General features: G+C 45.9%; 2 protein-coding genes across 2 annotated transcripts; both read right to left on the reverse strand.

Moving 5' to 3' along the window:
- Window positions 1-21,059: 21,059 nt before the first annotated feature.
- LOC127030909 (olfactory receptor 14A16-like) lies at window positions 21,060-40,297 on the reverse strand. The gene is made up of 2 exons (XM_050917603.1): window positions 39,716-40,297; window positions 21,060-21,425 (listed from the first exon to the last, which is right to left on the reverse strand). The coding sequence occupies exons 1-2, from the start codon at window positions 40,295-40,297 to the stop codon at window positions 21,060-21,062; spliced, it is 948 nt and encodes a 315-aa protein (XP_050773560.1).
- Window positions 40,298-57,265: 16,968 nt separating this feature from the next.
- LOC127031199 (olfactory receptor 5F1-like) lies at window positions 57,266-58,210 on the reverse strand. The gene has a single exon (XM_050917966.1). It carries the CDS (start codon window positions 58,208-58,210, stop codon window positions 57,266-57,268), a length of 945 nt encoding a protein of 314 aa, XP_050773923.1.
- Window positions 58,211-72,089: the final 13,879 nt, after the last annotated feature.

The raw sequence follows: 72,089 nt of genomic DNA on the forward strand, positions 1-72,089 counted from the left end.
GCACTTGGCACAATGGAGCCCAGGTCTCGGTCGGGGTCTGTGCAGCACCCGGCACAAAGGGGCCCAGGTCTCAGTCGGGATCTGTGCAGCACCAGGCACAACGGGGCCCAGGTCTCGGTCGGGATCTGTGCAGCACCCAGCACAATGGGGCCCTGGTCTCCGTCGGGGTGTGTGCAGCACCCGGCACAATGAGGCCCAGGTCTCGGTCGGGGTCTGTGCAGCACCCGGCACAATGGAGCCCTGGTCTCGGTCAAAGTCTGTGCAGCACCTGTCACAACGGGGCCCTGGTCTCGGTCGGGGTCTGTGCAGCACCCGGCACAACGGGGCCCTGGTCTCGGTCGGGATCTGTGCAGCACCCAGCACAACGGGGCCCAGGTCTCGGTCGGGTTCTATGCAGCACCCAGCACAACAGGGCCCTGGTCTCGGTCGGAGTCTGTGCAGCACCCAGCACAATGAGGCCCTGGTCTCGGCTGGGATCTGTGCAGCACCCAGCACAACGGGGCCCTGGTCTCGGTCGGGATCTGTGCAGCACCCAGCACAATGGGGCCCTGGTCTCGGTCGGGGTCTGTGCAGCACCCAGCACAACAGGGCCCTGGTCTCGGTCGGGGTCTGTGCAGCACCCGGCACAATGGGGCCCAGGTCTCGGTCGGGGTCTGTGCAGCACCTGACACAATGGGGTCCTGATCTCGGTTGAGGTCTGTGCAGCACCCGGCACAATGGAGCCCTGGTCTCGGTCAAAGTCTGTGCAGCACCTGTCACAACGGGGCCCTGGTCTTGGTCGGGGTCTGTGCAGCACCCGGCACTACGGGGCCCAGGTCTCGTTCGGGATCTGTGCAGCACCCGGCACAACGGGGCCCAGGTCTCGGTCGGGGTCTATGCAGCACCCAGAACAACAGGGCCCTGGTCTCGGTCGGAGTCTGTGCAGCACCCGGCACAATGGGGCCCTGGTCTCGGTCGGGATCTGTGCAGCACCCAGCACAATGGGGCCCTGGTCTCCGTCGGGGTCTGTGCAGCACCCAGCACAACAGGGCCCTGGTCTCGGTCGGGGTCTGTACAGCATCCGGGCACAATGGGGCCCAGGTCTCGGTTGGGATGTGTGCAGCACCTGGCACAATGGGGTCCTGATCTCGGTTGAAGTCTGTGCAGCACCCGGCACAATGGAACCCTGGTCTCGGTCAAAGTCTGTGCAGCACCTGTCACAACGGGGCCCTGGTCTCGGTCGGGGTCTGTGCAGCACCTGGCACAATGGGGCCCAGGTCTCGGTCGGGGTCTGTGCAGCACCTGGCACAATGAGGTCCTGATCTCGGTTGAGGTCTGTGCAGCATCCGGCACAATGGAGCCCTGGTCTCGGTCAAAGTCTGTGCAGCACCTGGCACAATGGGGCCCTGGTCTCAGTTGAGGTCTGTGCAGCTCCCAGGACAATGGGGCCCTGATCTCAGTCACAGCCCCTAAATGCTAGCATGGAATGTACAAGAATGTGTATCACATGTATATCTGCCCCTGCAGTACATATCATGTGGTAATGCACTTAAAGTTCACAAAATATCCTGCAGGCACAAAGGGGAGAGTTAAGGCTGTTTGCCCAACCGTGTCTTCGATTTGCTCAATCATACAACTTTAATGGACACATCATTGTGCAATTTTCCAGGCTTTTTGTTATTTATTTTTTAAAGAAAGAAGGTGAAAACCCCCCATAAAACTAGGGCTGTCAGTTAACTGCTGTTAACGTCTGGGATTAATGCACAGCACAATTCGCACTTTAATTTATTTAATGCATATTAATCGTCAGGGGCGGCTCTAGGGATTTTGCTGCCTCAAGCACTGCAGGCAGGCTGCCTCTGGCGGTTTGCCTGTGGGAGATCCTCCGAAGCCGCAGGACCAGCGGACCCTCCACAGGCACCTTCCGTGGCTTGCCGCCCCAACCACACGCTTGGCATGCTGGGGCCTGGAGCCGCCCCTGTTAATCGCAGACCCTCTGGATGGGAGGGCAGCCTGAGCTGCTCAGAAACACCTGTTTAGTCAGACACAGTAACACAACCTGCCACTAGAAGGCGGGAGGAGAGGAGGCTACAGAAGTAAGAGATTTAGGCATAAACTTTTGTGAGTAAAAACCCCACTTCAGATGCCTGGACTTCTTCTGCATGCATCTGACGAAGTGGGTTTTTTACCCATGAAAGCTGATGCCCAAATAAATCTGTTAGCCTTTAAGGTGCCACCAGACTCCTCATTTTTGTGGCTACAGACTAACATAGTTGCCCCTCGGGTACAGAAATAAGATAGTTCTCATCCCTGTGTTTTTAAAGTAAATACAGGGTGGCCAAGGGCTTGACAGAGTGACCCCCCCCTTGTAGGGCTCGCCAGAGCCATCCTCCCCATGCCTCCCGGGGCTGGGGCTGAAGCCCCCCACCTGTACCACCTGCATCTGGGGCTGACCCCCCCAGCTCGTCATTGCCCATGGCGGGGTCTCCCTCTTCCAGCCCTGTGCGCCTACATCTGTGGCTGACCCTTATCCTGTGCTCAGTGGCTGATCCCTCACCCTCAAGCCCTGTGCCACCCACAGCTTGGGCTGACCACCCTGCCAGAGCCCTGTGCGATCTGCAGCTGGGGCTGGGGCTGAGGCTTCCCGCTCCCTCCCTGAGTCCCGTGTCACCAAGGGCTGGGCCTGATCCCATCTGCCCCAAAGCCCCATGCTGCCCAAGGCTGGGATTGGCCCCCATCCAGAACTCAGGGGCTGATCTCCCCGAGTTCTGTGCCTCCCCCAGCTGAGGCCAATTCTCCGCCCCCAGCCACAGTGCACCCTGCCCAGGGCTCAGTTCTGAAGCCAGCACTGCCTTCCAGCAGCAAATTTCTCCAATTGTCTGCTGGCGGGCAGGGGCAGGGCTGCCTTCAGGTGACTCCAGACAGCAGCAGCTTCTCTTTGCTCTGTCTTGCAGTTGGGACAAATGCCCAGGTTTGGCAAAGAAGTAGGGGAGGCCAGGACAGAGCTGAAAAAGGGGTCTGTCCTGGCCAAAATGGTACATATAGGCACCCTCACCAGCCTGGGCCCTATTGTTCCCAGCCGGCCGCTCACTCCAGGGACCAACCCCCCTGCGTCGTGCCCCATTGCCCCTAGCTGGCCGCTTCTTCTGGGGGCACCCCGTAGAGAACACAGTCTGGCAAGCTCAGCTTCCCTGCACCAACCTTTCCTCCCCTGCAGTATGAGGAGTCCCTGAGGTAAAATCCACCCTCCCTTACACACAAGGGCTCACTCAGCTGAAGGGAACCCTCCTAGTTCAGTAAAAGGAGATGAATCTGGTGAGCCCAGTACCAGAAACAACCCTTCCACAAGCAGCAGCAAGACACCTCCTCACCCTCCTCCTGCACAAGTCATTGCTTGCTCCTCCCCATTGTCACCCCATGTCCTCCCAGACCCTTCTCCTGCTCAAATCATTGCTTACTTCCCCCCTCCCCTATGCTCCCCCAACACTGGATGCTTGTACGTCTGAGAGACTGGCTGGACAAGAAGTAGGACTGAGTGGACTTGTAGGCCCTACAGTTTTAATTGTTTTATTGTTAAGTAGTTATTCTTTTTTTACATAATTCTACATTTGTAATTTCAATGTTCATGATAAAGAGATTGCACTACAGGACTTCAATGCAGTGATGTTTCTTTTTTACAGTGCAAATGTTTGTAACAAAAATAAATAGAATAAATAGAAAGTGAGCATGTACACTTTGTATTCTGTGTTGCAACTGAAATCAATATATTTGAAAATGTAGAAAACATCCAAACTATTCACATAAATGGTATTCTATACTTGTTTAACAGCATGATTAATAGTGATTAATTTTTTTAATCGCTTGACAGCCCTACATAAAACCAATGACTGTCAGGGTCCAGACTGCGGCTTCCCAGCTCCGCGAACATGCTGGAGACAGAGCGAGAAGAGGGTGGGTTGCCTGTATAATCTTGATTCTAGAAGAAGTGTGGTCCTGTGGCTGGGTCTCAGACCCCCTGGGTTCAAGTCCCAGCATGGCTCCTGACCTGGAGCTTTTCAGCGGTGTTAGCAAACTCTTTTAGGCATCATTATACATTCCAGCCTTAATCTCTGTGGCCTCAGTTTCCCAAGGGCAAGTGTTCCTCCTTTCAGCCACTATCTGTCTATCTTACTTATGCAGATTGTAAGACCTTTGGGTCAGGGGTATATAATAGTGTCCTTTTACCACGAGTTTGCACAGTGCCTGGAACAATGGGATCTGAACTCAGGGCCCTCTGCTCACAGACATGGTGTAGCGCAGATGATCCACGTACCAGCCGTAAGCCATGGCCATGGCTGCCCCCAGGCTGTGGAGAAGGAAGAGCTGGGCCATGCAGGCCTGGTAGGCAGGGCTGGCTCCAGGCATCAGAGCAGAAAACAGGTGCTTGGGGCGGCCAAGGGGAAGGGATGGCACATCCGGCTCTTCGGTGGCAATTCGATAGCGGGTCCCTCAGTCCCTCTTGGAGGGAAGGACCTTCTACTGAAGTGCTGGCGAAGAAGAAAGTGGCGTGGTAGAGCTATCGCGATCACAGCTTTTTTTTTCCCTGCCTCTTGGGGCGGCAAAAACCCTGGAGCTGGCCCTATCAGTAGGCTGACCAGACAGCAAGTGTGAAAAATCAGGACAGGAGGTGGGGGGTAATAGGAGCCTATATAAGACAAAGCCCTGAATATCAGGACTGTCCCTATAAAATCAGGACATCTAGTCACCTTAAGGCCTGGTAGGAGATGGTCTTGCAGTGGGAGAAGAAGCTGCCCAGCCTCTTTGGGCAGGTGATAGAGCAGTAGCAGAAGACCAGGTTGTCTGGGAAATAATATATGAGGAAGCCTGGGTGAGGCGCCCAACATGGTGAAGAAGTTGGATGGGAGGATGATGATGTGGAAGAGCAGGAAGAGAAATAAGAAGGTTAGCTGGACTTTGAGGGTCTGGGATAGCCCCACCAGCACAAACTCTGTTGCCCTCAGGAGGCTCCCATGCTCCTTCCTGGCAGTGTGGGTCCCTGTCGTACAGCGCCTACCGTTAAAGGGCACCTCAGTGTGTAACAACACTTTGAGCCAAGGGATGGACTCCGCTTGCAGGGGCCTGGCTGCAGTCTCCGCTGGCTTCTCCAACTCTGGATCTGCCCCACACACTGACCTCAATGGAGCTCTGCCCATTCCCTCCAGCTGGGGATCTGGCCCCATTGACTCCAAAAGCGGTGAGTCTGATAAGCTCCATTTTATAGACTCATGGACTTTAAGGTCAGAAAGGACCATTATGATCATCTAGTCTGACCTCCTGCACAGTGCAGGCCACAGAATCTCACCCACCCACTCCTGTAACAAACCCCTAACCTATGTCTGAGTTACTGAAGTCCTCAGATTGTGGTTTGAACACCTCAAGCTGCAGAGAATCCTCCAGCAAGTGACCCATGCCCCATGCAGCAGAGGAAGGCAAAAAACCTCCATGGCCTCTGCCAATATCTCCTGGAGGAAAATTCCTTCCAGACCTCAAATATGGTGATCAGCTAAACCCTGAGCATGTGGGCAAGACTCAACAGCCAGACACTCAGGAAAGAATTCTCTGTAGTAACTCAGATCCCATCCCATCTAACATCCCATCACAGATCACTGGGCATACTTACCAGTTGATAATCAAAGATCAATTGCAAATTAATTGCCAAAATTAGGCTATCCCATCATACCATCCCCTCCATAAACTTATCAAGCTTAATCTTGAAGCCAGGTATGTCTTTTGCCTCCACTACTCCCCTTGGAAGGCTGTTCCAGAACTTCACTCCTCTGATGGTTAGAAATCTTCATCTAATTTCAATTCTAAACTTCCTAGTGTCCAGTTTATATCCATTTGTTCTTGTGTCCACATTGGTACTAAGCTTAAATAATTCTTCTCTCTCTCTAATATTTATCCATCTGATAAATATAGAAAGCAATCATATCTCCCCTCAGCCTTTTTTTGGTTAGGCTAAACAAGCCAAGCTCTTAGAGTATCCTTTCATAAGACAGGTTTTCCACTCCTCGGATCATCCTAGTAGCCTTTCTCTGTACCTGTTCCAGTTTGAATTCATCCTTCTTAAATATGGGAGACCAGAACTGCACACAGTATTCCAGATGAGGTCTCATCAGTGCCTTGTATAACGGTACTAACACCTCCTTATCTCTAGTGGAAATACCTCGCCAAATGCATCCTAAAACCACATTAGCTTTTCACGGCCATATCACATTGGCGGCTCATAGTCATTCTGTGATCAACCAATTCTCCGAGGTCTTTCTCCTCCTCTGTTACTTCCAACTGACATGTTCCCAATTTATAACTAAAATTCTTGTAATTAATCCCTAAATGCATGACCTAGATGGGTACACTGAGGCATGGTAAGCAGCAGAAGTGACTCAAAGGCAGTAATGACTAGAACCCCAGAGTCCTAATCACTAACCTCACAGAGTTAGAAATAGAACCCAGGAGTCCTAGCTTCCAGCCCCTGATGTGCTAACCACTAGACTCCACTCCACTCCCAAGTCTGGGGATAGAACCCAGGAGTCCTGGATCCCAGCTTCCCCTGCTCCAACCCCTAGATCTCATTCCCATTCCTCATCCTGATCCCACTCTGGAGCTGATATAGAACCCAGGAGTCCTGGACTCCAGTCCCATTTGCGCTAACTACTAGACCCCTCTGCCCTCCGTGAGCTGGGAAAGAAGCCAGGAATCCTCACTCAGGTTCCCTCTGTTTTCTAAGCACTAGTCCCCGCTCGGTCTTCTGACCTGGTTCCCTTTCTTGGCAGCGCCCACCTCACTTTCTCACCAGGCTCAGACCCTTCTCTTTCAGGGTAGGTTCTAACCAACTCATGAGGAAATTTGACTTTTGAACTCAGGGCCCCCTGATTATCTCTGGACACCTCAGGGCCTCAGATGGAGGCATATCCCTGCTGCCTTTAGTCCCAGATTCCTGGGCATCCCCTTTTTCACAGACATCAAGTGAGGGAGATACACTTTGAGCACCAGGCACGGCACTGGACAGACTCCTAGGCTGCGGACGGTTGTCACGGTGACCGAAGGGATCTGGCACACAAAAGCTCAGAGACCCCAGGAAAGACTCTGACTGAAAAATTCTGTGCTGCCTAAACCGACCACGTGTCCTGATTTTACCAGGCCCCTGATAGATAGGATGCTTTAAAGTGGGCCCGAAGGCCCACAAGATAGGCTGAGCAGGTGATCACACGCTTGATGCATGAACAAGGGGGGCTCAGAAGTTGGGTGAATGAAGTCAGCGAGCAGGAGCTGGGTGGATAAACCCCCCCTTGCACTCAAGCTTGGAAGTGCTGATAAAAAAATTCTCAGTACTGATAAGGAAGATGCTTGTGCACCAGGAACTGCTCAAGGCCATGGATTTTGTAATCAAATGCTTCACCAGGTGCCGTTAATTAACCGCAGGCAATTAAATGCTTTAACTGTGATGTAAACTTGCTCACATAAATTTGTGCTGTATTGAAGAAAGGGTCGGGGGGGCTGGTTCTGGTTCTCTGTGGAGAACGGGCTTGTTCTTTGTTGCTTGTGTGCACGCATCAATAAAGAACTTGGTTTCGGACTTTGCTGGGTTGCCTGTCTCTCTTGTGGTCAGACAACGAACCTGAAAAGTCTGGGATAAAGATATTTCTGACACTCCTGACTCACCCTGGCTGGTGCGGAGTCACCCCTGGTTTTTGCATAATGTTCCAGTATCGAGTGGCTTCCTTTGAAGGGCACATTTCTGAGAGTTCCTCTATCAACACATGCGGACGGCCATTTTCAAAGGTACATCTACACTGCAAAGAGAAACCCACTGCTGCCAGTCTCAGAGTCGGGGTGAACTGACCAGGGCTCGGGCTGTGGAGTCATAGGAAAGCTGGCGAGGGAGGAGGTCTCAGAAATGTCTACACGGCTATTGTTAGCCCCCCGCCCCAGCTGGAGCTCGGTGATCGTGGATCAGTGGACCCAGGTGCTGGGAATCAGGTTTCTTTGCAGTGTAGATGTGCCAGAAGAGACCTGGGCTACAATGAATGAGAACTGTGTGTTTGAACCCCCGTCAGCAGGGCCGGCTTTACGACCTCCGGGGCCTGGTTAGAATACTCAGTGACAGGGTTTCTGCTCCGGGTTTTCCACAGCACCGAAGGATCCCCCACTGCCAAAATGCTGCCGAAGACCCCCGGAGTGGGGTCCCCTTAGGCACAGGTGCGGGACCCTCTTCGGCGCGGGACCTGATTCCTGAGAATCGGGTGAATCGGCTTAAAGCTGGCCCTGCCTGTCAGTGGGTTTGACAATTTCACGTGGTTTTGTTTTCTTCATAGCTAAAAATACACATTCAGGTTGGAGTGAGTCGAATTTCCCCTGGGTTTGCTGGGAAGAAAGTCCAGGGGAACGAGCGCTCAGTGAGAGGAATTTATATATGGAGTTTGACTCACAATCTTTCCTCTAGACCCTGCTGCCTCACTGTAATTGTGATTCTTTTATGTTCTGGAAGCTCTGCAGGAAAGTAGAGGGCAAGAGAAATGAACTGTTGCAGCTGGGCCGCTGCTTTGGGCTGTGCAGGGCTCCAGGGAGTTTGTCACACCAGATGTGAGTAAATCACCGACACACAGCTCATCTGCAGAGAGCACAGATTTCAGCGTATTTCCAGCAGTCCAATCTCCCTGGGAGGGGGAACGGCCTCTTCTAATATAGTGCTAGGGGCCAGGGCTGCCCTGGGGGGGGCAAATGGGGCAATTTGCCCCAGGCTCTGTGCCCCGCTGGGGCCCCCACGAGAGTTTTTTGGGGCCCCTGGAGTGGGGTCCTTCACTCACTCCAGGGGCCCTGGAGCTTCTTCCACTCTGAGTCTTCGGTGGCAATTCGGCGGCGGGGGGTCCTTCTGCCCCGCAGCCCAGTGCCGAAGTGCCAGGTCTTCGGCAGCAATTCGGCAGCAGGGGCCCCCCGCTGCCCAAGACCCCAGGTCCCCTGAATCCTCTGGGCAGCCTTGTTAGGGGCATTAGACAGCTAGATGGAGGGCTGTGTTTGGGGCTGGAGGGGGAGGGGTAACCAATCACAGTCTGTAGCTGGAGGAGAAAAGACATCTCACTCTGGGAGGATTCCACACAGCCCAGCACCATAACTTTGCTCCTGCAGTGAAATATATTTGGGAAGTCACAGAGTGGGACTTTAAGGACAAAATTGTAAATGACGATATGTATTTTTTCAAAGTTTCACTCTTAGCTCACTTTGGGCAGGGGAAACACAGACAGTCCAAAGCAGTTAGCTTAGGAAAGAGAGGGCAGAATATCTGTGCCTCAGTTCCCGCCTATGGGCAGTGGAGGAATTTACCAGACAGATGTTTACATGTTTTAGAATGGATTCATCAGTGTAAATGAATTGTCCAAAAATTGTCCAAAAATTGTGACAAACGCTTTCAGCTGATTGTTACTTTTCTCTATGTATGCAGTCTTTTGTTGTTATTGCTGCTTGTCTTATCTGTTTGTTTGTACTTTTCTCTCTCTATTAGTTTTTTTTTCTATCTACCTGTTAGGTTAGTTCTGTGTTTCTCTCTTACTTTCTGTATCTATGTTTTGCTTTCTTGTTTCTCTCTATTAGTTTCTTGTTACATCTATCTATTTATCTAAGATAGGATTGAAATTCAAAATGATCTGGACAAGCTGGAGAAATGGTTTGAAGTGACTAGTATGACATTCAATAAGGAGAAATGCACAGTACTCCATTCACAATGGGAAATGACTGCCTAGGAAGGAATCCTGGAAAAGGGATCTAGTGGGTCACAAGCTAAATATAAGTCAATAGTGTAACACTGTTGCAAAAAACACAAACACCATTCTGGGGTGGCTTAGGAGGAGACCGGTAAGCAAGACACCAGAAGTAATTCCTCTGCTCTACTCCGCACTGTATAATCAGTCTTCCTCTTACTCAGTTCTCCTACTGGAGCTGTTCCACTTTGTAGGATTAATTAAATATTATTTAGGCCAGAGAGAGAGTTTTGTTGAAACAAGTATGTTTCCATGAAAAGTTTTGGTTTTGATGAATCAGCATTTTCCACTGAAAAAATTCATGACCAGCTCTACTTCTGTAAATAAAAATGAAACTGTGACAAGTTTAGTTTCATTATCTGAGATACGAGAAATTGAGCCAGTGAATATCAAGATTTTTTCTCTTCTAATAAATTTAATAATTTATTATAAACATCAAATAAGGATATTTGTTCTTAAGAAATATTTGATTTTTAACTTGACAATATCCTTTGAAGACTACAGTGCAAAACCTCAATATTGCTCACAGGTTAGTAAGTTATTAAAAATAACCTGCCTTTTAAATGAAGTAGTTTCATAGGCTAACTTTCTCCAGAGAAGGCAGAGGAATGCAATCTGATAAATTAAAACCTTCAATTTCTTGTCTATACTTTAATGTAAAATAAGCTTCAGATCAAAAGCTAGCAATTAACAACATAGCAAAATGTACATGTACCTTCATGCTAACCAAATATTTCAATCCCCATCTCAGCACCAATTTTCAAAGTTGCATACTTTATTTTTGGTGTAGGGTTTTTCATGCAAACAACATGATCAGTCTTTTTATTTAAAGTCTTGTTTATGTGTCAGAAAATATGATGAATTTAAATAATTGTGTGTGTGGGGGGGGGTTAGATCTCCTCTTCACCCCAATGTAAACCAAGAGTAACTCCACTGGAGTCAGTGGGGTTTTCCCCCCAGTCCCATGTTACGCCAATCTTCACAAGCTCAGAGTCTGACTCAGGGAAGTTAAGGTGGTTTTCACAAGAGGAGAGTTATTTTACTGATCTAATCCTCTTGCTCTTGTCCTCCGATCTGCAGCCATCACAAGATGTCCTGAGAAAAAAAATGTCCAACTGAACCACAGTGACCGAGTTCCTTCAGGGATTCTCTGATGTTTAGGATCTGCAAATTTTGCACTTTGTGGTGTTTCTAGTGTTTTACCTGGCAGTCCTGATGGAGAACATTCTTATCTTCATGGCCATAGCCTGTGACCACCACCTTCGCTCCCCCATGTACTAATGAATCTGGCCATCCTAGACCTTGGCTCCATCTATGTCCCTGTCCCCAGATCCATGGCCAATTCCCTCAGGAACACCACGTCGACTTCCTAAGCTGGATGCGTTTCCCAAGTCTTTTTCCTCCTCTTCTTGGAGCCAGAGGATTTTTGCCTCTCACCATCACGGCATACAACCAATATGTTGCCATCTGCCAATCGCTCCTCTGTGAGAGAGTGATGAACAAGGGAGCTTGTCTCCGAACGACAGCCAGTGCCTGGATCAGTGGGCTTCTCTACTCCATGCTACACACTGAGAACACATTTGCATTAACATTCTGTGGCGGCAACATGGTGGCTCAGTTCTTCTGTGAAATCCCCCAGCTGCTCAAGCTGGCCTGCGCTGATTCCTATCAGAGCGAATTTGGGGTTCTTACCTTTAGTGTGTGTTTAACCTTAGGCTGTTTTGTTTTTATCATTGTGATGTAAATTCAGATCTTCACCATGGTGCTGAGAATCCCCTCTGTGCAGGGCTGGTATAAAGACTTCTACACCTGCCTGCCTCACCTCACTGTGGTCTCCTTGGTTGTCTTTGGTGTCTTTGCCTACTTGAAACTCACCTCCAGCTCTCCATCAGGTCTGGGTTTTGTGGTGGCTGTTCTCTGTTCCTTATTGCAACCCATCATGAATCCAATTATCTACAGCCTGATCAACAAGGAGATCAGAGCTGCCCTGAGGCGACTGACTGGGTGGAGGTAACTAATCAAGAGTTAATTTTCTGTATTCCTCTAATAAAAGTTTGTTCACTTAGTATCTGCTTATTGATGTCAGGTATTTCCAGGACCAAACAGTTTTCACAAAAATGGGTCTGATTCAGGTCCACTAGTTCAATTCATATAATCATATAATCATAGAAGATTAGGGTTGGAAGAGACCTTAGGAGGTCATCTAGTCCAACCCCCTGCTTAAAGCAGGACCAACACCAACTAAATCATCCCAGCCAGGGCTTTGTCAGGCCAGATCTTAAAACCCTCTAAGGATGGAGATTCCAACACCTCCCTAGGTAACCCATTCCAGTTCTTCACCGCTTCCTAGTGAAATAGTTTTTCCTAATATCCAACCTGGACCTTTCCCACTGCAACTTGAGACCATTGCTCCTTTTTCTGTCATCTGCCACCTCTGAGAACAGCCGAGCTCCATTTTCTTTGGAACCCCACTTGGGTATTGAAGGCTGCTATCAAATCCCCCCCTCACTCTTCTCTTCTGCAGATTTAATAAGCTCAGTTCCCTCAGCCTCTCGTCATACACCATGTGCTCCAGCCCCCTAATCATTTTTGTTGCCCTCCACTGGATTCTCTCCAATTTTTCCACATCCTTTCTGTAGCAGGGGGCCCAAAACGGGACACAATACTCCAGATGTGGCCTCAACAGTGCAGAATAAAGAGGAATAATCACTTCCCTCGATCTGCTGACAATGCTCCTACTAATGCAGCCCAATATGCCGTTAGCCTTCTTGGAAACAAGGGCACACTGTTGACTCATATCCAGCTTCTCGTCCACTGTAATCCCCAGGTCCTTTTCTGCAGAACTGCCATTTAGCCTGTCAGTCCCCAGGTTGTAGTACTGCATGGGATTCTTCTATCCTAAGTGCAGGACTCTTCACTTGTCCTCATTCAACCTCATCAGATTTCATTTGGCCCAATCCTCCAATTTGTCTAAGTCACTCTGGACCCTATCCTTACCCTCCAGTGTAACTACCTCTCCCCATAGCTTAGTGTCATCTGTGAACTTGCTGAAGGTGCAATCAATCCCATCATCAAGATCATTAATGAAGATGTTGAACAAAACCAGCCCCAGGACCAACCCCTGGGGCACTCTGTTTGATACTGGCTGCCAACTAGACATGGAGCTATTGATTGAGCCCAACAATCTAGCCAGCTTTAACCCACTGAGCCTAACAATCTAGCCAGCTTTCTAACCCCCTTATAGTCCATTCATCCAATCTGTACTTCATTAACTTGCTGGCAAGACTACTGTGGGAGACTGTATCAAAAGTTTGCTAAAGTCAAGTCCATCGCTTTCCCCATATCCACAGAGCCAGTTATCTCATCATAGAAGGCAATCAGGTTGGTCAGGCATGACTTGCCCTTGGTGAATCCACATTGACTGTTCCTGATCACTTTCCTCTCCTCCAAGTGCTTCAAATGGATTCCTTGAGGACCTGCTCCATGATTTTTCCAGAGATTGAGGTAAGGCTGACTGGTCTGTAGTTTCCCATATTCTCCTTCTTCTCTCTTTTAAAGATGGGCACTACATTAGCCTTTTTCCAATCATCTGGGACCTCCCCCGATCACCACGAGTTTTCAAAGATAATGGCCAGTGGCTCTGCAATCACGTCAGCCAACTCCCTCAGCACCCTCAGATGCATTAGGTCATGCCCTATGGACTTGTGTATGTCCAGATGTCATAAACATGCAGCAAAAGGTAGCATAAAATCCCTCCTTACCTGTAAAGGGTTAAGAAGCTCAGATAAACTGGCTGGATCCTGAGGTAAGGGGAAAAGCTTTGTTTTGTGCTGTGTGGATGTTTTTCCAGAGACAAAGGGAGAGACCCAAGCAAGTAATCCAGCTCCCACTGAAATGATACACCTAATATTGCAGAAATAGTAAATAATAGAAAGGAAATGCATTAGTGTGTTGGAGTATCTATTGTTTTAGCTTGTGAATTTTCCCTGTGCGAAAGAGGAAGGTTTATTCCTGTTCTTTTTTTTTTTTTTGGTAACTTTAAAGTTTTGCCTAGGGGGGAAATCCTGTCTGTTTTGAATCTTTTGTTACCCTGTAAAGTTATCTTCCATCCTGATTTTACAGAGGTGTTCCTTTTATCTTTAAATAAATTCTTCTTTTAAGAACCTGATTGATTTTTCATTGTTCTTAAGATCCAAGGGTTTGGGTCTGCATACACCTGTACCAATTGGTGAGGATATTATTCTCAAGCCTTCCTCGGGAAAAGGGGTGTAGGGGGGGAATAATTTTGGAGAATAGGACTCCAAATGGTCCTTTCTCTGATTCTTTGTCTATATCACTTGGCGGTGGCAGCATATTGTTCAAGGACAAGGCTGAAAAGGTTTAACTTAAGCTGGTAAAAGCAAGCTTAGGGGGTCTTTCACGTGGGTCCCCACATCTTTATCCCAAAGTTCAAAGTGGGGAAGGAACCCTGACACCAGCTTTTCTAAATATTCCTTACCCAGTTCTTTCCCCACTGAGGGCTGCTCACCTCCTCCCCATACTGTGCTGCCCAGTGCAGCAGTTTGGGAGTTGGCTTTGTCTGTGAAGACCGAGGCAAAAAAAGTATTGAGTACTTCAGATTTTTTCTACATCACCTATCAGTAGGTTGCCTCACCCATTCAGTAAGGGGTGAGGCACACTTTCCCTGACCTTCTTGTTGTTAACATAATTGTAGAAATCCTTCTTGTTGCCCTACACATCCTTGCTAGCTGCAACTCCAATTGTGCTTTGGCCTTCCTGATTACACCCCTGCATGTCTGAGCAATATTTTTATACTTCCACCTAGTCATCTGTCCAAGTTTCCACTTCTTGTAAACTTCCTTTTTGTGTTTAATCTTACCGAAGATTTCTCTTCCATATTTGCTATTCTTTCTGCACGTTGGGATGTTTTTTTCCTGCACCCTCAAAAATACTTCTTTATAATACATCCAGCTAATCTGGACTCCTTTACCCATCATATTAGCCTCCTAGGGGATCCTGCCTATCAGTTTCCTGAGGGACTCAAAGTCTGCTTTTCTGAAGCCCAGGGTCCATATTCTGCTGCTCTCCTTCCTTTCTTTTGTCAGATTAACTCTGCTGATGTCAATGCACCTGGGCTGATTTATATCAACAGAAGATCTGATGCATTTGTGGAGTTAAATTGGTGTTAATTGTGTGTGTGAGAGAGTAATCAGACCTTGATTTTGTGCCAAGACAATACTCGTTAGACTGTTTGGTCACTTGTACCTGTTCCATGGTCACTGAAAACAAGGATGGGGAGTTCTCTTGCTTGTGTATAAATCAGGAGTGGTTCATTGGAACCAAAGGAGTCAGACTGGTGTAAGACTAGGGTATGTGGGAGAAGGTGTTTGGGGTAGATTCTCAACGCATCCATATAGATCCATTGACTTTGGTGGAGCCAAAGCAATTTGCAGCATCTCTGAACCTGGCCTATTACCTCCAATGAAGCAATGTCCATTAACACCAGCTAGGGGCTGGGCCCATTGTCTTATAAACCACCAGACATGGTCTAGCCCTTAGAGGGGGCAAGGATCCACACTGTTATCCTGGGTCATGTGGACATTTAGGAGTGTGGGAGCTGAAGAGATATAATTTACAGTGCGGTCTCTCGCCATCAGAGGGATGTGGTTCTGGGGCAGACTCCCAAGAGGAGTGTGTGTGGGGGCGGAAACCACTGAAGTAGTTTTCAGAGAGAGCTGGACAAATGTCTGAGTGGGATTGTATGAAGGGGTGGCTTGTCATGGTGGTGGGCAGGGTTCAGCACCCTGGGGGCCCACTTGCAGCTTATGGTGGTGGCTATATTGTCCAACAGGGAACTTGTGACTTGCTTGTGGAGCAGGCCCTAGTAGATTTAATGGAGTCTTTGGGAACTTGTGCATAACTCTCTCAGCCTCTTTGAAAATCTCAGCCCTGGTCCCAGACTAACCTCCTGTCTTCCCCGTAGATGTGACGCCTCCAGGGTTAGCTGTCAGACACACTGTCTTCGACAAGTACACTTGCTGGATAGGTGAAAAACAGGATTTCATTCTCTGGGGCTCTCAGTTAAGGATCGAACTAACAAGAAAGTGAAAATAGGCCTTAGGCTGGAATTTAAACTGTATTTTAAAGATTTTTTTTTGTTATTGTGCTACATATTGAGGTTGCTGGTCCTCTTTTGCAGATCAAACCCCATTCCTCTGCCCACCCAATTTTTTAACTGTTTCTCATAGATCAGTTTTCCTAAACCTTTCATCATTTTTGTTGCTCTTCACTGAACTGTCTCCAATTTGTCCACATCTTTCCTACAGTGCTAAGTAGAATGGGGCAGTTATCTCTGGTGTCTTACATATCACACACCTGTTAATACATCCCATATGATATTAGCCTTTTTCACAACTGCATCACATTGCTGACTCATATTCAATTTGTGATCCACTCTAACCTCAAGATCTTTTTCAGCGGTGCCATCACCTAGCCAGTTCTTCCCCATTTTGTAGTTATACCTTTGATTTTTCCTTCGTAAGTGAAATACTCTAAGAATGGCCAGACCGGGTCAAACCAAGGTCCATCTAGCCTAGTATCTTGTCTTCTGACAGTGGCCAATGACAGGTAGTTCAGAGGGAATGAAAAGAACTGGCAATCTTCTCTTTATTATCTTGTCTTTACTTTACATTTGTCTTTACTGCATTTCCTCTTGTTGGTACCAGATCAATTCTCCAATTTGTCAAGGTCATTTTACATTCTGATCCTATCCTCCAATCCCTCTGAGCTTGGTGTAATCTGCAAATTTTATAAGCATATTCTTCCCTCCCGTTATCCAAGAAATTGATGAAAATATTGAATAATGGCCTTAAAATGCCACCAGAAAAGAATCACAGGTTTTGATCTTACAGCTATGGATGGAGATTTTCATCTAGGGTACTGGGATGCCTCATCCCCATTAAAAGTAACTGGAATTTGGTGGCCAAACATCCACAGACAACCTTAAAAATCCCATCACTGGTCATGCTGGCCCCATCATGAGCACAAACTGGGATGGACTGTCCAGGGACTAGTTTTTTCTTTGATTGTTGCAGAGTCCTGGACAGGAATCTGTCCCCAGGAGATAGTATGACATGTAAGAAGCCATAGCCTACTTCGCCGCAAGAGAGATCAAGCCATGTTACTCTGTGCTATTGCCTACTTCAGCTAAAATCTCCCTGAATTAATTTTACTAGAGCTGGTAAAAAAATTAGGGAGGGGATTAGAATCATCTCTCTCTCTTAAAACAATTCCAACCTTCTTTAAATAACTCATAGAAATTTAGCATTTAAAAAAAATCTACCATTTTTGTGAGGTTTTTGGAAAAACTTTGCTCCCATTTCTGGGGGAGTTCAAATTAGATTTAAAGATTTCAAGTCTAGAAGGGACCATTGTGATCATCTAGTCTGACCTCCTGTATAGCACTGGCCAGAGACCTGCTCCACAATAATCCCTAGCACAGATTATTTAGAGAAACATCCACTCTTGATCTGAAACTTGTCAGTGATGGAGAATCTACGAATCTATGAAATACGTAATTAATAATAAACTAGGAGTGATTTTCGAAGGGCACAGATAGAATCATAGACTTTAAAGTCTGAAGGGGCCATTATGATTGTTTAGTCTGATCTCCTGCACAATGCAGGCCATACAGAATCTCACCCACTCCTAACGACCCCCTAACCTATGTCTGAGCTATTGAAGTCCTCAAATTGTGGTTTAGAGACTTCAAGGTGCAGAGAATCCACCAGCAAATGACCCATGCCCCAGGTTGCAGAGGAAGGCTGTCAAGGTCCTTCGCCTCCTCTGTTACTTTTAACTGATACATTCCCATCTTATAACGAAAATTCTTGTTATTAATCCCTAAATTCATGACCTTGCACTTTTCACTATTAAATTTAATCCTATTACTATTACTCCAGTTTACAAAGTCATCCAGATCTTCCTGTATGATATCCCAGTCCTCTCTGTTGGCAAACTTTATCAGCACATTCCCACATTTTGTGCCAAGGGCAGTAATAAAAAGATTAAATAAGATTGGTCCCAAAACTGATCCCTGAGGATCTCCACTAGTAACCTCCCTCCAGCCTGACAGTTCACCTTTCAGTACGACCCGTTGGAGTCTCCCCTTTAACCGGTTCCTTATCCATCTTTCAATTTCCATATTGATCCCCATCTTTTGCAATTTAGCTAATAATTCCCCATGTGGAACTGTATAAAATGCCTTACTGAAATCGAGGCAAATTAGATCCACCGCATTTCCTTTGTCTAAAAAATCTGTTACCTTCTCAAAGAAGGAGACCAGGTTGGTTTGGCATGATCTACCTTTTGTAAAACCATGTTGTATTTTGTCCCAATTACCATTGACCTCAATGTCCTTAACTACTTTCTCCTTCGATTTTTTTTCCAAGACCTTGCATACTACAGATGTCAAACTAACAGGCCTATAGTTACTTGGATCACTTTTTTTCCCTTTCTTAAAAATAGGAACTATGTTAGCCATTCTCCAGTCATACGGTATAACCCCTGAGCTTAGTGATTCATTAAAAATTCTTGCTAATGGGCTTGCAATTTCATGTGCCAGTTCCTTTAATATTCTTAGATGAAGATTATCTGGGCCCCCCAATTTAGCCCCATTGAGCTGTTCGAGTTTGGCTTCTACCTCAGATGTGGTAATATCTACCTCTATATCCTCATTCTCATTTGTCATCCTACCATTATCCCTAAGCTTCTCATTAGCCTCATTAAAGACAGATGCAAAATATTTGTTTAGATATTGGGCCACGCTTAGATTATCCTTAACCTCCACTCCATCCACAGTGTTTAGCAGTCCCACATCTTTTTTCTTTGTTTTCTTCTTCTTTATATGGCTTCCCTAGTTTCCTTAATTTTTTAAAGTTAACCTTTTTTAAATAAAAACCCTAGTCACAGATTTATTTTTTTTTATCCTTCCATTTAGTTTAAACTGCATTAGCTCATGATTACTCAAACCAAGGTTGTCTTCTAGAACGATTTCTTCTATGAGGTCCTCACTACTCACCAAAACCAAATCTAAAATGGCATCTCCTCTTGTTGGTTCAGCAACTACTTGTTGAAGGAATCCATCAGCTATGGCTTCAAGGAAAATCTGAGCCCTATTATTATTACTAGCACTTGTCCTCCAGTCTATATCTGGGAAGTTGAAGTCTCCCATGATCACACAATTCCCATTAGTATTTACTTCATTAAAAACATTAAAGAGGTCTCTATCCATATCCAATCCAGTTCCCAGTGGTCTATAGGACATCCCAAGCACTGTTCCAGGGGAGGCTCTAGTAGCTTTCTTTCCCAATGTGATTTTTGCTCATACAGACTCTGTCTCATCCATTCCATCACTTATTTCTTTACAATCAATCTCATCATTGCTATACAATGCTACTCCACCAGCTTTGCCTTTATTTCTGTCTTTCCTAAACAGCATATACCCTTTAATACCTGTACTCCAGTCATGACTCCTATTCCACCATGTTTCTGTTATCTCTATAATATCTGGTTTTACTTCCTGCACCAGTAGCTCTAGTTCCTCCATTTTGTTACCTAGACTCCTCGCATTAGTGTACAGACATCTTAATTTTTGCTGTTTGGCTTCACTCACATTCTTTACCCAATTAGGCCCAGATATTCTACTGCCAGTGTCACCTATTAGACTAGTATCTACACTACCCTTCCTCCGTATGTCCGTTCTCCTACCCACGGCTGTATTCTTTCTCACTTCATTTTCTTCCCTCTCAGTGTTAAAATCCTGGATATCTCCCAACCATCTCCCCCTAATTCCTAGTTTAAAGCTCTCTTAATCAGTTGTGCCAGCCTCTATTATAGAAGTCTATTTCCCTCCCTATTCAGCTGAAGTCCATCCCGGTAGAACAGTCCTCTATCCATGAATGCATCCCAGTGGCCATACACCCCAAAGCGCTACTTATAGCACCACTGCCTGAGCCATCCTTTGATCATCATAATCTTGTCACACCTTTGTTCCCCTTCTCTCGGAAAAGGCAGAATCTCACTGAAGATCACCTGAGCCTTGATTTCCTTAAGCATCTTCACCAGCCTGGCATAGTCTCCCTTGATATGTTCCAGTGAGAATCTAGCTGTATTATTTGTTCCCACATGAAGGACAATCAGTGGATTTTTTCCTGCTCCGGTTAGGATCCTCTTCAGCCTCAGGTCCACATCCCATATCTTAGCACCTGGAAGACAGCACATCCTTCTGTTCTCTGGATCAGCTCTGGTTACAGACCTGTCTATTCTTCTCAGTAAGGACTCCCCAGTTACATAGACATGCCTTTTCCTGGCGATGGTGCGATTTTCCGGTCTATTCTCTGTTCCCTCTGGCTGCAAGATATATAGATAGATGATAGATTGGGGTGTAGATAGATAGATAGATATTTAAGGGGACAGGAAGGTAGATTTTTATCTTATTTATACAAGTGTAAATTTATAGTAACTCCATTGACCTAAGTCGAGTTTTTCTAGATATTTACCAGTGTAAATACCTCAATGTGCATAAACAGATTGTACATTATGTTCTCAAGGAAACGATAATGTCATCAGTTGATTACATTCATAAAGAAACATGGAATGAGACAATGGTCATGGGAGAAAAATGGCCAATTTATTTTTAGGAGTATAGCCTTGACCCAATCATTTTCTGCAGGGCAGCTTTGATCTCTCTGTTCCTCATGCTATAGATGATGGGATTCATTATGGAAGGCACCACAGAATAGAGAACAACCACCAGGAGATCCAGACCTGAGACTGAGCTAGAGGTGGGTTTAATGTAGGCAAAACTAGCAGTGGAAACAAACAAAGAGACCATAATGAGGTGAGGGATGCAGGTGGAGAAGGCTTTATGCTGGCCCTGCTCTGAGGGGATTTTCAGCATGGTTTTGAATATCAAAACATATGATACAACTATTAAAACAAAACAGCTTAAGGCTAAGCACACGCTAACCACAATAGCTCCAGTTTCACCAATATAGGAGTCATAGCAGGTGAGCTTGAGTAGCTGGGGGATTTCACAGAAGAACTGATCCATCTCATTGTCTCCACAGAAGATTATTGCAAATGTGTTCCCAGTGTGCAGGGCAGAATTGAGAACTCCGCTGATCCAGATGCCAGCTGCCATTCGCACACATACTCTCCTGTTCATCACTGTCTCATAGTGCAGTGGTTGGCAGATGGCGATGTACCGGTCATAGGCCATGATGGTCAGTAAAGGAGCTCAGTTGTAGCAAAGAAAAGGAAGAGAAAGACTTGGGCAACGCATCCATAATACGAAATGGACCTGGTGCTCATGAAGGAGTTGGTCATGGACTTGAGGACGATGGTGGAGATGGACCCAAGGTCCAGGAGGGACATATTCATCAGGAAAAAGTACATGGGGGTGTGAAGGTCGTGGATGAGGGCTACAGCTGTAATGATGAGGATATTCCCTGTCAGTGCTACCAAGTACATCACTAGAAACCCCACAAAGTGCAAAACCTGCAACGTCCGAATGTCAGAGAATCCCAGGAGAAGAAACTCGATCACCGTAGTGCGGTTGGACATTTTCTTCCTTAGTTCATTGTATGCTGCCTGTGGATGGAAGGACAAAGTCAGTAGTCAGGGTCCATTGCAATCAGTGCAGGCCTTGCTTGAGCCCCAGGCACCACTAACAGTATGAATGAAAGGCTACTAACCAAAGCAGGCCTTGCCTTGGCAGAATAGTAACACACCGGGTATTGGCTAACGAAGTAATCACATTCCTGACCAGAGAGGCTGATACAGGAACACCCAGAGTTCTCGAGTAATTACATGAATTGCCAAGAGATTGTACAATGAACACACTGACCCCTTGTAGAGATAAGGAAGGGATGATGGGATAATGGATGAGGAAATTTTGTTCAGACCAGGTGTAGGGTTGGTAATTAGCAACATCTGGAGGGTGATACTCAATGTATAAAAGGAAAAGTCATAGGAGGAGCACCTTTGTAGCGGCTGAGGGGACAGCATCCTGCTATGTTGACTAAGTCTTGTCACAGGACTCTATATGTTAGTGTCCCTGTGATCTGTTTGACAGGACACTAGGACAGTGCTTTGCTGACAATAAACCTGGCCTAGCGCCTTCGCTGCCCATAGTCTCTCTTTATGAACAACATGGAGGTCTGCTGAATCTGGCATCAGTGTAATGCACACTGGATATGGTACTAGAACAAGAGGTCTGGGTTCTGGCCCTCTTAATCGTCACTAAGTCCATCTCTCCTCCATGCCAGGGTCTACAGGCTTTGGATGCTTGTTTCCACTCACATCCTGAATTTAAAGTCACTAGTCCATACAAAACAAATTCTGTTATTGGTCAGTATTAGCTTTCCCGAGTCTTTCTTAAGGCCAAGTTTCCAATTGAGGGTGCTCAGAATTTGCTTGCTTAAATTGTTTTCAAAGGAAATTCAATTAAACACATTTTCATAGAAAATCTCAGCTATCTTCAAATATATTTCAATCTATCTATCTATCTAAACTGAAAACCCATGTTTTTGGGGTGAATTTAGGCTGGAAAATTTCAGTTTCCAGCAATTTTTAGCTGAAAATATTTGTTTCCCAGATTCCAAAATATGGATAATTGGGGATTTTGGGGACTTCTATGAAAAGCCATTTGTTTTAGAGCATAAGGACGGCCGTACTGGGTCAGACCAAAGGTCCATCTAAACCAGCATCCTGTCTTCTGACAGTGGCCAATGCCAGGTGCCTCAAAGGGAATGAACAGAACAGGTAATCATCAAGTCTTCATCAACGATTTAGATGTTGACATAGAAAGTACGCTTATTAAGTTTGCGGACGATACCAAACTGGGAGGGATTGCAACTGCTTTGGAGGACAGGGTCAAAATTCAAAATGATCTGGACAAGTTGGAGAAATGGTCTGAGGTAAACAGGATGAAGTTCAATAAAGATCTAGGGGTCATAGTGGACCACAAGCTTAATATGAGTCAACAGTGTGATACTGTTGCAAAAAAAGCAAACGTGATTCTGGGATGCATTAACAGGTGTGTTGTAAACAAGACACGAGAAGTCATTCTTCCGCTTTACTCTGCGCTGGTTAGGCCTCAACTGGAGTATTGTGTCCAGTTCTGGGCACCGCATTTCAAGAAAGATGTAGAGAAATTGGAGAGGGTCCAGAGAAGAGCAACAAGAATGATTAAAGGTCTTGAGAACATGACCTATGAAGGAAGGCTGAAGGAATTGGGTTTGTTTAGTTTGGAAAAGAGAAGACTGAGAGGGGACATGATAGCAGTTTTCAGGTATCTAAAAGGGTGTCATCAGGAGGAGGGAGAAAACTTGTTCACCTTAGCCTCCAATGATAGAACAAGAAACAATGGGCTTAAACTGCAGCAAGGGAGATTTAGGTTGGACATTAGGAAAAAGTTCCTAACTGTCAGGGTAGTTAAACACTGGAATAGATTGCCTAGGGAAGTTGTGGAATCTCCATCTCTGGAGATATTTAAGAGTAGGTTAGATAATTGTCTATCAGGGATGGTCTAGACAGTATTTGGTCCTGCCATGAGGGCAGGGGACTGGACTCGATGACCTCTCGAGGTCCCTTCCAGTCCTAGAGTCTATGAGTCTATGAGTCTATAAGTGATCCATTCCCTGTCACCCATTCCCAGCTTCTGGCAAACGGAGGCTAGTGACACCATCACTGCTCATCCTGGCTAATAGCCATTGATGGATCTATCCTCCAAGAACTTATCTAGTTTCTTTTTGAACCCTGCTATAGTCTTGGCCTTCATATTGTCTGGCAAGGAGTTACTCAGGTTGACTGTATATGATTGTCATAAACAGATAGCTAAGGGTTAATGTTATTTTACCTGTAAAGGAGTAACACCAGTAACCTGAAACCTGACCAAAGGACCAATCAGGAAACAAGACTTTTTGAAATCTGGGTGGAGGGAAGTTTTGGGTGTGAGTTTTTGTTCTTTGTCTTGGGTCTGACCCTCTCGGCTCTGAGAGTGATTTTTCTATCTCCTGGCTTTCTAATCTTCTGTTTCCAAGTTGTAAGTACAAGGATAGTAAGACAATAGGTTTATATTGTTTTCTTTTGTATTTACATGTGTGTAGTTGCTGGAATGTTTTAAATTGTATTCTTTTTGGATAAGGCTGTTTATTCATTTTTTTCCTTTAAGCAATTGACCCTGTATATTGTCACCTTAATACAGAGACTATTTTAATGTCTTTTTCTTTCTTTTTTATATAAAGCTTTCTTTTTAAGACCTGTTGGAGTTTTTCTTTAGTGGGGACTCCAGGGAATTGAATCTGCAGCTCACCAGGGAATTGGTGGGAGGAAGAAGTCAGGGGAAAAATCTCTTTTTGTTAGATTTAATAAGCCTGACTTTGCATACCCTCTGGGTGAGGGGGAAGAGAGATTAGATCTTTCGGTACTTGTGTTTCAAGGACTGGAAGCAGGGCATCTCCTAGGGTCGTCCAGGGAGGGGAGTCTGGGAGGAAATAACAAGGAAACAAGGGGAGGGGGTTATTTCCCTTTGTTGTAAGACTCACTCAAGGCATCTGAGTCTGGGGGTCCCCCAGGGAAGGTTTTGGGGAGACCACAGTGAGCTAGGCACTGTATAATTCCTGACTGGTGGCAGCAATTACCAGGTCCAAGCTGGTAACTAAGCTTGGAGGTTTTCATGCTAACACCCATATTTTGGACGCTAAGGTCCAGATCTGGGAAGAAATGTTATGACAGTGATATGAAGAAATACTTCCTTTTGTTTGTTTGAAACCTGCTTCCTATTAATTTCATTTGGTGACTCCTAGTTCTGGTGTTATGAGAAGGAGTAAATAACATTTCCTTATTTACTTTCTCCACAGTAGTCATGATTTTATAGCCCTCAATCGTATCCCCCCTTAGTCGTCTCTTTTCCAGGCTGAACAGTCCCAATCCTATTATTCTCTCCTCATATGGAAGCCATCCCATAACCCTAATAATTTTTGTTGACCTTTTCTGAACCTTTTCCAATTCCAATATATCTTCTTTGAGATGGGGCAACCACATCTGCACGCAGTATTGAAGATGTGAGCATACAATGGATTTATATAGGGGACATATGATATTGTCTATCTTATTACCTATCCCTTTGCAAATGATTCCCAATATTCTGTCTGCTTTTTTAAACTGCCACTGCACTTAGAGTGGATGTTTTTAGGGAACTATCCACAATGACTCCAAGATCTCTTACTTGAGTGGTAACAGCTAATTTAGACCCCATCAGTTTCTATGTAGAGTTGGGATGATGTTTTACAATGTGCATTACTTCACATTTATCAACACTGAATTACATCTGCTGCTCTCTTACCCAGACACCCAGTTTTGTGAGATCTCTTTGTAACTCTTCACAGTCTGCTTTGAACAGAACTATTTTGAGTAGTTTTGTATCATCTGCAAATTTTGCCACCTCACTGTTTACCTCTTTTTCCAGATAATTTATGAATATGTTGAACAGCGCCACTTATAGCCTGATTTAGGGTGTATTGGTAACATTAATTTGGATAATATGGGAATTTAATTTATTAATTTAATTCTTACTTAATTTTAATTTATTAATAATATCAATGATTATTATAATCAATATTAATTAGTATGGGTTTTAGGCTCGCCAATCTGTTTGATCAGAAGATAAAAGTTCTTGTCTTGAATCAGGCTCCACAGAATTTACAAAGGACCATCAGGGGTATGACAGGAAGCTCACACGGAGACAGATATAGTCTTAAAGACTTTTTACGAAAATCAATAATAGTAATTAAATGGTAACATACCCAGAGTTACAAAATTACAGTTGCATTACCGCTATTCAGAAGATACATATGCTACTATAGTATTATATGCAACAAAGTTTTGGTTAAGATACTCACACCTTTCCTTGATAACCTGGTTGCAAGAGACACAGGGCCAGCCTTGCAGTTCAGATTTCTCAATTCTTGAGTGAGGGATGCAGTGCTTAGAAAATGCTAAGAACTATCAAAGCTGACTAGGGTTTACTTGACTAACTTAAACTTAAAATCAAAACCTAAAAAACAAACTAGGAATCAAACTTAGGGAAACCAAGCTTAGCCTAGTTCTCTTGAAACTTAAAATTTAAGAAGAACAAGTTTAGCCTACTAATAGTAGCAGTTATCCTAGATAGATAGACTAGATAGAGAGATAGAGTAGAAATAGAATAAGTAAGAACAGAAATGGAGTAAGTGAGAAATGGAGATGGAGTGAGAATGGAGCACTCTCTTGAGGTGTGTCACCTCTATAGGGCAAGTGCTGGAAATCCTTCCTCTTATGTCCAAATTCCATTCCTCACCTACAGAAATGTCAGGGTACACTTACCCCATAGGCTAGTATGTATATGCGTATGGATGACATGTATGTACGCACTGGTGATGTACTTGTTAAGTCTGTGGGTACAACACTGAAAAATCCCCTATGCCATTCTTCATTGTGTATTGGTCTTAGACGTAGGCGTGGGTAATTTATCTATTAGGATAACAAGATAAAGGTCAACTTTGCTTTCTGAATAAAAGGTCTTAATATAGACATGCTAACTTTGCCTTAGCTTAACATACAGGATATGGCCTATAGGTCTCTTGCATTACAGCCAAACTTACTTTAGTATAAATCTATAAACCCTATTTCAATAAACCAAATACTTAACCTATAAGAAAAGATATATATACACACACAAGCAAGCAGGTTAATCCTATAAGCTAAGCAGTGCAGATCCCTGGTGGACACCACTATTTACCTCTCTCCATTCTGACCATTTATTCCTACCCTTGTTTCCTATCTTTTAACCAGTTACCAGTCCATGTGAGGACCTTCCCTCTTATCCCATGACTGCTTACTTTGCTTAAAAGCCTTTGATGAGGTACCTTGTCAAAGGCTTTGGGAAAATCTAAGTACACTATATTAACTGGATCCCCCTTGTCCACATGCTTGTTGACCCCATCAAAAGCATGTTGACTCTTCCCCAACAAATTGTCTATGTGTCTGACAATTCTTTTCTTTACTATAGTTTCAACCGTTTGCCCAGTACTGAAGTCAGGCTTACCAGCCTGTAATTGTCTCACATTTGCTCTCCTCCAGTCATTTGGTACAGAAGCTGATTGAAATGATAAGTTACAGACTACAGATAGTAGTTCTGCAATTTCACATTTGAGTTCCTTCAGAACTCTTGGGTGAATACCAGCTGGTCCTGGTGACTTATTACTGTTTAGTTTATCAATTTGTTCCCAAACCTCCTCTAATGTCACCTCAATCTGGGACAGTTCCTCAGATTTGTCATCGAAAAAGAATGGCTCAGGTTGGGGAATCTCTCTCCCATCCTCAGCTGTGAGGACAGATAAAAAGAACTCATTTAGTTTGTCTGCAATGGCCTTATCATCCTTTAGCATCTCGATCGTCCAGAACCCACTGCTTGTTTAGCAGGCTTCCTGCTTCTCATGTACTTAAAAATTTTTTTTTCTATTACTTTTTGAGTCTTTGGCTAGCTGTTCTTCCAATTCTTTTTTGGCATTCCTAATTATATTTTTACATTTCATTTGCCAGAGTTTATGCTCCTTTCTATTTTCCTCACTAGGATTTAACTTCCACTTTTTAATGGATGTCTTTTTGCCTCTCACTGCTTCTTTTACTTTGTTGTTTAGCCACGATAGCACTTTTTTGATTCTCTTACCATGTTTTTTTAATTTGGGGTATACATTTAAGTCGAGTCTCTATTATGGTGTCTTTAAAAAGTTTCCATGCAGCTTGCAGGGATGTCACCTTTGGTGCTCTACTTTTAATTTCTGTTTAACTAACCTCCTCATTTTTGTGTAGTTCTCTTTTCTGAAATTAAATGCTACAATGTTGGCCTGCTCTGGTGTTTTCCCTACCACAGGAATATTAAATTTAATTATATTATGGTCTCTGTTACCAAGCAGTCCAGCTATATTTACCTATTGGACCAGATCCTGTGCTCCACTTAGGACTAAATCAAGAATTATCTCTCTTCTTTTGGGTTTCAGGCCTAGCTGTTCCAAGAAGCCATCATTGAAGGTGTCAAGAACTTTATCTCTGCATCCTGTCCTGAGGTGACATGTACCCAGTCAATATGGGGATAGTTAAAATCCCCCATTATTATTATTGAGTTTTTTATTTTTATAGCCTCTCTAATCTCTCTGAGCATTTCATAGTCACTATCAGCATACTGGTCAGGTGGTCGGCAATATATCCCTACTGCTACAGTCTTATTATTAGAGCATGGATTTTCTATCCATAGATGTTCTGTGGTACAGTTTGGTTCATTTAAGATTTTTACTTCATTTGATTCTATACTTTCTTTCACATATAGCGCCACTCCCCCATCAGTACCACCTGTTCTGTCCTTCCAGTATATTTTGTACTCTGATATTACTGTGTCCTATTGATTATCCTCATTCCACCAAGTTTATGTGATGCTTATTATATCAATACCCTCATTTAATACAAGGCACTCTAGTTCACTCATCTTATTCTTTAGACTTCTAGCATTTGTATACAGCACTTTAAAATCTTGTCACTTTTTAGCTATCTGACATTACAGGATGTAATTGAATGGGACTTTTTTTCATTTGACTATTTCTCATCAGATCCTACCTGTATTTTATCATCTTCCATCCTCTCCTCCTTACTAGGACATAGAGAACCTTCATTAATAGATCCTCCCCTAGGGCATGTCTCTGTCTGAACCAAGTGCTCCTTCAAACCTGTCAGCTTTCCCCCCAGCCCTTAGTTTAAAAACTGCTCTACGACCTTTTTTTTCTGATTAAAAAAATTCTGATAGGCTCTAAATGTTTGATTGAATTGATAGTAGAAGTCTTAAAGAATTCCAAACATACTTCCCATTTATGTTCTTAAATTAGTCCTGTATATTAGTACTCCAACATATTTAATTGAAATAGCAAACTTACTGTGTTGGTCTTTGTGGATTTTTTCCCAGTTTGTGATGCATTTGGGCCTCCAGTGTTAGGAATCATTGGTTAGCTATCTATCTAGCTACCCATCCACTTCCAGGATTGTTTGGCTATTTCTCTCTCATGCCTTCATCACTGTATTATTCAGCTGCCGTTGCCCTGTCCCGTCACTGGATGTCCTGTTGCTGGGTCTTTCTGCAGTTCCTAGCAGATCAGGATTCACTTCACAGACGGGGGCTCACTGCTTTCTTGCTTGGCTGAGATGCAAAGGATTAACTGGGATCCGGGACTGACGTCCCTTCCAGCTCTAGAACTGATGCCGCTTGTGCAGGCTTCAGATGCAGTCACTGTCCAGGATGTCCCTGCTCTGGGGCTACATAGCTAAATCTGGTCTCCAGGACTGAGCCCAGCTGTGATTTCACCTCTGAGCAAAGCACCCTGACAACCTGCATTAGTTGCCTGTAATCCCCCTGATGGGGAGCAGCACCCACCCTGGATCTCACACAATGACTGATTTTGTAGAAGGACTCTTGGCTAAAAACAAGGCAGGGCTGATGCTCAAAGGGGGTACCAGAGGATACCAGAAATAAATATATGTTTATAGCACAGACATGTGTCCCACAATTGCTAAAAGCCCAGTAGCACCAGAGCCTCAGGTCTCCTGGAACAGACTGTTCCTTCAATAAAGCCTCTTAATCACCTCTGGAAGGAGGGGAGGTGATGTCAGAGATATTGTTCTCCTGCATTGCGTCTGCAGCTCTTGGAAAGCAGCCACCAGAGGAACCCACAGATCGGCCTGCCCTGGGTGTTTGAAGTTGGTCACTCAAAGGTATCCAGAGGCAAAGACTTAGAACTAAGGGCCAAGTCCTGGGCTGCTGTAAATTGATACAGTTGCACTGACTTCGGAGTACCCAGGGCTATTTACACCAGCTAGGATTTGGCCCATTGACATAGATTCATAGATTCATAGACTCTAGGACTGGAAGGGACCTCGAGAGTTTAACGAATCCTGTCCCCTGCCCTCATGGCAGGACCAAATACTGTCTAGACCATCTCTGATAGACATTTATCTAATCTACTCTTAAATATCTCCAGAGATGGAGATTCCACATCCTCCCTAGGCAATTTATTCCAGTGTTTAACCACTCTGACAGTTAGGAACTTTTTCCTCATGTCCAACCTAAACCTCCCTTGCTGCAGTTTTAGCCCACTGTTTCTTGTTCTATCCTTAGAGGTTAAGGTGAACAAGTTTTCTCCCTCCTCCTGATGACACCCTTTTAAATACCTGAAAACTGCTATCATGTCCCCTCTCAGTCTTCTCTTTTCCAGACTAAACAAACCCAATTCTTTCAGCCTTCCTTCATAGGTCATGTTCTCAAGACCTTTAATCATTCTTGTTGCTCTTCTCTGGACCCTCTCCAATTTCTCCACATCTTTCTTGAAAGGCGGTGCCCAGAACTGGACACAATACTCCAGTTGAGACCTAACCAGTGCAGAGTTGAGCGGAAGAATGACTTCTCGAGTCTTGCTCACAACACACCTGTTAAAGCATCTGAGAATCACGTTTGCTTTTTTTGCAACAGCATCACACTGTTGACTCATATTTAGCTTGTGGTCCACTATAAACCCTAGATCCCTTTCTGCCATACTCCTTCCTAGACAGTCTCTTCCCATTCTGTACGTGTGAAACTGATTGTTCCTTCCTAAGTGGAGCACTTTGCATTTGTCTTTATTGAACTTCATCCAGTTTACCTCAGACCATTTCTCCAATTTGTCCAGATCATTTTGAATTATGACCCTGTCCTCCAAAGCAGTTGCAATCCCTCCCAGTTTGATATCATCTGCAAACTTAATAAGCGTACTTTCTATGCCAACATCTAAGTCATTGATGAAGATATTAAACAGAGCCGGTCCCAAAACAGACCCCTGAGGAACCCCACTTGTTATACCTTTCCAGCAGGATTGGAAACCATTAATAAATATTCTCTGAGTATGGTTATCCAGCCAGTTATGCACCCACCTTATAGTAGCCCCATCTAAATTGTATTTGCCTAGTTTATCAATAAGAATATCATGTGAGACCATACCAAATGCCTTACTAAAGTCTAGGTATACCACATCCACCACTTCTCCCTTATCCACAAGACTCGTTATCCTTTCAAAGAAAGCTATCAGATTGGTTTGACATGATTTGTTCTTTACAAATCCGTGCTGGCTGTTCCCTATCACCTTACCAACTTCCAAGTGTTTGCAGATGATTTCCATAATTACCTGCTCCTTTATCTTCCCTGGCACAGAAGTTAAACTAACTGGTCTGTAGTTTCCTGGGTTGTTTTTATTTCCCTTTTTATAGATAGGCCCTATATTTGCCCTTTTCCAGTCTTCTGAAATCTCTCCCGTCTCCCATGATTTTCCAAAGATAATAGCTAGAGGCTCAGATACCTCCTTTGTTAGCTCCTTGAGTATTCTAGGATGCATTTCATCAGACCCTGGTGACTTGCAGGCATCTAACTTTTCTAAGTGATTTTTAACTTGTTCTTTTTTTATTTTAGCTTCTAAACCTACCCCCTTCCCATTAACATTTACTATGCTAGGCATTCCTTCAGACTTCTCGGTGAAGAGCGAAACAAAGAAGTCATTAAGCATTTCTGTCATTTCCAAGTTTCCTGTTACTGTTTCTCCTTCCTCATTGAGCAGTGGGCCTACCTTGTCCTTGGTCTTCTCTTGCTCCTAACATATTGATAAAAAGTCTTCTTGTTTCCCTTTATTCCCATAGCTAGTTTGAGCTCATTTTGTGCCTTTGCCTTTCTAATCTTGCCCCTGCATTCCTGTGTTGTTTGCCTATATTCATCCTTTGTAATATGTCCTAGTTTCCATTTTTTATATGACTCCTTTTTATTTTTTAGATCATGCAAGATCTCGTGATTAAGCCAAGGTGGTCTTTTGCCACATTTTCTATCTTTCCTACTCAGCAGAATAGCTTGCTTTTGGGCCCTTAACAGTGTCCCTTTGAAAAACTGCCAACTCTCCTCAGGCGTTTTTACCCACAGTCTTGATTCCCATGGGACCTTACCTATCAGTTCTCTGAGTTTACCAAAATCCACCTTCCTGAAATCCATTGTCTCTATTTTGCTGTACTCTGTTCTACCCTTCCTTAGAATTGCAAATTCTATTATTTCATGATCACTTTCACTCAAACTGCCTTCTACTTTCAAATTCTCAATGAGTTCCTCCCTATTTGTTAAAATCAAGTCTAGAACAGCTTCCCCCCTCGTGGCTTTTTCAACCTTCTGAAATAAAAAGTTGTCGCAATGCAGTCCAAGAACCTATTGGATAGTCTGTGCCCCGTAGTGTTATTTTCCCAACATTTATCTGGATAGTTGAAGTCCCCCATCACCACCAAATCTTGGGCTTTGGATGATTTTTTTAGTTGTTTAAAAAAAGCCTCATCCACCTCTTCCACCTGGTTAGATGGCCTGTAGTAGACTCCTAGCATGACATCACCCTTGTTTTTCACCCCTTTCAGGCTAAACCAGAGCATCTCAGCACTTCCGTCTCCTATGTCCATCTCCACCTCAGTCCAAGTGTGTACATTTTTAATATATAAGGCAATGCCTTTTCCCTTTTTCCCCTGTCTATCCTTCCTGAGCAAGCTGTACCCATCTACACCAACATTCCAGTCATGTGTATTATTCCACCAAGTTTCAGTGACGCCAACTGTTAGGGGGCTTATTCCTTCACCCTCTCACGTCCCTGGTCCTTCTTGCATGAACAGAGCAACAATACCCAAAGTCCAAAGGCGCAAAGAATTCGATGTTTATTGGAATGAACTTCCAGCAAGCATGATTCCAGTTTCCTTCCTTAGTGTCCCCCTTCCGAGCTCTGACACCACAGAGCCTTGTCTATGTCCCTGTTCCTGTTCCCATTTTCCCCTTTAGCAAGACATGATTTTAATTCTCCCATCCCCAGTCCCTGCTCCCACCCCCCCTCCACTTCTTGATTGACTGCAGACTATATAGTAAAACCTGAGTTTTGCTTAGCTATTCCTTAACCAATCATTCTACTGAAATTTAACTAACCAATCCTAACATATTGTAACATGGTTATTTAACCAATTATATTCCACCACCTTAATTGGTTTACACCCAACAAAATTATTTATACAGCAGACAGAAACAATTACAGAACCAGACAGAGACCATGCAAATAAACATACAAAACAATACAGACGTGAGGATTTCACAACTACATCTTTACAGACATAAGGGTTCTTCAGCTGCGTCTATTGATAAGTGAGTTCTTGCCAGACAGGATGCGATCAAACTAAGTTTCCTTTTACATCTTCTAGGCTCTTCCCTTTCTCTGGAGGTGATAGGAATATCAGGGCAGGATTGTATTCCTAATAGCTCAATAGGACCTTATTTCAATGTGACTAGTTTGGAATGTGAGGATGTGACCACACACTTCCCAGCTTGTGTGTGTCTAACTAAATCTTAGCTGACGGCCTTAGCCTGTCACAGTAAGAGAAGGCCATTACACAGACAGTGATTTTGATTCTTTCTTTTAGACCTCTATAACTAGCTAAGTGATAAGAATACACCTACATTCTTAAAGTATAGGCCTTTGCAGACAGGTCTGAATATCTATATCCTAACACCAACAATGTCATAGTTGTATTTATTTATTAGAACTTCCAGTTCTTTCTGCTAATTACCCATACTTCTCGCATTTGTATATAGGCATCTAAGATACTGGTTTGATCTTACCTCCCAGTTTTGCCCTGACCCTCCTTTCTCTCTGCCATTATAGCCCACGCTCCCTCTTGTTTCAGATCCATCTCCCAGGTCTCCATGTTCCGCACTTACCTGAGAGCTTTGCTCACCTGTCTCCGTCGAACCTAGTTGAAAGCGCTCCTCACTAGGTTAGACAGTCTGTGTGCAAATAGGGTCTTTCCCCTCCTTGAAATGTGAACGCCATCTCTGCCTAGCAGTCCTTCCTCAAATAGCATCCTGTGGTCAAGGAAGCCAAAGTCCTCCTGGCAACACCATCTTCGCAGCCAGGTGTTCACCTCCATGATACATCTGTCTCTGCCCAGGCCCCTACCTTTGACAGGAAGAATCGAAGAGAATACCATCTGCGCTCCAAACTCCTTCACACGTACTCCCAGAGCCCTGTAGTCACTCTTGATCTGCTCAGTGTCACACCTCGCAGTATCATTTGTGCCCATATGGATGAGTAGCATGGGGTAGTAGTCAGAGGGCTGGATAATCCTTGACAATGCCTCTGTAACATTTCAGATACGGGCCCTCGGCAGGCAGCATACCTCCCGAGATTAAATGTCAGGGTGACAGATGGGCGCCTCCGTCCCCCTCAGCAGACAGTCTCCGACCACCACTACCCTACGTTTGCTTTTCGCAGTGGTGGCAGCAGAACTCCCAGACTTAGGGGTACGAGGCCCCTCCTCCTTTACTGTAGGAGGTGATTCCTTCTCTCTTGTATCTAGAAGAGCATAACAGTTACCTATTACCATGGTGGGAGGGTTCGGAGTAGGGGTGGAGCACTGCCTGCTGCCAGAAGTAACCAGCTGCTAGTGTCCACCCTGAGCCATCTCCTCCTCCACCAGTGGTGTGTCAGCAGTCTTGTCTACTGGGACAGCTACCTCAGCTGTCTCCACATGGACACTATCCAGGAATTGCTTGTGGATTTGGAAGCTCCTCAACCTGGCCACCTCCTCCTGTAGCTCTCCCACCTGCTGCCTGAGAGATTCCACCAGTAGGCACCTTTCATATTGGATGCCCCTCCCCACCGCCTGGATATCAGTAAGTGGAAATTGCAAGTTACAGTCCCTGCAAAACCACACCAGGATCTGAGTAGAAGCATCCATGCTCAGGTGCTCTATCTGGCTACAGGCACAGGTGGAGGAGACAGAAGCAGTGCTGGCACCAGTGTTGTGGGTCTTCCTACCCATCATACGCCACCCTCTGTCAAACTCCCTCTCAAACTCCCCTGTCTGCAGCTCCCTGTCCGCTCTGACATCCTTGAAGCTGCCTCAATTAACACCAGCTGGGAATCTAGCCCATTACACTGGTGCCTGTGAAACTGAACCAAGGAAGAGTCAAAAGTTCCCAACCTGTCTGTTCTTTCCTAGCTCTTTGTCCTGTGTGATTAATTACAAGTGTAACTTCTAATGGCAACAGAGCGATTCATTCCCACCATTTTATATGCTTTAAAGTTCAACTTTTGTAAGAGCTCTAAAATCTGAATGGTTACTCCAATTGCTTTGAAATTTGGAGGGCCTTGTGCGGGCCTCAGGTAGCTTTAGTGATCCAAATTTGGGGACATTTGACCAAGCATTTCTGGAGGTATAAGCCCCCCGCCCCCAAATTCAATTTTCTTCTGCTCTCTTGGATTGCTGAAAGATACTGAGGATCGGATGCATCACAGATCTCATTGAACATCATTCTGGGATGTATTAGCAGGAGTGTTGTAAGCAAGACACGAGAAGTAATTCTTCTTCTCTACTCTGCGCTGATTAGGTCTCAACTGGAAAATTCTGTCCAGTTCTGGGCGTCACATTTCAGGAAAGATGTGGACAAATTGGAGAAAGTCCAGAGAATAGCAACAAAAATGATTAAAGGTCTAGAAAACATGACCTATGAGGGAAGATTGAAAAAACTGAGTTTGTTTAGTGTGGGGAAGAGAAGACTGAAGGGAGACATAACAGTTTTCAAGTATATGAAAGATTGTTACAAGGACGAGGGAGAAAAATTGTTTTTCTTAACCTTTGAGGACAGGACAAGAAGCAATGGGCTTGAACTGCAACAAGGGCAGTTCAAGCTGGACATTAGTAAAAACTTCCTAACAGTCAGAGTGGTTAAGCACTGGAATAAATTGCCTAGGGAGGTTGTGGAATCTCCATCATTGGAGGTTTTTAAGAGCAGGTTACACAAGCACCTGTCAGGGATGGTCTAGATAATACTTAGTCCTGCCATGACTGCAGGGTACTGGACTAGATCAGAGATTCTCAAACTAGGGCAACTGGTTTCTCCGGGAAAGCCCCTGGCGGGTCGGGCCAGTTTGTTTACCTGCCACATCTGCAGGTTCGGCCTTATCGTGGCTCCCACTGGCTGCTGTTCACCCCTTCAGGCCAATGGGGGCTGCGGGAAGGGTGGCCAGTGCGTCCCTTGGCCCACGCTGCTTCCCACAGACCCCATTGGCCTGGAGCAGCAAACCTCGGCCAGTGGGAGCTACGATCGGCCAAACTTGCAGATGTGGCAGGTAAACAAACTGGCTCAGACGGCCCAGAGCTTTCCCTGAACAAGCAGCGGCTCTAGTTTGAGAACCACTGGACTAGATGACCTCTCAAGGTCTCTTCCAGTCCTATGATTCTCTGATTCTATGATTAGTGGCTGCAAACTCACCTTTCAATTAATATAATTACAATGAGTTTTCCACAAGCCAGCAGTCTCAGACAAGAGAAGTTCTGAGCCAAGTGGCAAGAAGTTGCTACAACTGGTGAGTCCTGGCAACATTTGTATTTTGTGAGGGAAGTAATCAAAGCCTTTGGGTGAAAAATTAGACATGTGAATGCTTCCTGGGAGGTTAGGGGTAATTAGGGGGCAGAGGAGTGGAGGAACAGGGGGAGAGGGGTTTGGGATGGCAGGGTGTTATGGGCAGAGGATAAATATGGATGGGTGGTAGAAGAAGGGGGAGATGTGGGGGTTCAGGTGAGGGAGCACCCCTCAAATCTGGCAGTGTACCGCGATCCCCTGCACTCCCAATCCCCAGTACCCCACAGCTCTTCCAAAGCACACCATCCTTCCAGCACCTATCGGTGGTTTCCAACTCTCTGCATCTCAGCTCTGCCTAAGCACTCCAGTCATGCTACACTCCACCTGCCTGCACCCTACAGCTGGGCCAAGCCACCCAAGCCTGCACCCCAACCCCCCTTGACCACCCAGATATGCCAAGAGGGGTCACTGCTTATAGTGTCACAGCATCACCATTATAGGTTAGGTTGTATCACAACTTCTGTTTTCTAATTCCTTTCAAATGGACACGCTCGGTCTGATCCCTTTGAGATTGGGAGTGCTCCAGGTAGGGGCTGAGTGGGGTCAATGCTGCAAATTGGGGGTCTATTCATGGAGGGGATGCGGAGAGGCAATCCCCACCCAAATAAGCATCTTTTTCTAAAACAATGTTTCAGTTTGTTTTTTGTTATTTGCACAGAGCTAATTATTGATGTGATATGAGTGAAAATGTTTTACCCAAGGTTGTGCATAGAATTTCCCATGATAAGGTCAATAAAATCAATATGTTCCCATAAAATATTTAAATTGAATTAAATTGGCATTTTCCAGCAGACTGTTCTGACCATCGATCTGTCAGATGCTTTCATGCAGCATGCCAATTTCTCACGCTGCTGGGCTCTTTGTGACAACGATACATTGTGGCAGTGAGTTCCCCATGTTAACAGTGCAGTGCTGAGCAGAGGCACTGCTCAGAAGAGGGGAGCTGGGCTAGGCAGAGGAAGGATGAGGGGAGGAAGGAAATGGGGACCAGGGCTGGCCAATGAGAAGGAGAGAATGGGCATTAGTTGAGGGGCTGTTCCCTGGGACTGGAGCCATGTCATGAAGGTAGAGCTGAGCAAAGGAGGGCACTGCAGGGATCTCTGAGGAGGCTGAGTCAGGAACTGTGGGTGAGGAATTGGCTCTGGGCCTTAAGAAGGACTGAGAGGGTCTGTGGGGTGGAGGGTTGTTATAAGGCAGGGAGGGGATTAGTGGCGGGAGGGGTTGCTTGGGGGTCTGGGCTGTATGATGCAGAGGGAGGAAGACACTCAGGGACTAGGGAGGAGGGTTTCAGTGTGTAAGTCCATCTTCCTACTCCCCCCTCAATATGTGCCAGGTCTGGGGAAGTGCTGCCCCTCGGGGTGAGAAGAGGCACATAGGGAGTGGTCATTGACAACACCCTGAACACTCGGCTGGTACTCAGCTCAGAATAGCTCATTTTGATGAACAGGCCACTTCATTGAGCCTCCGATTTGCTCTGCACTTATGGGGATGTTCTGGGGATGGATGTGAGGGGAGCCCAGACGGCCAAGCAGGGCACATAATAAAGCTCCTGTCCAAAAAACCATGGTGGTTCTGAAAAGAACCTTTCACTTCCCTTGTCATCCATACCCACTACTATCGACAGTGGCCACAAGGGCCACTGACTCCTCTCAACGTTTTTCTTTCTCTTCGAACAACTAGGGAATTAAATAGCCCAAAATATCATTGAAATAGTGTGACGCTTTCCCCGTGATGGCTAGTGCCTATCTGGAAGGTCCAATTGAGCACAACTCAAGCTTTTGAAAACCAGGACATATAGAATAAAGGTAAATGTCCATGTAACCTTAACTCTGCCCTCGTTGTATGCTGCCCCTCAACGCTGGTAACACTCACGCTCCAACTCTGCCTTGCCACTGTGCTGGAGAGGTGCTACCTGTGCTTTCCCTGCACTCAAACACTGGGCCTGCTCCCCGCACAGAATACCACGTTTGTACAATTTAACACTATCTGCTTTTACAGCACCTTCACACTAGCACACAGGAGACCACCTAACCCTTTACTTTCCCCTACCCGGTATTAAACCCACAGCCAGCTCTCATATCCCCACCTCACCAGTGACAATCCCCAGGGCCCTGCCCCTGACACAATTTACACAGTTCTATGTTGAAACGATTAGATGGGACCCTCAAGGGACATGTGCACCTCTTCTCTTTGAACTGGTTCCCTACTGGGTTCTCGGAGGCACTTCGGCGGTGGCGACGGGGTCTTCACTCGCTCCAGGTTTTCGGCGGAGGGTCCTTCACCCAGAGTGAGTGAAGGATCCGCTGCCGAAGTGCCGCTGAAGACCAGGTAGGGAACTGCACGGTGAGTACAAGCCCCATGTGCCTGTCTCCCCACACACCCATCCAACCTCAACCCATGTTCTGCCCCCTACTGCCCCCACTCAGAACCCACAACCCATCAACCCCTCTGCTCCTTGTCCCCTGACCACCCCATCCAGAGACCCAGACCCAGATCTCCTCATCTCATAAACAGACCACCCTTCAAATCTGCAACAGATAAGACAATAAACATAACTTGAGTTTAATGCTGTAATTCCCAGGGGCTATTGTCAGCTCCCAGGGGGGCAGAGTTAAGGTTGTGTGAGCATGTATCTTCATTCTGTATTTCTTGGCTTTCCAAAGTTTAAGTTTTGCTGTACAACATAATATTCTGGAAGGCTCTGAACTATCACTGGGCAACCTTAACTCTGTGTTAACAAAGGTGGTTTTTTTACTATTTATAGATCGATTGATCTATCAATTCTTACCTAATTTACAGTGGTGTAAAGCTAGAGTAACTCCACTGATTTCAGTCATCTTAGTCTAGATTATTACCAGAGTAAACACAGCATGTTGTATAGAAAAGATTGCACATCACCTTCCCATGGAGACAACAATGTCATTATTTGATTATATCTTTAAGGAAACACAGAATGAAACCATCGTCATGGGAGAAAGCCAGACATTGTGTTCTTGGTGAATAACTTCCACCTAGTCAGTTTCTTCAAGGCACCTTTGATTGCCTTGTTCCTCACGCCATAGATGATGGGATTCATCATTGGAGGCACCACGGAATAAAGTACACCCACTACGAGAACTTGCCCTGATGGAGAACTGAAAGCAGGGTTCATGTAAGCAAAAACAGAAGTACAAAGTAACAAGGAGACCACAGTGAGGTGAGGCAGGCAGGTGGAGAAGGCTTTTTGCCGGCCCTGCCCAGAGGGGATTCTCAGCATCGTTTTAAAGATCTGAACATACGACACAATTATAAAACCAAAGCAGATTATGCCTAAGAATACATTAAAGGATATAACCCCAACTTCACCAAGGTACAAGTCGGAGCAGGAGAGCTTGAGGAGCTGGGGGATTTCACAGTAGAACTGACCCACCGTGTTGCTGCCACAGAAAGTTATTGCAAACGTGTTCCCGGTGTGCAGTGTAGAAAGGAGAACCCCAGTGATCCAGGCACTGACTGCCATTTGGACACAAGCTCTCCTGTTCATTATAGTCTCGTAGTGCAGTGGCTTGCAGATGGCGATGTACCGGTCATAGGCCATGATGGTGAGAAAACCAAAGTCAACCGCAGTGAAGAAGATGAAGAGAAAGACTTGGATGACACATCCAGCATAAGAAATCGACCTGGTGTTCAACAGAGAATTGGCCATGGACTTGGGGACAGTGAGGGAGATGGATCCAAGGTCTATTATGGACAGATTCACCAGGAAGAAGTACATGGGGGTGTGAAGATGGGAGTCAAGCACTACAAGGGTGATAACAAGGATATTTCCTGTCAGGGCAACCAGGTAAATCCCTAGAAACAGCAGGAAGTGTAAAATCTGCAGCTCCCGAACCTCAGAGAATCCCAGGAGAAGGAACTCGGTCATGCTGGTTCGGTTGGACATTTTCCTCCTTACGATGTCCTGGGCTGCTAAAGGCCATGAGGGGAAGTGGGGGGGAAGGACACAGACAAGGGTTAGGTCACCTCTGACAATCACACACTAGTGAGCTGCATTGTGCCCTCAGTGTCAATTGCCGCACCTCCCTTGTGGTCAGCGGATGGTGTCTGTTCCCACTAACCTGGCAATTTGGTCTGAGATGTGGCTTGATAAAATGCAGCATAAATATTGAATGAATTACAGCCCAAAGCCCAACAATCTTAGGACCAGTGGCCATCCTATTGTGCCAGTGGAGAGTTGGGGAGCCCCCCATATTCAGATGAGTGTCAATTGCAGCCCTAGCTTGTAGTGTAGACAGAGCCTGAGAGGATTTGACCTGTTTAGCCAAGCAAATGGCTGGCAGAGAGGGCATGTGATCATTCCCTACACATAGATCGGGGGGTAAACACCAGGCAGGGAGAAGAGCTACTGATGCTAAAGGATAATGCTGGTGTAACCCACACAGCTCCTGGGTTGAGTGTTCTGTCCCATCTATTGGCACCGAGACCACTTGAGAGAGATTATTGAGTCTGTTCTACAACCTTAGCTAACAAGCACATGGCTTTTAGCTCATGCAGGAGTGGCTCATGCACTAAGCTTCCAGAGGGCCCAGGTTCGATCCCACACACCGAAGATCTGTGTTACACTGGCCCAGGAACAAATGGCAATAAACCGACAAGGAGTCAATTTGGGCTGGAGGTGGGAAGCCGGTTTGTCCCCACCAGAGGAGGGAGGGTCTGGGACAATCTCCCAGTAGAAGCAGCGGGGGGGCAAACAACAGCCATACTTGTGTCTCGGTTAGGGAGGAGTTTGACTGTGTGTCTGCTCTGAACACCTGTGTACAGCTTTGGTGATCAGTTGGCAGCAGTGTGGGACAGAGGAGATGGAACTAGAGTAGGAGACCTAGGTTCTGTCCAATTGACCTTCTCTAAGTCCTTGGGCAGGATCAAGATAGATGCCTTTAGGTGGCTGGTTTGACTCTGATTCTGAGTTCGAGGTGCTAGTATGTACAAAACACAATCTGCGGGCTTTGCTGCTTGCTCAGTTTTTACCTTTCTTTGAAACAGAAATAATCATGGTTCCAACAGAGCAAAAGGGTTTGAAATTGTGGCATTATTAAAGACGTTAATGTTTCCCACCATTGTTTAAAGCTCAGTTTCCAGTTAGAGGTGGTCGGAGATGGTTCGGCCACTTATTTTTAAAAAAAGGGATTTTTCAGCTAAGTAGAAAATGTTCCAGGAAAGTGTCTGCTGTTCTTGAAGAGAAAACTTGTGTTTATTTCTTTCATTTTTTACTTAACATTTTCAATTTATAGCAGGTTTTAGCTGAAAATAAATTAATGTTTGGTTGCCAAATCCTGAAAACTTTTCTGGTTTCGAGTTTCTGATGCAAACTCAAACTTTTGCACTTATTTTTTTTTCTGACTGGATTTGATGTATGACCTAAGGGATAGTAAAAGCCTTAAATAATTCAAATTGCAATTTATGTTTAGGGTCTTACATTGGCTCTATATTATTAATCTCCAAATATAGTTCATTGAAATACTGAACTTTCTTTGCTGGTCATTGCAGATTTTTGCCCCAACTTGTGATGCGTTCGATTCTCCAGCACCAGGATTCCTTTGTCATTATTTCTCCACTGTGTCTTCCACAGTGGTATTCAGAAGCCAAAGACACAGCTACATAAGAGCACACTCATCCCTCACTCTTAGAATGAATGGACAGAATTCGACTGAAACCTGTTGCTCTCTGCAGATGAGCTGTGTGTAGCTGACTTTGTGCTTCACTGACATTAAAGGACTGACAGAGAAGGCTGTCTATCCTTGTCTATTTTCTTATGGCTTGCAGGGAATCACTCCCTGGACACCTGCACAGCTCAGAAGCAGAGCCCCAGAGGCAAAATGGTGTGAATTCATGGAATTTCAAGCCAAAATGAGGCATTATGATCCTCTAGTCTCACCCCCTGAATAGCCTACCAGGTGCCCTGACTCCAGCCCGGTTTCTGTGTTATCTGTGTGCCAGGATTCCAAAGGGATTTGGGCACCTAAAGATGGAGACAGGTACCTACTGGGATTGATCAAAGCTAAATTTAGGTGGCTAAATCCCATGGATATTCAATGGGAGTTAGGCACCTAATCGGCTTGGGTGCTACTGTAAATCCCATTTGGCATCTATCTCCGGCTTTAGGTACCTAAACCCTTTTGTAATCCTGGCCCTGTGTCTATTTTATTAACTTACAAGGCCTGGGCTTCTCTGGAATTTCAGAAAATGAAGGCTGGCGTTTGCAAAGGAACCTAAGGGGGTAAGGTGGAGTAGCACTGTATATCAGTGATGAGGTAGACTGTAAAGAAATAAGAAGGGATGGAATGGATAAGACAGAGTCTGTCTGGGCAAAAATCACATTGGGAAAGAAAGCTACTAGAGCTTCCCCTGAGATAGTGCTTGGGGTGTGCTACAGACTGCCAGGATCCGATCTGGACATGGATAGAGACCTTGTTAATGTTTTAAATGAAGTAAACACTAATGGGAATTGTGTGATGATGAAAACTTTAACTTCCCAGATATAAATATAGACTGGAAGGCAAGTGCTAGTAATAATAATAGGGCTCAGATTTTCCTGGATGCGATAGCTGATGGATTCCTTCAACAAGTAGTTGAAGAACTAAGAAGTGGGGATGTCATTTTAGATTTGGTTTTGGTGAGTAGTGAAGACCTCAAAGAAGAAATGGTTTGTAGGAGACAACCTTGGTTCAAATGATCATGAGCTAACTCAGTTCAAACTAGAAGGAAGGATAAACAAAAATAGAGCTGTGACTAGGGTTTTTTATATCAAAAGGGCTAACTTTAAAGAAATAAGGAGATTAGTTAGGGAAGTGGATTGGACTGAAGAACTTGTGGATCAAAAGGTGGAGGAGGCCTGGAATTACTTCAAGTCAAAGTTGCAGAAACTATCAGAAGCCTGCATCCCAAGAAAGGGGAAAAAATTCATAGGCGGGAGATGTAGACCAAAGCTGGATGAGCAAGCATCTCAGAGAGGTGATTAAGAAAAAACAGAAAGCCTACAAGGAGTGAAAGATGGGCAGGATTAGCAAAGAAAGCTACCTTATTGAGGTCAGAACACCTAGGGAAAAAGTGAGACAGGCAAAAAGCCATGTAGAGTTGGACCTTGCAAAGGGAATTAAAACCAATAGTAAAAGGTTCTATAGCCATATAAAGAAGAAAAAAACAAAGAAAGAAGTGGGACCACTAAACACTGAGGATGGAGTGGAGGTTAAGGATAATCTAGGCATGGCCCAATATCTAAATAAATACTTTGCCTCAGTCTTTAATGAGGCTAATGAGGAGCTGAGAGATAATGGAAGGATGACAAATGGGAATGAGGATATGGAGGTAGATTTTACCACACCAGAGGTAGAAGCCAAAGTCGAACAGCTTAATGGGACTAAATCAGGGGGTCCAGATAATTTTCATCCAAGAATATTAAAGGAACTGGCACATGAAATTGCAAGCCCATTAGCAAGAATTTTTAATGAATCAGTAAACTCAGGGGTTGTACCGTATGACTGGAGAATGGCTAACATAGTTCCTATTTTTAAGAAAGGGAAAAAAAGTGATCCAAGTAAATATAGGCCTGTTAATTTGACATGCAAGATTTTGGAAAAAAAATTTGAAGGAGAAAGTAGTTAAGGACATTGAGGTCAATGGTAATTGGGACAAAATACAACATGGTTTTACAAAAGGTAGATCATGCCAAACAAACCTGATCTCCTTCTTTGAGAAAATAACAGATTTTTTAAACAAAGGAAATGCAGTGGATCTAATTTACCTCGATTTCAGTAAGGCATTTGATATGGTTTCACATGGGAATTGTTAGTTAAATTGGAAAAGATGGGGATCAATATGAAAATTGAAAGGTGGATAAGGAACTGGTTAAAGGGGACACTACAATGGGTCGCACTGAAAGGTGAACTGTCAGGCTGGAAAGAGGTTACTAATGGAGTTCCTGAAGGATCGGTTTTGGGACCAATCTTATTTAATCTTTTTATTACTGACTTTGGCACAGAAAGTGGGAATGTGCTAATAAAGTTTGCAGATGACACAAAGCTGGGAGGTATTGCTAATACAGAGAAGGACCAGGATATCATACAGGAAGATCTGGATGACCTTGTAAACTGGAGTAATAGGATTAAATTTAATAATGAAAAGTGCAAGGTCATGCATTTAGGGATTAATAAAAAGAATTTTTGTTATAAATTTGGGACACATCGGTTGGAAGTAACAGATGAGGAGAAGGACCTCGGAGTATTGGTTGATCATAAGATGACTATGAACCACCAATGTGATATGGCTGTGAAAAAAGCTAATGTGGTCTTGGGATGCATCAGGAAAGGTATTTCCAGTAAAGATAAGGAGGTGTTAGTGCCATTATACAGGCACTGGTGAGCTCTCATCTGGAATACTGTGTACAGTTCTGGTTTCCCATGTTTAAAAGGAGGAATTCAAACTGGAACAGGTACAGAGAAGGGCTACTATGATGATCCGAGGAACGGAAAACCTGTTTTATGAAAGGAGATTCAAAGAGCTTGGCTTGTTTAGCCTAACCAAAAGAAGGCTGAGGGGAGATATGATTGCTCTTTATAAATATATCAGAGGGATAAATATCAAGGAGGGAGAGGAATTATTTAAGCTTAGTACCAATGTGGACACAAGAATAAATGGATATAAACTGGCCATCAGGAAATTTAGACTTGAAATTAGATGAAGGTTTCTAACCATTAGAGGAGTGAAGTTCTAAAATAGCCTTCCAAGGGGAGTAGGGGGGGCAAAAGACATATCTGGTTTCAAGACTAAGCTTGATAAGTTTATGGAGGGGATGATATGATGGGATAGTCTAATTTTGGCAATTAATTGATCTTTGATTATTAGCAGGTAAGTATGCCCAATGGTCTGTTGGGGGATGTTAGATGGGGCTGGATCTGAGTTACTACAGAGTATTATTTCCTGGGTGCTGGCTGGTGAGTCTTTCCCACATGCTCAGAATTAGCTGATCGCCATATTTGGGGTCGGGAAGGAATTTTCCTCCAGGGCAGATTGGCAGAGACCCTGGAGGTTTTTCGCCTTCTTCTGCAGCATGGGGCACGGGTCACTTGCTGGACGATTCTCTGCACCTTGAGGTCTTTAAACCACGATTTGAGGACTTCAATAACTCAGACATAGGTTAGGGGTTTGTTACAGGAGTGGGTGGGTGAGATTCTGTGGCCTGTGTTGTTCAGGAGGTTGGACTAGATGATCATAATGGTCCCTTCTGACCTTAAAGTCTATGATTCTATAAGGCACATACATCTTGGGCACCTAACTCTCTTATGCTCCATTGTGGATCCCCTCCTAAACAAGTACAGCCAGGCAACAGGGGCTAGACAGGTGATCAAGAGACTGGAGGTCCTGTGATCTAAGCCCAGATATGTAACACTCTGTGCCTCCATTTTCCCACATGTAACATGGGGATTACTTATTGAGAGAGGCTAGATAATTCACATGGAATCATTTACTTAGACCTGATATGCTATTTATATTCTTCATGCAGATACTTATAGACTGTGGCCAAGTCATCCCTGTACCTTCCCTTTCTTAAGCTAACTGTCAATTTGTTTATTTTTGATGGAAATTTGGGTGTTCAGCTAAACAAAGACTCAGTCTGCTTTCCTGGAAAATTTGGATTATTCTTAGAAAGAAAGAAATCCTTGGTTTTCAGCTTAGAATTTCAAGTTTTCAGCTGAATTCTCCAAAAACTATGGGGGGAAAAACTCACATTCAGTGTTTATGGTTAAAATTCATAATATTCCAGAGAGGGAAAACAATTCTGGCCAACAGCAGATGTCTTCATTAAATTGACACTAAAAGTCTAAAGGAGTTGAGATTGTAATTTCATATTTATGTTCTTCAATATCCCTGTATATGAATCCCCCCAAATCTATACCTGAAATAGCAAACTTACTGTGCTGGGCTTTGTGGAATTTGACTCGGCTTGCAATGCATTCGATTCTCAAGTATCAGAATTCTTTGGATGGTATCTGTCTGTGTAACTAGCACCCATCACTGTATTATCCAGCTGCCATTGCCCTGTCCCATTGCTTGATGTCCTGAGTTGCCGGGTCTCTCTGCAGTTCCTAGCAGACCGCGATCCACTCCACATACAGGGGCTCCCTGCTCCCCTGCTTGGGCAGGCTTGGCTGAGAGGTGAAGGATGAACTGGGACTGACGCCCCTCCTAACTTTAGAGCTGATCCCGGCTTATGCAGGCTTCGGAAGTGGACATAGCTCAGGATGTCCCTGCTCTGGGGCTACATAGCTGAATTCGGGACACTGAGCCCAGCTTTGGTCTCACTTCTGAGCAAAACACCCTGATAACCTGCCCTAGCCACCCCTAACTCCCCAGTTGAGGAGCAGCACCTGCTCTGGATCTCACACAATGGCTGCATTCCTGAAAGGACCCTTGGCTAAAAACAAGGCAGGGCTGATGCTCAAAGGCGGTCCCAGGAGGTTGCAGAAATAAACCTCCATAACCTCACGTCTCCTGGAACACCTGTTGCTTCGTTAATGCCACTCAGTGACCTCTGGCGAGAGGGGCACAGAGATGTTGTTCTCCTGCATCGTGTCAGCAGCTCTTGGGATGCAGCCACCAGAGGAATCCACAGCTCACACTGCTTGAAGTTGGTCTGTAAACATCCGGTGTTGGGGTTCGGCCCTCTCAGGCGCAGCTGGGAGCCAGGGCACCTCACTACAGGCAGCAAAATAGGTCAGCGTTCAGACCCTTCAGCAGGGGTAGGGCCAGCGAAACAGTCTCTAAGCCCAGGCCCTGGGGCAGAGCGGGGCACCAAGCAGTTCTGAGCTCAGCTCCTTCAGCAGGGGGCTGAGCAAACAAATAGTCTATAAAGCCCAGGCCCTGGGTCAGGGCGGGTCACTAAGCAGTTCAGGCAGTAAGTTTATAAAGAAGGTCTCCTCAGGCCAGCGAAAGGGGGAGTCTGCCACCCTTGGAAGGGTGGCAGGGGGAACGCAGGCCCTCCCACTCCACTGCGTTCCAGCCCGGGGCCCTAGCAGCGGCCAAGTCTTGCTGCTGTCAGTGGGGATCCTGGCCACAACACACTGACATTGGTTCAGGCTCTCCGGGAGCCAAACCAGGGTCGGCTACTCCCGGGCCACTTCCGACCTCCCCCTCTCTGGGTACCTGTGTTTCACCGGCGTCTTCCAGTGGGTCCCAGACCATGGGTTCCTCAGGATACCAGGCACAGGGAAGCTCAGGCAGCTCCTCAGGATACCGGGCACGGGGCAGGCTCGGCCAGTCCCCCTCAGGATACCAGGCAGGGGGAAGCTCAGGCAGCTCCTCAGGATACCGGGCATGGGGCAGGCTCGGCCAGTCCTCCTCAGGATACCAGGCACGGGGAAGCTCTGGCCGGGCGGGATCTCGGCCAGCTGCGTCTGGTTTCTTCGGCGGCCGGCCTCCAAGTGAGCGCCGGGGCTGTGCTTTTATACTTCCTGTCCAGCCTTTTAACTTCTAGGGGGCGGGAATGGGCGGCGGTGGCTCCGCCCATGTTGGAGGCTGCAGGGACTATGCCTTTATACTTTCTGTCCCACCCCTTGACTTCCAGGGGACGGGAACGGGCGGTGGTGGCTCCACCCATGTTGGAGGCTGCAGGGGCTCGACCATCTCAGGCGCAGCTGGGAGCCAGGGTGCCTCACTACATGGTCACTCAGAGGTACCCAGAGACAAAAACTGAAAACTAAGAGCCAGGTCCTGGGCTGCTGTAAATTGATACAGTTCCATTGTCTTCTCAGTAGCCAGGGCTATTTACACCAGCTGGGATTTGGCCCATTGACATTCATGGAGCTACCTCAATTTTCACCACCTGGGGATCTAGCCCATTACATTAGTTCCAATCCGTAGTTTTTTTTGCCTGTGAAACTGAACTGAAGAGGAGTCAAAAGTTCCCAAGCTGTCTGCTCTTTCCTAGTTCTTAGTCCTTGGGGATTAATTGCAGCATAACTTCTAATGGAGACAGAGTGATTCATTCCCACTGGGAGAACCTCAGTGTATTGGAGGTTTTCTATAGCTGATCTTCAGTTTCTGTGGGGATGAACGGCCCAACTTACATTCTTTCTTTCTGCAGAAAACACTAAGATAAAAGGCTTCTTTGGCTGCAGATCCAAAGCTGCATGCTATTTTTAAAACGTTGAATTCCCTTAGGTTGTGGGTATGTCAGAGAGATTGAAAGGATAGTAAGGGCTGGATCCCCAGGGCGTCTAAATCAGCCATTGCATCGCTGCAGTCAATGGGACAGATCTCCAGCTGGTGTGTAAATCGGCTGTCATTTTACTAGAATCAATGGGGCCTGATCCCTGGCTGGTATAAATTGGCAAAGGGCTATGCCAGTTTCCATGATCTGAGTATGTGCACCCAGATGTAAGCAAGGCAGCGTATGTCGACTTAGTAAGTGCCAGTCAGTGTCTACACTAGAATGGTGTTTCCACTGTGGTAAGTCACCAACTACATCAACCTAACAATGCCAAAATTCCCCTGGAGTGGGGCAGAGCTGTGAGGGTCCAATTTCTCAGCTCAGCTGGACCAGCATCAATGTAGAGTAACCCCATTCACATCAATCAGCAGTGTAATGCTGATGCTTTTCTGGCCCAGAGACTCTGGGCTAAACTCGGTAGTGATATAAACACTGGTGGAAGTTACTTATCTGCTGTCATTGCATTATAGGTGGGCTTGGAAGGATCAGGTTTTAATTGGTTAAATATCAATAAACTTGGGTTGCGCCGCACACACACCAGCCAACAACACATATTTCCATCAATAATAATCAAAATGTACAGACAGGCAAAGTAAGAAAAGTACAGCCTGAGCACTCCTTAGAGCCGCTTCCTTTTGATGTGTGAGGTTGCTAATTTGTGTTTCAATGATAAAACTTCAGCTTGTTGAATCTCAACTTCTCCTGTCATTAAGTAGCTATTGTCTGATCCCTTCCCCATAACTACCTACAACTGTGAACATTTAAATAGATACAAAGTGGAAAAAATGCTGAAAAATAAACACTGATATCAGCTGATATCAGTTATAAAAGAACAAAAATTGATGGCTGCAAAGCCTAGTAATAACCTTGGTGTAGGTGGTAAAGGCCCATTACATGCACCTCCCCAACCCTGGGAGCTGGGGCTGGGAGTGGGGAGGCAGCTCGGCGGGGGGGCAGACATGGGCAAAGGGGAAGGGGCTGGAGGTGATTCTGGGGCTGGGAATGGGGCTGCAGCTCGGCAGAGGGGCAGACAGAGTAAAGGAGAAGGGTCTGCAGGTGATTCTGGGGCTAGGAGTGGAGCCATGGCCAGGTGCTGAGGCTGGAGGTGGTGCTGGGACTGGGATTGGAGCTGGGGCCAGGGGCCAAGGCTGGGGCTGGGAGTGGAAGCAGGGGCTGTGGCTGGGGGCAGAGAAGGGTTGTGTGGTGCTCACTCCTCTCCCTTCCATGGGGCTGGACCACGCCCTGCCGTGCCCCCCTGAATGTTCCTCCACACCCTTTAGAGGGGCACGCCCCCAGTTTGGGGATCACTAGTCTAGTCACATCTGAGAAAGGATAGACCCATTATTTGACTTAAAAATAATATCATTTAGTCATAAAGACAGATTTGTATTTGACTGTGAGAGTCAGTGAGGCAAATTCTGCTGAAGAAGAGGAGAAAGATTTGGGCAACCCATCCGGAATAAGAACTCAACCTGCGGGAGCTGGCCATGGATTTGGGAATGATGATAGAGGGACCATAGCTCTAGAATCTTCCATGGGCAAGAAAATCAGAGGGTGAGGTTATGCAATGAGATGCCCCAACACAGGAACAAACATACAACCAGGCATCAAAAGCTGGACATGCACAAGTCCATTGGTCCAGATCTAATGCATTTGAGGGTCTGAGGGAGCTGGCTGATGTGATCGCAGAGCCATTGGCCATTCTCTTTGAAAACTCATGGAGAGGTCTCAGACAATTGGAAAAAAGCAAATATAGTGCCCATCTTTAAAAAAGGAAAGAAGGAGAACCCTGGGAACTACAAACACATCAACCTCACCTCAGTACTGGGAGAAATCATGGAGCAGGTCCTCAAGGAAAGATTTTCAAGCACTTGCAGGAAAGGAAGGTGATCAGGAGTAGTCAACATGGATTCACCAAGGGCAAGTCATGCCTGACCAATCTGACTGCTGGCTCGGTGGATATGGGGAAAACAGTGGACATGCTTTATCTTGACTTTAGCAAAGCTTTTGATATGGTCTTTCACAGTATTCTTGCCAGCAAGTTAAAAAAGTATGGATTGGATGAATGGACTATAAGGTGGATAGAAAGCTGGTAGATTGTCGGGCTCAATGGGTACTGATCAATGGCTCCATGTCCAGCTGGCAGCCAGTATCAGGTGGAGTGCCCAAGGGGTCGGTCCTGGGGTCAGTTTTGTTCAACATCTTTATTAATGAACTGGATGATGGGAGGAATTGCACCCTCAGCAAGTTTGCAGATGACACTAAGCTGGCGGGAAAGGTAGATATGCTGGAGGGTAGAGATAGGTCCAGAGTGGCCTAGACAAATTGGAGGATTGGGCCAAAAGAAATCTGATGAAATTTAACAAGGACAAGTGCAGAGTCCTGCACTTAGGATGGAAGAATCTCATGCACTGCTACAGGCTGGGGACCGACTGGCTAAGCTGCAGTTCTGCAGAAAAGGACCTGGGGATTACAGTGGACTAGAAGCTGGATGAGAGTCAACAGTGTGCCCTTGTTGTCAAGAAGGCTAATGGCATAGTGGGCTGTATTTGTTGGATCATTGCCAGCAGATCGAGGGATGAGATCATTCCCCTCTATTCAGCACTGATGAGGCCACATCTGGAGTATTGCGTCCAGTTTTGGGCACCTACAGAAAGGATGTGGACAAATTGGAGAGAGTCCATCAGAGGGCAATGAAAATTATTAGGGGGCTGGGGTATGTGACTTATGAGGAGAGGCTGAGGGAACTGGGCTTATTAAGTCTGCAGAAGAGAAGAGTGGGGGATTTGATAGCAGTCTTCAACTATCTAAAGGAAGGGTATCTGAAAGAAGATGGATCTCGGCTGTTCTCAGTGGTGGCAGATGTCAGAACAAGGAGCAATGATCTCAAGTTGTAGTGGGGGAGGTCTGGTTGGATATTAGGAAACTATTTCACCAGAAGAGTGGTGAAGCACTGGAATGAGTTACCTATGGAGGTGGTGGAATCTCCATCCTTAGAGTTTTTTAAGGCCTGGCTTGACAAAGCCCTGGCTGGAATGATTTAGTTGGGGATTGGTACTGCTTTGAGCAGGGAGTTGGACTAGATGACCTCCTGAGGTTTCTTCTAACCCTAAACTTCTATGATTCTGATTCACAGACATTCAGCTCAGGTCAAATGGCAGCTCCATAGCACCCTGCCAATTCACACCAGCTGGGAATCTAACCTGTTGATCCCATGGGAATGATGCTGATTTGAACCAGCTTGGAATCCGGTCTTTCATTTTGATTCAATCTCTCTGTTGTATTGGCAACCAATGTGAATTAACCATGTAAAAATGGGGCCTGCAGCATTGCACTAGGGCCATTCCCTCTGCTACTCAAATACCAACCTTCACCTTTCTCCTTCCCTCCACAGGCATTACACAAGTTACTGAGGAAGAAAAGGTCCAGTTGAACCCCCATGACCGATTTCCTTCTCCTGGGATTCTCTGACATTCAGGAGCTTCAGATTTTGAACTTTGTTTACCTGGCAGCCCTGGTGGGGAATCTTCTTATCATCACAGTTGTAGCCCACAAACACCATCTTCACTCTCTGATGTGCTTTTTCCTGGTCAGCTTGTCCTTCATAGACCTTTGCCACATGTCTGTCATAGTCCTCAAATCCACCGCCAATTTACTAACCAGCAGCAGATCAATGTATTATTCTGGATGCATTGCCCAAGACTTTCTCGTTGTTTTCTTTGCTATATTTGAGCTTGCCTTACTCTCTGTCATGGCATATCTGCGATACGTCGCCATCTGAAAACCACTGAAGTATGAGAACATAAGAACTGCCAGATTGGATCAGACCAAAGCTCCATCTGGCCCAGTATCATGCCTTCTGGCAGTGGCCAATGCCAGGTGCCCCTGAGGGAATGAACAGAACAGGTAATCATCAAGTGATCCATCCCCTGTAGCCCATTCCCAGCTTCTTACAAACACAGGCTAGGGACACCATCCCTGCCCATCCTGGCTAATAACCATTGATGGACCTGTCCTCCATAAAGTTAGCTCTTTTCTGAATCCTGTTATAGACTTGGCCTCCACAACATCCTCTGGCAAAGAGTTCCACAGGTTAACTGTGCATTGTGTGAAGAAATACAGCCTTTTGTTTTTTTAAAACTTGCTGCCTATTAATTTCATTTGGTGACCCCTAGTCCTTGTGTTATGAAAAGGAGTAAATAACACTTCCTTATTTACTTTCTGCACACCAGTCATGATTTTATAGACCTCTATCATATCCCCCCTTAATCATCTCTTTTCCACACTGAAAAGTTCCAGTCTTATTGATCACTCCTCATACAGAAGCTGTTCCATACCCCTAATAATTTTTGTTGCCCTTTTCTGTATTTTTCCAGTTCCAATATATCATATTTTGCAATGGGACGACCAGATCTGCATGCCGGATTCCAGGTGTGGGTGTACCATGGATTTATATAGAGGCAATAGCATATTTTCTGTCTTATTATCTATATTTTTTTCCTAATGATTCCCAACGTCTTGTTAGCATTTTTGATGGCCACTGCACATTGAGTGGACGTGTTCAGAGAACAATGACTCCCAGATCTCTTTCTTGAGTGATAACAGCTTATTTAGACCCCATCATTCTATATGTCTAGTTGTATGTTTTTCAATGTGCATTACTTCATATTTATCAACATTGAATTTCATCTGCCATTTTGTTGCTCACTCACCGAGTTTTGTGAAATCCTTTTGTAGGTCTTCACAGTCTGCCCGGAACTTAAATATCTTGAGTAGTTTTGTATCATCTGCAAATTTTGACACCTCACTGTTTACCTCTTTCCCCAGGTCGTGTATGACTATGTTGAATAGGACTGGTTCTGGTACAGACTCCCAGTGGACAGCACTATTTACCTCTCTCCATTCTGAAAACTGACCATTTTTCCCTACCCTTTGTTACCTATTTTTTAACCAGTTACTGCTGCTCTCTATACCTCAATGTCCCCATTTATATAATGGAGATTCAGTCCTTTAGGAGTCAATGGGGCCAGACCCCCAGCTGGTGGGAGTGGGCAGAGCTCAGGTGAGATCAGCGTGTCAGTGTGTATGGGACAGATCCAGAGGTGAAAAATCCAATGGATGCTGCAGCCAGGTCCCAACAGGTCCCAACAGCAGAGTCCATCCCTTGGTGCATAAATTGCCACAGTGGGGGCTCCCACAATGAAGCTCCTCCAGGCCTGGCCTCCATGTCTCTGCTTGGCTCGCAGTGTTATACATTGAGGCACTCATTAACGGGGGCTGCCATGATGTGCTCCCCTCTCTCCATCTTGTATGTGCTACAGAGATCCAGCAAGTATGGGTCAGAGTCAGAGACACAACATTGGACTAGAGTCCCTTGAGGAGAAAGACTCCAGATTCTATTCCTTGCCCCCGTGAGTTAGCTAATATTCCAACATTGGGTCAAAATCATAGCCAGTCCCACCTAGCCTGTTCCCCATCCCTCTATTTAATTGGAGCCCATTATTAAATATTGCTTCCCTAGGTAAGTATTTACAGACTGGGATCAAGTCACCCCTGTCCCTTCTCTTTCTTAAGATAAATTTATTGAGCTCCTGGAGTCTATCACTCTAAGGCATATTTTCTAATCCTGTAATCATTCTCATGGCTCTTCTCTGCACCTACTCCAGATACAAGGGCTGGAGAAAATGCCTCCAGGGAGAGACTTAATGAGCGCCAGATGTTTAATGGATCAAACAGAAGATTGAGAGGTGACTTGAATGCAGGGTAAAAGCCCTTCCTGGGGTGAAAACTTCAGCACAATAAAGGGATCTGGAATGGAGCAGAGACTGGAAGAACAAGAACAAGAAGGCTGGAAGTTGAAGCCAGACAGTCAAGTGAGAAATTAGGCATCACTGTATAATACTGAGGGTGATTAACCACAGGAATCAATTCCCAAGGGAAATCTCCATCACTTGGTGCCTGCTGGAGGCACTTTTGGAAGGTGTTTTAATCAAACACAAGTTATGTGGCTCAATATAGGGGGAACAGGGGCCATTTAATGGCTAGTGCTACACAGGTCAGATAGGAGACTCTATAGGTCATCTCTGGCCATAAAACCTATGAAGCTCCAGGTCTGTTTACACAGGTCCTGGAACATAGCTGTATGACTCCTAATCTGGATTTAATGTTTGACTCCTGTTTGGTTTTGCCTTTTCTATCCCATCTGAAAGAGCTGTCAGGATGTCAGGTCTTGGGATCTGACATGAACTTGAAACTACAAAGTGTAAATGGGATGAGAAGAAAGGGCAGGTGGCACAGGAGTCAGTCTGCATGTGCTGATTGCTCTGGCTTGGCTGCCTCAAGAATAGACCAGAAGATTCATTGGAGTTTTATTAATCCAACAAGAATATGAAGATAGAACATCAACCATGGGAAGAAAAATGAATCTGGAATTGGTGAGACAAGACTAACTGTCGTCCCTGACCACCAGGTTTCCCATCAAGAGGACAATTGGAATGTGGGACAGCACACACCCATTTGGCCAAGCATAGCTGGTGACACAAAGTTGGAATAAAATGGAGAATGATTGCGGTTTGTTACATCTTGGTGTGTCAACAGAGCACAAGGAAGCTAGGAACACTGTTGACCTGGGGACCTAATGCTGGCCCATTGTATCCAATGAAGTGGTACCAATTCACAGTAGCTGGGGATCTGGCCCACTGACTCCAGTGTAGCTACTGCTGATTCACACAAGCTACTGATTGGTCCATTGACCTCAATGGAGCTACAACAAATCCCCACCTACTGGTTCTAGACATCTGACCCCATTGGGGCTATGACTGATTCACACCAGCTGGGGTCTGGCCCATTGATTCCAATGGGGCTATGGCTTATTTCCACCAGCTGCGGTCTGGCCCATAGATTATAAGGCCAGGAGGGAGCATCTGGCACTTGCTGCCTGACCTCCAGCACATCCTAGGCCAGAGAACCTTCCCCTTGGCTCCTGCACTGAGCCCAGCTCCACATGCTGAAACAATAACATTCATTTCCGGGGTCTGATGTTAAGGAAGGACCAGAGACAAAGAGATGGAACAAGGAGAAGAAGTACTGGATCCAAGCATAAGGTGTAAAACACCCCAGCTAAGTGAATTGATGCTGCAGTCACAGCCAGGATTCTCCCCATGGAATATTGCTATCACCACAGAGATCACATCACACACCTAACGGGTCACTGATGTACAATGGCACCTCACCCAATGGCACCCCACCCACCCCTCCAAAGTTACAGTCACAGGAACCTTTCAATAGGTCCACCCGAGAGTCATTACAGGCATTGGACGGGACAGACAATCAGCTGTTTGGGGCAGAAACCTTCTTTTAATTCTGTCTGTGCAGCTCCCAGCACAATGGGGTTCCGGGTCCATTACTCTGGTCACTGGGGCTACAAATTAACGATGAGAGAATAATCTATTCTCAATTATCAGCAACTCATAATTATTGGTCATTAAGTCCTTTCTGGATGGACTAGCTATAGAGATAGCAAAAATTATTTCACCCAACCATTTTACCAAGGAGCAAAAGGAGTGTTTGACCAAATCAGGAATGTTTTCAGGAAAATATCATTTTTGTGGACAATTCCCAGTTTTCCATTGAAAACGCAGAAACTGAACATTTTTCAATTTTTGGAAAAAATGCCTGTTTAAACAACTCTGTTTTCAAAAACAATATTTATTTTTGCATAAATGTTTTTAAAGCAATCATTTTTACCAAAAACTGAACATTTTAACCAAACTCTGAAACATTTGACACAGAGCAGTTTTTGAAACTGAACATTTTTAACAAACAGTAGACACTTTTGCCAAAAACTGAAAAATTTCACCCAAAATGCTTTCTGAAACTGATGATTTTGATCAAATCCTGGATGTTTTTATTAATAACTTAATATTATTACAAATAACTATTTTTGAACAAATATTTTTGGGTTTTATTTTTGTTGTAAAAAGATTTTTGTGGAAATTTTTTTTTCTACAAAACAAAGCTTTTATTTATTTCATGTGAAAATAACTGGCATTTTTCAACCTGTTCTGAGATTTCTGCAATTAACAAAACAGCTTCATAACAAGAGATGACATACATAGATTATGGATATATCACTGTGGGGTTCTTGGGAAGCCTCTTAGATTGATGTTGCACAGGTCCAAATTTCAAGCAAGCGAAGCAGGAGTGTTTGTCATAACTCTGTTACCCATTCTTTCTCCTAATGAGAAAATGACTCAGAAACTGTTGACTATTTGTCTAAAAACTGAAAATGGACTTCTTTTCATTTTTTAACATTTTTCAGCAAAGAAAAAAACAAACTTTTATGCCCCAAACTCAAAAATGTTACACACAATATTGCTGAAAACTGAAAAATATTCAGACAAACTTAGAAAAAAAAGTTTCTGATTTGGCAATTAAAAAAACAATCCCTTACACACACACACACACACACACACACACACACACACACACACACACACACACACACACACGAGTTTTCCTTTCAACTGGGTGTGGAACCCAGGAGTCCTGACTCCCACCCCCTAGCTCTCCCAGCTAGACTCCCAGAATCAGAGACAGAAGCCAGGATTCCTGTCTCCCAAGCCAGTGTACCTGCCCTTCACCTACCTAGCTCCTAGCCAGGGCATTTTGGAGCGCCCCTTTCACATCCTTATTCCTCAGGCTATAGATGATGGGGTTGAGCATGGGGGTGATGATGCCATAGAACACGGGCAGTGCCCGGTCCTGTTCCTGTGAGTAGGTGGAGTTGGGGCGGATGTAGGTGAAGATAATGGTGCCAAAGTAGAGACTAACCACAGTCAGGTGGGAGGCGCAGGTGGAGAAGGCCTTGAGACGCCCTTCCTTCGTGTGGATCCTGAGAATGGCCATCACAATGTACACATAGGACACCAGGGTCCCCAGGAAGGAGCCCAGGATCACGGCACCCCCCAAGGAGAAAGTGACAGCCTGGTTGGCCCGGGTGTCAGAGCAGGAGAGCTGGAAGAGCGGGGGGATGTCACAGAAGAAGTGGCGGAGGACGTTGCCCCGGCAGAAGGACAGGGTGGACATCAGAGATGAGTGCACGGCTGAGTTGGTCAAGCCCATGACCCAGGCAGCTGCGGCCAGCAAGGCACACACCTGCCGGCTCATGAATGCCCCATAGTGTAGCGGGTGACAGATGGCGACGTAGCGGTCATAGGCCATGACCCCCAGTAGCAGGCACTCGATCCCCCCAAAGGAGATGAAGAAAAACATCTGGGAGAGGCAACCAGCCCACGAGATGGACTTGTCCCCCGACAGGTAATTGGCCAGCATCTTGGGCACGGTGGAGCTGGTGTAGCCAATGTCCACCACGGAGAGGTTTCCCAGGAAGAAGTACATGGGCGTGTGGAGCCGGGAGTCCAGGCTGACCAGCAGTAAGATGAGCACATTGCCCATCAGGGCCACCAGGTAGATGGCTGTGAAGACCCCAAAGAGGACAAGCTGCTCCACCGGGTTGCTGGAGAGACCGAGGAGAATGAATTCGGTCACTGAGGTCTCATTCTCCCTCCCCATTGGCTCCAGGGGATCCATTCCCTACAAGCAGAGAAAGGTCAGTGGTATGAGAGTTGGGTTGAGACATTTATCCTCCTTATAAGCTGAACTGTAAAGAGTGAGGGAAAGTCCCTGCACCGTCACAGCAACCTACACTAACAGCGGTGGATGGGAAAGGTATGAAAAGGAGATGGAGACTGAATCAGCTCCAGCAAAAGGCCTCCTAGTGTCCCTCAAGGCCTGTGACAAGCTCAAGTCTGGGAAACAAGAGAGATGTGGGGCTGGAAATCAGTGAACCAAAACTGAGTGTTGGAAACTAGCCTAACTGGGGGACAAATCAATGGGGCAGCGGCCGTTCCGCCCACTACTCCCTTTGGGGGCTTTCACAACAGAGACGCTAGTGGGAAATGAGGAAGTGCAGACGGGGGCTAATGGAGTCAAATTCTCTATCAGAGCTGCTCCCCACCATCCCTGGGACCCCGAGTCTTCATCATCCTGATCCTGAGACATGTCCTGGCCAGCCCAGGCCAGAGAGAGGGACCCAGATGACATCATCACCCCTTGCCTGCTCCAGAGAACCCCAAACACCACCCAGGATGAAACGGGATGGACTTTAACAGCAGTAGCTCTGACAACAGCAGCTCCATCCCATCCCAGCTCACTTCTCTCCCCCTGAGGTTTGTTATCACCAGCTCAGATACCATCTCAGAGACTGGCAGAAGGAGCGGGGGGGGGGGGGGGTCCTTCCCAGATTGTCCCAGCTCCAGGGAAAGGGAATTAGAAGTGTTGTTCAAAAGACTGCTGGATTTAATGCTTCAGCATTCAAAGGTCTGGGTTTTTCCAGCTCCTTTCCTGTGGCATTAATAGAAGGTTAAGGGCTGTTTCACGGCGTTTGCCGTGGCACTGAGCCAGGGGAGGTCTCTGGCTCCCTTTCCCTGCCCCTGGCTAGTGCTGGACAGTGACTGGGCTCTGTTAGCACCTTGACCCAGTTACTCCACCTACATTCACACAACAAGAGTCACCAGCCAGGGAGCTGGCAGGGCCCTTAGGAGACTGCCACACAGTGACTCAGGGCCAGAGCTGCAGGGAAGTTTAAAGGCCAGATTGCAAAGGCATTAGGGCTTCTAAGGGGATTTTCAAACCACTGAGATTCCGCACCCTTGAAAACAGAGGGTGTTAGGCACCTAGATGTGCAAAAACTCTCACCAGGCACCAAAACACTGTAATAAAGGCAGCCTCTTGTGCTCAGTTGGAACTGGTTAAAAAAAAATTGGCAAAGCTTTTTCTGTGAACATAAATGTCATTTTGTCCAAACCAAACTGTTTCCTGGCATTGGAACGGTTCCAGCAAAAACTGTCACTGAGAAGGATTTTCGGCTCCAGGGCGGGAGTTTTGGGTGACAAGGAGATGCCAGAACAGGCAGGGAGTTGGGGCACTTTCCTGAGGTAGAGGAGAACCAGCTACAAGTCTCTGCTCTGTCTAGGGATGGAACCTGGGGGTCTTGATTCCCAGTCCCCCAACTTTAATCTATGAGATCCCATTGCCTTCCTGGACCCAGAGATAGAACCCAAGGGTCCTGGCTCCCCATCCCTCCTTCTCTATCACTAAACTCCACTCCTGTCCCAGACCCAGAGCTAGATCCACACCCCACTGGACCCCACTCCTCTCTGAACACTAGCTATGTTATAACCGGGCACAGCAGAGAAGCCAGTTCTTCATGGTCCCAGTGTTGTTTCCCTTTGTTTTGCCATTTGTTCGTTCCCCATAAATATCTCGTCAGTACCTGGGTCTTTCACCTCTCGTTGCCCTGGCTATGGCTCCAATATTGAGCTGCTGCTCAGCCGGCAACCCCAGATTGGAAAAAAATCAACAAAAGCTTTTTGGTTTGCAGTCTCCATCTTTGTTTGAGGTATGCAGAGAAGCTCTGGGACAGGAAGGGGGATCTGTTGGTTAGGGGGTGGTTGTGGAAGCCAGAACTCCTGGGTTCTATCCCCAATACTGGGAGGGGAGTGGGATGGGGTCTAGTGAGTTAATACGGGGGGGAGGGGATTGGAGCCTGGACTCCTTGGTTCTCTCTCCGCTCTGGGAGGGGAGGTGTGACAAGGACCAGTTGCTCCCTCACTTCTCCTCAAGGATTCAGTGGTACTGGAATAGCTTTACCGGGATGGAGCCTGAGGCTGGAATAACACCGGCCATGAGCCCTGGGCTGCCCCCACCCACATCTCTGCTGGTGCCCCTCAGTCCTGACTGGCAGCCCCAGCTGCTTCGGCCTGGTAGCTGGTGTGACATTGGCTCCAGGGACACATTGTGTAACCAGCTGTGACAGGAGCCCGCTGGGTAGCTGCAGTGTCTGGACCCCGGGTCTGTTCTGGTGCAGCAGAGAGCTGGGGGTTACCGGACTAGCCGGGGTGAGTGGGCTGGATGACCCATGGGTCTGATGTGAGGGGAGAGGAGGCCTGATTGACCTTGAGGTGTGATGGGGGTGGGCAGGGAATACCGGGTTAGAGGGTCCAATGAGCCAGCCTGGTACGTGCCTTCCTACAGCAGGAAATCACTCTGAGCTACGAGCTTGCAATCCTCAGCCCATCTGCTGCAGGAATGGCCTTCTTGTCACCTGGCACCTGCCTCACTGTCTCCCTCCAGAGCTCATCTGCCATCCTGTCCTGATGAGAGCTTTGGGCAGCAAGCGCCTCCCTGCCCCTCTCCCACCAACAGCTCGGCCCTCGCTCTGTGCCCAGTGAAAGGCACAGCCCAGCTGGGGTGTGCTGGGATTGGCAGATAATGCAGAGCCTTCTCCTGGGGAATCATCCTTTGTGCCTTACAGATGTCACTGCAGGCCATCCCCAGAGTGGACCAATTTATCTCATACAACCGGCATCCCTGGCCATGGAGGAGAGACACAGGATCCACGCCTGTCTGAAACCAAATCAGAGCCAAGTCAGAGAGAACCGCAGTGTTTCACTCTCAGGTCCCCTGTTTACAGGCATTCTGTTTCAGGAACCTCTGGGCCAAGTGACTCCAAATTTGCCCCACTTGCCGTAGCTCAGACACAAAGGAAACGTGGCAATTTTCAAGGCAATGTGATTCAGAGTGTGGATTTTAGAGCACTGAGATAAATCAGCTGTTAAGCAGTGAGCTCATATCAGCCCCTAGCTAATTCACACAGGCAGATCCTCAGCTGGAGGGAACTGAGATTTCAGAAGTTGATGTTTAGCCACGTTCCATGCTGCAGAGGGTCACAAGGCAGCACTGGGCTGAGCTCTGCCTCAGCCCCACTCTAGGGCCATTCACAAGTCCTAAGGTCAAACTGTTGGGAATCAGGGTCATTTCACTCAAACCAGGGGGAATTGGGTGGCTAAAGCCACTCAGCAGCTCTGAAAAACCTCATCCGGGCTGTTTAAGGCCTGCCCAGTGAAAAGAAATGTTCTTTCCTAGAAACCGATTTATTTTTAAGGAAGTGTATTTTTGTTGAAATATGGGCATTCATCAAAAATGAAAAAAATCATTAAAAAGATTATTTGGCATTTTTTTAAAGTTTTCTGAAAATGTTTCAAAACACAAGAGTATTAAGAAAATTCAGACAATTAAAAACTATTTGAAAATAAGAGCATCAAAGGTAAAAATTTGGAGAAAGTAAGAAAACAAAATCTTTTTCACCTATTTGTTTCCCATTGAAAACAATTGGGAAAACATTAGAAAGTGAAATACAATTGTTTTATGTTTCCTTCACTTTTTCTCACTTTTTGAAAGTGCAAAAATGTCAAATAAAATGAGAGTGAATGCTACTGTCAGAACTTTTTACACATTTTTTTCTTTTTTTTTAACTTGACGGAAAAAAGTTGAAAAGAATTTTTTCAAATCTAGTAATGTCTTTCTGAAGGAAACAAGACAATATCTGTTTGGTTTTTTTTAAATGAAGAAAATGGCATTTTGAATTTTGAGGGGGAGGCTGTGGGGGACAGGGAGTGAAAATTTTCCAAATTTGTTCATTTCCTTGCAAAATGTTGCATGGAGAAATTGTTTCTGAGCAGCCCTGCTCTAGCTAGACTGAACAACTTCTCTTGCTATCTCTCAGCACCATGCAGATTCTGCACTGGTGTGACAATGTCTGTTAGGGGTGTGATTTCACTGTGCTTAGTCAGCATGCTTGGTTTTGGGGCCTGCTGCTCTTCCCTGATGGAGTTGGGGATCAGTGAATTCAGTGACTCATATGCAACCTACTTACCCCAGTCTGGTTGATTTTAACAGTAGGAATAAAGCATTTTGAGAAAGGTGTTTAAAACCACAGTCTGTCTCAGCCAAATCCCTCCCATGCCTTGATGGGCACCTAGGCAGGCCTGGCTTATTCAGATACCCCCAGCAGGTGCCCATGTGTCAGTCTGGGTCCTCCAAACCAGTTTTTTGGTAGGGGGTCCCTTTGGAAAGCCCTCCAGTCCTTCGGTTCTGCTGCCTTCTAGAGTTTGCCCAGGACTGTCCCTCACTCTTCCTGCTTGTTTGTCCATCCATCACAGCAGAGTTATAGGGTAAACACCTGACAAGCAGGGCCCCATGATGCACCCAGCCCCACATCTGCTCTGTGTGCATCCCACAAACTCAGACTTGGGGTACCTGTCCCAGTATGGAGGTTCCTTATGCTGGTGGAGCTCATTCCTCTTCGCAAAGGGAGATAGCTACACTGGCTGGGACAGTTCTCGGGGTGCCCAAGGCTGTGAGTCCCCTGGTAATTCCCCCTGCCTCCCATGAGAGGGAGACCTGCCAGCTCCCCAAGGCCACCCAAACAACCTCCTCCGGGCTCTGCCAACCCTCACTCCGACTGGCAGGTTATCAATAGGTGCACCCCACTACCTGAGCCCCACTGGAGTGTTCCCCTGCAGCATCCAGCCCCTTTTCCAGGGGACACTCACAGAAACATCAGAGCCACTGTCTCCAGGAAGCCATGCCCTACCCGGCTTGTCTAATTCAGCTCAGCTCTTCGGACAATCCCGCAGCTCTGACAGCTAGTTATGGGGGAAACATCCCCACAATAACGTGTGAGGTGAAGGTGGAGAAGGCCTTCTGGGACCGTTGGGAGAGGGGATCCTGAGCACTGTAGTGATGATGAAGGTGTAGGACACCACCATCACTAGGAGTGATCCCAGCAGAAGCAAGGTTGACACTGTCATAAACAGATAGCTAAGGGTTAATGTTCTTTTACCTGGAAAGGAGTAACCTGAAACACCTGACCAGAGGACCAATCAGGAAACAAGACTTTTTCAAATCTGGGTGGAGGGAAGTTTGTGTCTGAGTTCTTTGTTCTAGTTTTCTGCCTGTACTCTCTCGGCTATGAGAGGATTTTTTTCTGCCTCCTGCTTTTCTAATCTTCTGTTTCCCAGTTGTAAGTACAAAAGATAAAATAGTGATTTATAGGGTTTTTATTTTGTATTTACATGTGTGTACTTGCTGGAATGTGTTAAATTGTATTCTTTGAATAAGGCTGTTTATTCATATTTCTTTTAAGCAATTGACCATGTAGTTTTCACCTTAATACAGAGAGACCATTTTTATGTATTTTTCTTTCTTTTTATATAAAGCTTTCTTTTTAAGACCTGTTGGAGTTTTCTTTAGTGGGGGACTCCAGGGAATTGAGTCTGTAGCTCACCAGGGAATTGGTGGGAGGAAGAAGTCAGGGGGAAATCTGTGTGTGTTAGATTTACTAGCCTGACTTTGCATTCCCTCTGGGTGAAGAGGGAAGTACTTCTGTTTCCAGGACTGGAAATAGGGAGGGTGGAATTCCTCTGTTTAGATTCACGGAGCTTGCTTCTGTGTATCTCTCCAGGAACCCAGGGAGGGAACACCTGGAGGGGGGAAGGGAAATGGTTTATTCCCCTTTGTTGTGAGACTCAAGGAATTTGGGTCTTGGGGTCCCCAGGGAAGGTTTTTTGGGGGGACCAGAGTGCCCCAAAACACTCTAATTTTTTGGGTGGTGGCAGCTTTACCAGGTCCAAGCTGGTAACTAAGCTTGGAGGTTTTCATGCTAACACCCATATTTTGGATGCTAAGGTCCAAATCTGTGAATTATGTTATGACAGACACAGAGAATTTCACCACCTTGACGGTCCATGTGTCAGAGCAGGAGAGCTTGAGCAGCAGCGTCATGTCCCAGAAGAAGCGTTTGATGACACTGGGGCAACAATAAGGCAGTCAAGTCACCAAGATGGTAGGAGGAAGCAAGGCCAGGAACCCCCATATCCATGAGGCAGCCACTAGCCATAAGCAGGCATGAGTGCTGATGAGGGTGTCGTATTGCAGTGGGTAGCAGATGGCCAAGTAGCACTGTCATGGTATAATTCCCCACCCTGAACCTTAGTGTCCAAAAGATGGGGTACCAGCATGAATTCCTCTAAGCTCAATCACCAGCGTAGAACCAGTAGCGCTGCCACCAACCAGGAATTCCAGTGCCTGGTACACTCTGGTCCCCCCAAAACCTGGCCCGGGGAACCCCAAGACTCAGACCCTCTGGATCTTTCCTGGTTGTAGAGACACCGTCAGGCCACTCAGCATCATCTCCTCCCTGGGCTGTGAACTGACAAACCTGTAAGTCTCTGTAATAAAAGGGCTTGAGAGAATTAACTTGGTACACTCAGGGCTTTAGGGAGGAATTGGGAAATGCTATGAGGTAGTTAACAGCTCGTAGGCGCTCTTGGACCGTGAATGGCCCTTCCCATGATGCTTCCATTTTATGGGCCTGTTGTGCCTTTAAGACCATAACCTGGTCTCCTACCTTGAAGAAACGCTCTCTGGTATGTCTATCATACCAGGCCTTTTGCTCTTCCTGAGCATCCTTTAGGTTCTCTTTAGCAAGGGCTAAAGAGTGTCGGAGGGTGCTTTGTAGGTTGCTTACAAAGTCCAGAATATTAGTCCCTGGAGAAGGCGTAAAACCCTCCCATTGCTGCTTCACCAACTGCAATGGCCCCTTAACCTCGTGGCCATACACAAGCTCAAACGGTGAGAACCCTAAACTGGGATGTGGTACAGTCCTGTGAGCAAAGAGCAACTGCTGCAACACTAGATCCCAGTCATTGGAATGTTCATTCACGAATTTACGTATCATGGCCCCCAAAGTTCCATTAAACCTTTCCACAAGGCCATTGGTTTGATGGTGGTGCGGGGTGGCAACTAAGTGATTCACCCCAGGAGTTTCCCACAGTTCTTTCATGGTCCCTGCCAGGAAATTAGTTCCTGAATCCGTAAGGATATCGGAGGGCCAACCTACCCTGGCAAAAATGTCTGTTAGGACCTTGGACACAGTTTTAGCCCTAGTGTTGCCTAGAGCTACTGCTTCTGGCCATCGGGTAGCAAAGTCTACGAAAGTCAATATATACTGCTTTCCTCTGGGTGTCTTTTTTTGAGAAAGGACCCAGAATATCCACAGCTACTTGCTGAAATGGGACCTCTATTATGGGGAGTGGCTGGAGAGGGGCCTTGGCCTGGTCTTGGGGCTTTCCCACTTTTTGGCACACCTCACAAGACCAGATATACTTGGCAACATCCTTGCCCATCCCCTCCCAGTGGAAGGACTTCCCCAACCTGTCTTTGGTTCTGTTCACCCCAGCATGGCCACTGAGATGATCATGGGCTAAGCTTAAGAGCTTCCCCTGGTATTTAGTTGGAACCACCAACTGTTTTTGTGGATGCCAGTCTTCCCGGTGTCCACCAGAAAGAGTCTCCTTATATAAAAGTCCTTGTTCTATAACAAACCGAGATTTGTTAGAAGAACCGAGAGGCGGTGAGGTGCTCCGTGCCGCTGCCCAAGCTTTCTGAAGGCTGTCATCTGCTTCCTGCTCAGTCTGGAACTGTTTCCTGGAGGTTGGAGACACCAGTTCCTCCTCAGACTGTGGACTTCGGCTTGGTTCTTCAGGAACCGATGTAGGTGATGGGGTTGTTTTCGTTGCTGGTGAACCGCTCTCCGCTAGTGCACCAGGTGGTATTTCAGGCTCTGGCTGAGCCTCTTGGGTCTGGCTGTTTGCTGCTTGTGCCAGTTCAGGCTCGTTGGCTCCCTCTGGCGTTGGGGTTGAAGATGCATTTGCAAGCGCTGGCGTCAGTGCTGGCAATGTTTCTGGTGCTGGTTGTGTTTCCAGGTCCAGGTCTGGGACTGGAAGTACTGTGGCTGTTGCAGTCGTTGGCAGGGAATCCGGGTCCACTACTTTTGTCTGGGTCTCTGCCAACACAGACAGGGCCTCTGTGAACGGTTCAGGAACAGGGATGGGTCTGGACGCTTGCCTGGCTTGGCTGCGTGTAACCATTCCCACCCTCTTAGCCCACTTTATCTGGTTGGCCAAGTCTTCCCCCAGTAGCATGGGGATGTGATAATTGTCGTAGACTGCAAATGTCCACATTCCTGACCAGCCTTTGTACTGGACAGGCAGATTAGCTGTAGGCAAGTTTACCGCTTGTGACATGAAGGGGAAAATTGTCACTTGAGCCTCTGGGTTGAAGAATTTGGGGTCCACTAAGGATTGGTGGATAGCTGACACTTGTGCCCCCGTGTCTCTCCACTCGATAACCTTCTTTCCGCCCACTCTCAAAATTTCCCTTCGCTCTGAGGGTATTTGAGAGGCATCTGGGCCTGGGGTTCTTTGGAGTGATGGAGATATAATGAACTGCACTCGGTTGGCGTTCTTGGGGCAGTTGGCCTTTATATGTCCCAGTTCATTACACTTGAAGCATCGCCCAGCTGACTGCTCACTGGGCCGAGGTGGGTTACTGGTGATTGGTGAGGTGAGAGAATAGGGCGTCGGCAGCTTTCCTTGGTTTGTAGGTGGGGTCCTGGGTTGCCCTTGGTGATAGGGTTTATTGTCGGTGTGCCCCCTGGGGTAGTCGCTCCCCTTGATAGTAGCTCTTTTCTTTTCTGCCACTTCCATCCATTTGGCTCCAATCTCCTCCGCCTCAGTTACTGTTTTGGGCTTCCCATCTAGGATGTACCTTTCGATTTCTTCAGGAACACCCTCTAAGAACTGCTTCAATTGTATTAGGAGGTGCATGTTGTCCAGTGATTTAACATTGGCTCCTGATATCCAGGCATTATTATTCTTTCCAATGTGGTAGGCGTGTCGGGGGAATGACACATCTGGGTTCCATTTTAGGGTTCTGAACTGCCGACAGGCATGTTCAGGTGTTATCCCCATTCTGTATCTGGCCTTGGTTTGAAAAAGTTTATAATCGTTCATGTTCTCCTTAGGCATTTCAGCCGCCACCTCTGCTAAGGGTCCACTGAGCAGTGGCCTCAGCTCTATCATGTACTGGTCCTCAGAGACGTTGTACCCATGGCAGGTCCTTTCAAAATTTTCTAGGAAGGCCTCAGTGTCATCACCTGCCTTGTAGGTGGGAAATTTCTTGGGATGTGGAACAATAACTGGTGAAGAGTTGCTAGGATCGGCTGCATTCTTCTGCTTAGCCTGTTCTAATTCTAGGGCCTGCTGGTGGGCCTCCCTCAGGAGTTCCAACTCTCTCCTGTGGGCAGCCTCTCTTTCTCTTTCTCTCAGCTCCATCTCTTGTAGTTTTATTTCCATGTCTCGCCTGTGGTCTGCGTCTTTGATTTGTCCCTCTGCCTCCAGTTTTGCCCGTTCCTTGGAACTCATACTTCCGGCTTCCTTGTGCTGGGGTGCCCTCTGCTGTTTACTGCTTGAAATACTGCTTTTCTGTTGTCTTCTTTGGGTTGCTTAGCCACAGAGTCTTTCTTTTAACTCCTTCTACCTAGCTATTCCCGACAGAGTTAGAAAGAAAAAAAACCATTCATTTGCAAATGTGTTTTGTTGGTGTATGGTGACTCACAACTGGAGTCCCTTTGTTTAACAAAAGACCCTTTTTAAACTCTAATGCCTTTGCCTTCAGAGTACTCAGAAGGGAGAGACCAAAAAAACTTGCAGACCTTTGCTTTTAAAAACAATCTCCTCTAGCCTGCTTTACACACAGCTAGCAGGGAAAGAGAAAGAAAAAATCCTACTGGCTTTTGCTTCTAAACCCAAACCTCTCAGTCTGCCTGCAGATAGCTAGCAGGGAGAGAAATAAAAACCTCACTGGCTTTTGGATTCTATCTTACCTATCTATCTATCTATCCCACACGCTGCACACCATGTCATGGTATAATTCCCCACTCTGAACCTTAGCGTCCAAAAGATGGGGTACCAGCATGAATTCCTCTAAGCTCAATCACCAGCCTAGAACCTGTAGCGCTGCCACCAACCAGGAATTCCAGTGCCAGTACAGTCTGGTCCCCCCAAAACCTGGCCCGGGGAACCCCCAGACCCAGACCCTCTGTATCTTAACACAAGGAAAGTAAACCCTTTCCCTCACCGTTGCCTTTCCCAGGCTTCCCCTCCCTGGGTTACCCTGGAAGATCATTGTGATTCAAACTCCTTGAATCTTAAAACAGAGAGGAAAATTTACCTTCCCCCCTCCTTCTCTCTTCCCCTCCCACATTCTCCCTGAGAGAGACAGTAATCCTAACACAGAGAGAATTTAGCCTCTCTCTACCCCTTCCCTCCTTTCTCCCCACCAATTCCCTGGTGAATCCAGACCCAGTCCCCTGGGGTCTCACCAGAATAAAAAAACAATCAGGTTCTTAAACAAGAAAAGTTTTTAATTGAAGAAAGAAAAACAGTAAAAATTATCTTTGTAAATTTACGATGGAATAGGTACAGGGTTTTTTCAGCTATAGACACTGGGAACATCCTCCCAGCCTAAGTATACAAGTACAAATTAAAATCTTTTCAGCAAAAATACAAATTTGAACTCCTTTCAGCCAAATACACATTTGCAAATAAAGAAAACAAACATAAGCCTAACTCGCTTTATCTACCTAGTACTCACTATTTTGAATCTATAAGAACCTGTATCAGGGAGATTGGAGAGAAACCTGGTTGCACGTCTGGTCCCTCTGAGCCCCCAGAGTGAACAACAACCAAAAGTAACAGCACAGAACAAAAACTTCCCTCCCTCGAGATTTGAAAGTATCCTGTCCTCTGATTGGTCCTCGGGCCAGGTGACAGCCAGGCTCACTGTTCTTGTTAACCCTTTCCAGGCAAAAGAGATATGAAGCAGTTTTGTTCTATTAACCCTTACTTATCTGTTTATGACAAGCACTCAAAGGACATGACAGCGAGGAAGAAAAACTCTGTAGAGCCCACGAGGAAGTGGAAGTAGGCCTGGGCAATGCAGCTCGTGAAGGAAATGGTGTTCCTCTCACTTACCATGTTGGCCAACATCTTGGCATGATTGTACTGGTGAGTAGGATGTCTAGGAGGGAAAGGTTGGAATGAAGAGGTACATAGAGGTGTAGAGGCGATAGTCAGCCCAGACCAATGCCATGATGAGGAGGTTGCCCATCAAGGTGACCACATAGGAGCTAAGGAAGTATATGAAGAGGGGGCCTTGTAAGCTGTGGGTGCCAGGGAATCCCAGGAGGATGAATTCGGTCACAGATGTGTTCCGGTTCTTTGTTGTTACCTCTGCAGGAAGTGCTCACCTGGGGGGAGAGAGAGAGAGGGAGAAAGACAACAAAATGAAAGGAGAGAGAGAGAGACAGAGAAAGGGACACAGTGAGGTGCCTCATAATTTTGTTGGTGGTGGTACCCTCAAGTCCCAAACTATAAGAGCCAGATATTGAGTATTGATCAATACAGATGGTCGGGAATTCTGAATGAAACAAATTCATTTGTCCCACAAGAATTTTCAAACTGATTTAAACTGAACATTCTTGTTTCAAATTGACATTTAAAAGCCAAGTGAATATTTTAATTTCATTTTGATTGAAAATGCAGCATACTTTTTTTATTTTCATTTTTTTAAAAAAGACCTTTTAGTCCTTTCTCCCCCAAAAAATTGATTCAAAATGAAAATTAACTCCTGTAGCAAAACCAAAATAGGACATTTTCCCCGTGGAAAATATTGGTTTTGATGAGCGTGTATTTTTCAACAGGAAAACTTTTCCGCACACCCTTTTTTTTCTTTGACCAGATCTAGTGCTAAGTTTGTGCATCTGCCATTGAATTAAATTGGAGTTGTGAGTGTTTAGTACTTATGAATATTGGGTTCTTAGTGGTGGGCAAAAGGGCTCAGAAGACAGAGCAGTTCGCCTCCACCACCACACAAACTACCCTGCAACCAATGATCATCACCCTCATCTTTTCCCTAATCTTCAAAGGCAATCGTTGAACTGAATCACAGAGAAGTGGGATGACTTGCCATGGTCACACAGTGAATCAATGGTCCCACTCCCAACCGCACCTCCTGGGGGGTGGGGCAGACAGGGGTAAGGGGAGGGACACAACATGCTTCCCTTGTGACGAGATCCTCAAGCTCTGAAATAGCAACTTCTTTGTTAAGCTCAAGGGAATTTCAGAGAGCCTTTGATGTTAGCATCAGTCTTAGTGAGTGGGGCTGATATGGTATAAGGGTAAGATTTCTAGGGGAGTATCCTCTTTGGAACCAGGTCCCCTTCCCCATACTGTTGGGAGAAGATTGGTCAGCTGTGAGCTTGGACTTCCCCTACCCACCCGCCATCATTTGGAGGTGAATGGAGACATTGGTTAGCAGAGAGCTTGTCTGGCTGAGTAGGTTGCTCCTTTTCACTCCCAAGGATCCCAGGGTTAGAGATGACCACTAGTGGAGCTTGTAAATTCTGCTGGAGCAGAGTTACGCACCGTTCGGGCTGAGAACAAGGCGTGAAATTTAGCAAACAAGGGAAATTGACAAACATATTTTTTAAAGGTGGAGTTAATGTTCATTTAATATCAGTAATTCACTGGGATTACATCATAACAATTATCAATACTCTTCCCTCTCAGGCGCATTTTGAGGTTCATAAATGGAGACGAAGAACCCCACCACCCTTATGACAGAATTTATCCTCTTGGGCCTCACCCAAAGTCCTAAGATGCAGCTATTCCTCTTCGTCATCTTCTTCATAGTCTACCAGACAACCTGGCTGGGAAACTTCACCATCATCACCACCATGATCACCGACCACCATCATGTACTTCCTGCTGGCCAACCAGGCTTTCTTAGATTTCAGTGAGTTATCAGTAAATACTCCAACATTGCTCTCAGGTCTCCTCACCCTGCATAAAACCATCTCCTTCAATAAGTACATCCTCCAGATTTTCTTCTTCCACTTCATTGGAAGTGCAATGTCATTATACTTTTGAGCATTGCACCTGATTGTTATATGGCCATTTACAAACCACTGTGATACTCAACTATCATGAACCGAGGTGTGCATATTGGGTTAGTGGTGCTGGCATGGCTGGGTGGATTTGCTCACTCTGTGGACCACTCTTTCATTGACACTTTCTGTTGTGATGTCCCACAGGTCATCAAACTGACCCGCCTTGACAGTGATCTGGTCAAACTGCAGATGATTTTCAGTAATGGGGTAGTGATCCTAATACTAGTCATCATTCTGCCTATTTCCTACTCTGTCATCTTAGTCAAGATCAGGACAAATGTCACAGAGTGGAAGTGCAAGGCTCTGTCTACCTGTGGGACCCAGATTATCATGTTGTGTTTACAAGTCATACCCAATTTCTTCATCTACACTCAGCCCTTCAGACAGTTCACCCTGAACAAAGTGATCTGTCATTTATACTGTAATCACCCCAATGCTGAACAAAATGACCTACACACTGAGAAACACCAAGGCGAAGAAGACCATCAGGAAACTGATGAGCAGAATCTTGTTCTCATGGAGGGGAACAGAGACATAATTTGTCTTACAATGTACATTTGTGTTAAAAACTCTGATCTCTGTGATGTATCAGAGAGCAGATGTGTTAGGCTTTAAAATGAGTCTTAGGTCAAAAGAGATCAAAGAGTGCACACTCATGAGAATTTGTTGTCACAAATGTATAATGGACTGACGCCCAGAACCTCCATATTAGTT

The sequence above is a fragment of the Gopherus flavomarginatus genome, chromosome 11 (genome assembly GCF_025201925.1).
Source record: "Gopherus flavomarginatus isolate rGopFla2 chromosome 11, rGopFla2.mat.asm, whole genome shotgun sequence".
NCBI lineage: Eukaryota > Metazoa > Chordata > Testudines > Testudinidae > Gopherus > Gopherus flavomarginatus.

Bases quoted from the DNA above. Each gene is read 5' to 3' on its own strand.
- LOC127030909 (XM_050917603.1), bottom strand. From the start codon at position 40,297: ATGTCCAACCGAACCAGCATGACCGAGTTCCTTCTCCTGGGATTCTCT. The intron at 21,426-39,715 runs GTTGGGGTTATA...TTCCATCCACAG, and splicing joins CCGACTTGTACCTTGGTGAA to GCAGCATACAATGAACTAAG.
- LOC127031199 (XM_050917966.1), bottom strand. From the start codon at position 58,210: ATGGATCCCCTGGAGCCAATGGGGAGGGAGAATGAGACCTCAGTGACC.